At 48.4% G+C, this 50,947-nt stretch overlaps 2 protein-coding genes across 6 annotated transcripts; both read right to left on the minus strand.

The window, feature by feature from the left end:
- Positions 1-20,923: 20,923 nt before the first annotated feature.
- On the minus strand, positions 20,924-22,455 carry LOC119279501. Its single transcript, XM_037560720.1, has 3 exons — positions 22,325-22,455; positions 21,446-22,217; positions 20,924-21,346 (listed from the first exon to the last, which is right to left on the minus strand). The coding sequence occupies exons 1-3, from the start codon at positions 22,453-22,455 to the stop codon at positions 21,137-21,139; spliced, it is 1,113 nt and encodes a 370-aa protein (XP_037416617.1). The 3' UTR covers positions 20,924-21,136.
- Positions 22,456-24,492: 2,037 nt separating this feature from the next.
- LOC119275697 (protein FAR1-RELATED SEQUENCE 5-like) lies at positions 24,493-29,360 on the minus strand. 5 transcript variants are annotated; one of them, XM_037556596.1, is made up of 7 exons: positions 28,930-29,360; positions 28,672-28,839; positions 27,223-27,487; positions 26,421-27,110; positions 25,865-26,322; positions 25,480-25,767; positions 24,493-25,390 (listed from the first exon to the last, which is right to left on the minus strand). In XM_037556596.1, the coding sequence occupies exons 1-4, from the start codon at positions 28,956-28,958 to the stop codon at positions 26,529-26,531; spliced, it is 1,044 nt and encodes a 347-aa protein (XP_037412493.1). In that variant the 5' UTR covers positions 28,959-29,360; the 3' UTR covers positions 24,493-25,390; positions 25,480-25,767; positions 25,865-26,322; positions 26,421-26,528. The 5 variants fall into 5 exon arrangements, with proteins under 5 accessions (XP_037412493.1, XP_037412490.1, XP_037412492.1 ...); XM_037556593.1 differs by having other exon boundaries at positions 28,707-28,839; positions 28,930-29,350; XM_037556595.1 differs by having other exon boundaries at positions 27,223-27,499; positions 28,707-28,839; positions 28,930-29,350.
- Between the last annotated feature and the right edge of the window lie 21,587 nt (positions 29,361-50,947).

Consider the following 50,947-nt stretch of genomic DNA (forward strand, 5'->3'; position numbering starts at 1 on the left):
GGCGGCGGGGCACGGGGCGCTCGGGCGGCCGCGCGGGCCTGGGCGGGCCGCGCCTGGGCCCGGCGGGCCGCGGCGGCGGGGGCGGCGCGGGAGGCCACGAGGCGGCCTCTGATTCGCCGGCGGGCGGCGGCTGGACATGTCCGGCGGCGCGGTGGAGAAGGGGCTAGGGTTTAGACCGGGATTTCGGGGAGGAAGACATATTTATAGGTAGAGGGAGCTAGGAGAGTCCAAATGAGGAGCGGTTTTCGGCCACGCGATCGTGATCGAACGACCGAGAGCATGGAGGGGAGTTAGATGGGTTTTGGGCCACTTTGGAAGGGGTGTTGGGCTGCAACTCAAAGAGGCTTTTACGGTTACCCGGTTAACCGTTGGAGTATCAAACGGACTCCAAATGGCACGAAACTTGACAGGCGGTCTACCGGTGCTATACCAAGGCCGGTTGGCAAACCTCGGGCCATTCCGAGAAAGTTTAACACCCGCACATAACAAGAGACAAAAGGGGACGCCGGAGAACATAGGAGTGCCGGATTGCAAAACGGACAACGGGGAAAGAGCTCGGATGCTTGAGACGAACACGTATGCAAAAGCGATGCACATGATGACATGATATGAAATGCAGATGATGACATGGCAAAGTGCAACACGCAAGCAAATGACATGGCAACGACGGCGAATGACTGGCGGACACCTGGCGCATCGAATCCGGGGCGTTACATCATCGGAGCGCTTCTGACCAAGAATCCATTCCATCATGGACCGTCGACGCAGCTCCTCTTCTCGCGCTCCCAGCCCTCTGCCAGGAGGTTGGAGGAGATGTTCTGTCCCGCACAACGAGTTGGTGACGCTCCAAGCGGAGGGATACCTTCCTCCGGCCTTTATGGTCCCGGTTCGAGCCGGGCTGGCTACCTACAAGGGTGGGAAGCAAGCGGAGGCCACCCCTAGTCCCAACAAAGGGGAGCGGGTATGCTTCATCCCCTATCTGATAAGGGGGCTTGGATTTCCTGTACATCCGTTCCTCCGCGGGCTTCTGGAGTTCTACGGACTCCAACTCCATCACCTCACGCCCGCCTCTATTCTGCATATCGCAGGTTTCGTAGCTCTTTGTGAGCTATTCCTGGGCATCGAGCCTCACTTTGCGCTGTGGAAGAGGCTATTCTGCCTCGTACCCCGCTCTCACGAGGGGTCAATATATCAAGTGGGCGGTGCCGAAATATGGCGCATCGCCGGGACCGGATATCCCTCCGGAACCCCTAAGAAGGTGTCCGAAGACTGGCCTTCAGAATGGTTTTATGTAGAAGACGCTCCACTGCCGGACCCTATTCGGATCGGCCTCCCGGAGTTCAGCAATGCTCCTCTAAAGAAATGCCTGAGTTGGCTCCCGCGGAGCCCTCAGCTGGAGGAAGACAAGAGTGTCCATTATTTGATGGGCCGGATAAGGTTACTGGCCTATTCCGGACTGACCATGATTGAAGTCATGGCCACGTGCATTATGCGGGGGGTGCAGCCGCTACAATACAGGGGCCACCCCATGTGGGATTTCAACGGGGAGAATGATGCCACTCGTCATGGCCACCAAGGGCCGGGATCGGCCGAAGATCTGGTGAAGATTCTGTCCGGCCTGTACAAGGGGGAGAAGGAGGACTTCCTCCAGACGAGCCCATTGAATGGGTTCTCCATGAACAACCCTCGGAGCTGGGTAAGCGGATGTTCATTTATCCGACCCACGCTTTCAAAGTTAAGTACCTTACTTTATGGTTTTGACGCATGATCTGCGCCGGACTGTGGAGAGCATACATAGCCCGGCCCCACAGCCCGAGGATCCAGAAAGATCCCTTGATCCATCCTCCAAAGAGGATCCGGACATAAAGGTGGAGCTAATTGACGGGGTGTTTCACCAGCTCAGCATGGATAATGCTCTAGTCGCCATTACGGCTGACTACCCCGGCCTATCTCCGGCTCCCCAGGTGATTGTGACCGAAGTCCTGACACCATTATTTCGTCCTTGCGCATTTCTGACCACCGTATACAATGGTGTCTCGCAGGAGGTACCTTCAAGGCAGGAAGCCGAACCTGTGGCGGCTGACCCACAGGGGTCAGTCCGGCCCCGCAGGCGGAAGAGGGGTGCGGTGCAAATCGAAACGTCACCGCAACGGTATAGCTCGCGGCCATTGTTTAGGACAAAGTTCCTAGGAGGTGTTTGAATTCTCATAACTTTTGCAGGAGAAAGAGTGCTCGCCGAACTGCGAGCGGAGAGGTTGCCAACCAATCCTCTGCCAGCCAGGCTCCAACACATGGTCTGGAGGGGGAGGCGAGCGCAAGGCGCGAGCCGGATACTCCTCCAATGGAGGACGCCAACAGACTGTCCGCCACCAAGTCTAAGGTGGAGAGCGCCATGAACCATAGGCGTCGCCGGACAGTTTTACGTGACGCGTGCTTCTCCCCTGAGGCGTTGAATGCCTTTAACACGGGGGACGCGCACCTTCGTGCTGCTCAAGATGGTTTGACCAGAGCCATGGAGCAGTATGTAAAAGACATACGGGTAAGAGATTTTAATAACTGTATATGCCAGTAGCCCCCGAGACTTAAAGTAGTTAGAGTAACTGATTTAAGGATCATTTGATATGCAGGATCTTACAGAGAATAATACCCAACTGTCCCAGGAGCTACAAGAGTGCAAGGCCCAACTTGAGGCTGCACTCGCTGCCGCAGGAGGAAACACAGAGACCCCTCCTGGTAACACATTATTTCAAAAAGATAAGCGGTGTGCGGCATGCGTGTAAGTCTGACAATGATATTGCAGATGTTGCCGGACTGGATCCGGACAAGCAACAACTGCTGCGCCAGCTGAAGGCCGGCGAGAGGGTGCTGATGAAGGTGCAGCAGGAACGGAACAAACTCCAGGATGCCCACACCCAGCTTGGAGAGGAGCTAAAAGGTGTTCGGGCCGAGCTGTCTGGCTCCGTGAAGGAGAATCAGCGGCTTCGTCGTGGCATCTATAGTAAGTGCTTGAGCGAACTCCTTTGAAAAGAAGAGTTCAGAGAGGAAGTCAATTGACAGAAATATGTCTATAGGTGTGCTCACAGGTCGCCCTGCGGAGGAGATGCCCGTATCAATGGGTGATCAACTTCCCGAGCTGGTGCAACTGCTCGAACGAGTTACCCGAGGCTTTATGGCCGTCCCTCTCCCTACCCGAGGGCCTTGGAGATCCTGCGGAGAAGCTTCAGGGAGCGCGGCAGCGCTTCCATTTATGCAAGATATCGGCCTGCCGCCAAGGTGCCAGGGAGGCCTGGGCCATGGTGAAGACGCGGTACAAGAAGGCGGATCCCAACCACATGGCCGAGGTCGGACCTGTGGGGCCCGATGGGAAGGAGATCCCTGTGAGTTTAGTGTACGGCCAAGTAGAGTTGGCCGCTAAACATTCCCAACGGGACTGTAAATTAGACAGCCTATTAGACGGGATTGAGGATGAATACAGTCAGTCGATTTGACAATGTATTTTAAAATGACATGTAAAATATCTTCTAGCCAGATTGTAGATCGTTTGTCTTTGCCGACCTTTTCGCTTCAACCTCGGGACCCTAGAGTCCGGAGTGTGTCTGAATACCTTCTCGGTTAAGAAACAACCGGGGCATGCATGGAGACCAGGCGTAGTGGTCATTAGTGCTTTATCAGACAAGTGCCCAACTAGTTATGTTATATTACATGGTTAGTAAGAAACATCTTCCAGGGAGAATAGTTCCGTTAAGGGTTCCTTTCCCTGGGAGGCATGCCCTAAAGTGCATGTCTGGACTGCGAAAAGAGCAGGAAAACATCTGGGGGCAGATAAATAAATAGGTAAAAAATCATCTTTCAAGTCATCGACCGAATATTCCCTTAAGAACACTAGCTTTAGGCTTCACCCAGTCTGAGGTACACATCCGACTGACCCGGCAGTAACAATCGCAGAGGTGCTCCCTTTACCTCCTAGCCGAACAATCAGCAACGTAGGGGTAAGCACAGGAGCCAGGCAACCCAGCTTGGCCAAAACTTAAGTCATATCGATGCATATAATGGTGAATAAAAGGTACATGTGGAAGTTTGACACATGTGCTGGGCATGAAGCCCTTATAAGTAAGCTTCTGGTAAAGAAGCCCCCAGGTATAATAAGTGCGGATAGCACATCAAGTGTGTGTGAACAATGCGCAAGTAGGCCTTTAAGGGTTTTTATGAAAAGGGTGAGAGAAAAAAGAGAAACGAAAGACAGCTGAAGTGTAAAAATTTGGACGAAGGAAGGAGACGAACTCTTAGTCCGGCGCTAGGCGTAGAATCTTCGGAGGCGGGCTGCGTTCCATGGGTTCGGCTCGAGTCGGTTGTCCGACGCATTTCGCAGACGGTACGCTCCGCCGGTCAGGACTTGATCGATAATGAAGGGGCCCTCCCATTTGGGCTTGAGCTTATCCTTTTTCTTGTCCGGTAGGCGTAGAACTAGTTCGCTAACATTGTAAGTCTTAGCCCTATTTCTCTGCTTTGATATCTTCGAGCCTGCTGCTGATAGAATGCGGAATGAGCCTTGGCGACGTCGCGTTCTTCCTCCAATGCGTCCAAGTTGTCCTGCCGATCCAGCTCGGCTTCTCTTTCTTCGTACATGCGCACTCGAGGTGAGTCATGAATGATGTCGCAGGGCAAAACTGCCTCTGCGCCGTATCCATAAAAAATGGTGTGAATCCGGTAGTACGGTTGGGCGTTGTCCGCAGCCCCTAGAGTACGGAGTCAAGCTCCTCTACCCAGTGCGTGTCAGATTCCGTAAGGGACCGCACTAGTCTGGGTTTGATGCCGCTCATTATTAGACCATTTGCTCGTTCCACTTGACCGTTGGTTTGAGGATGATAGACTGAAGCGTAATCGAGCTTAATGCCCATGTTTTTGCACCATAATTTAACCTCATCGGCCATGAAGTTCGTGCCGTTATCGGTAATGATGCTATGGGGGACACCATAACGGTGTACTACCCCGGATATGAAGTCTATCACTGGTTCGGACTCTGCCGTTTTAACTGGCTTGGCCTCTATCCATTTGGTGAATTTGTCCACCATGACCAATAGGTACCTTTGCTTGTGGGTTCCCCCTTTAAGGGGTCCAACCATGTCAAGCCCCCAGACCGCGAACGGCCAGGTAATGGGTATAGTTTTGAGGGCGGTGGGTGGCATATGGCTCTGATTAGCAAAGAGCTGACAACTGACGCATCTTTGGACTATGTCCTGAGCATCTGCCCGAGCCGTCGGCCAATAAAATCCTGTACGGAATGCCTTGCCTACCAGGGCCCGGGCGGCGGCGTGGTGTCCGCCTAGTCCGGCATGAATTTCAGCCAAAAGGTTTCGCCCTTCCTCTTCGGAGATACACCTTTGAAGGACTCCGGTTGTGCTTTTCTTGTAAAGTTCCCCCTCATGGACCTTGTAGGCTTTAGACCGCCGAACTATGCAGCGAGCCTCGTTTTGGTCTTCGGGGAGCTCCTGCCTAATCAGGTAGGCTAGGAATGGTTCTGTCCACAGGGCAATTACTGCCATTATTTCGTGGGCTGAAGGCGTTATTTCATCGGCTGAGTCGCCGATTATGTCAGATTGTTCTGTGTTGGGTGGTGTGGCTGCTTCCGGGTTGTTATTTCCGGACTCCTCTTCCCATAGTACGGATGGCCTAAAGAGCCGTTCCAGGAATATGTTTGGAGGGATAGCGTCGCGTTTCGCGCCGATGCGTGCCAATACGTCGGCTGCTTGGTTATTATCCCGGGCTATGTGGTGGAATTCAAGTCCTTCGAACCGAGCTGACATTTTTAGGACAACGTTATGATAGGCTGCCATTTTCGGATCCTTGGCGTCAAAGTCTCCGTTTACTTGGGATATTGCAAGGTTTGAATCCCCGTGCACCTCTAGGCGTTGAATGCCCATGGAGATTGCCATCCGGAGGCCATGTAGGAGGGCCTCGTATTCGGCTGCATTGTTGGAGTCCATGTACATTATCTGAAGTACGTATTGGACTGTGTCCCCGGTTGGGGACGTCAATACGACGCCAGCCCCCAAGCCGGCCAACATTTTGGAGCCGTCGAAGTGCATAATCCAATTGGAGTATGCGCCGTATTCTTTAGGGAGTTCGGCTTCAGTCCATTCAGCGACAAAGTCAGCCAGGACTTGCGACTTTATAGCTCGCCTAGGTTTGTAAGTTATATCAAATGGTAGGAGCTCGATGGCCCATTTTGCAATCCTGCCCGTCGCGTCGCGGTTGTTTATAATGTCGTTGAGGGGTACTTCGGAGGCCACTGTTATCGAACACTCTTGAAAGTAGTGTCGGAGCTTCCGGGATGCCATGAACACTGCATACGCTATCTTTTGATAGTGCGGGTAATGGGACTTGCAGGGAGTTAAGACAGTGGATACGTAGTACACTGGTTTTTGAAGAGGGAATTTATGCCCTTCTGTTTCTCGTTCGACGATGAGTACCGCGCTCACAACTTGATGTGTTGCCGCAATGTATAACAACATTGGTTCGCCCAGGTTAGGCGTAGCCAGGACCGGATTTGTTGCCAATATGGATTTTATTTCTTCGAGTCCGGCAGTGGCCGCATCCGTCCACTCGAAGTGTTCGGTGCGCCTGAGGAGGCGATAGAGGGGCAATGCCTTTTCTCCCAAACGGGAGATAAAGCGGCTTAGAGCCGCCACGCATCCGGTCAATTTTTGTATTTGTTTGAGGTCTTTTCGAATATCTAGCTGTGACAGAGCTCGGATCTTGGCTGGGTTTGCTTCAATTCCACTACCGGATACAATGAAGCCCAGGAGCTTTCCGGCTGGTACGCCGAAAACGCATTTTTCCGGATCAGCTTGATGTCATATGCTCGGAGGTTGTCGAATGTGAGCCTCAAATCGTCTACTAGAGTCTCGACGTGTTTGGTTTTGACGACTACGTCGTCTACGTATGCTTCCACTGTTTTGCCGATCTGGGTGGTCAGACATGTCTGAATCATGCGCTGATATGTTGCGCCGGCGTTTTTGAGTCCGAAGGGCATCGTGTTGAAGCAGAATGGTCCATATGGAGTAATGAATGTCGTTGCGGCTTGGTCCGCTTCTGCCATCTTGATTTGATGGTAGCCGGAGTATGCGTCAAGGAAGCACAATGAATCGTGTCCTGCAGTTGCATCGATTATTTGGTCGATGCAGGGAAGGGGGAAGGGATCCTTTGGGCAGGCCTTGTTGAGGTCTTTAAAATCGACGCATAGGCGCCAGGATTTGTCCTTCTTTGGTACCATTACCAGGTTTGCTAGCCAGTCCGGATGTTTGATGTCTCTGATGAATCTGGCTTCCAGTAGTTTGGCTAGCTCTTCTCCCATTGCCTGTCTTTTGGGTTCGAAAAATCGCCGAAGAGCCTGTTTGACTGGCTTGAATCCTTTTAGAATGTTTAGGCTGTGTTCTGCCAATCTGCGTGGGATTCCTGGCATATCTGAAGGGTGCCAGGCAAAGATGTCCCAATTTTCCCGAAGGAATTCTCGCAGTGCGACATCTACATCAGGGTTCAACTGTGCCCCGATGGAGGCCGTCTTTGCTGGGTCCGTTGGATGGACCTGGAATTTGACTATTTCCTCCGCTGGTTTAAAGGAGGTGGACTTGGATCTCTTATCGAGTATCACATCGTCCCTATTCACCGTAGAGCGCAGCGTAGCGAGTTCTTCTGCCGCTAGGGCTTCGGATAGTGCCTCCAGGGCTAATGCGGCTGTCTTGTTTTCGGCGCAGAGTGCTATGTCCGGATCACTAGCGAGAGTGATTATTCCGCCGGGCCCAGGCATCTTAAGCTTCATGTACCCGTGATGGGGTATGGCTTGAAAAATTGTGAATGCCTCTCGTCCTAATATAGCGTGATATCCGCTACTGAACGGGGCCACTTGGAACGTGACCTCTTCGGACCTGTAATTGTCCGGCGAGCCGAACACCACATCAAGTGTGATTCTTCCTGTGCAGCGTGCTTCCCGGCTAGGGATTATTCCTCTAAAGGTTGTGCTGCTTCGCTCAATGCGGCTCCGGTCTATTTCCATTTTTTGAAGAGTTTCCTCGTAGATGAGGTTTAGTCCGCTGCCGCCATCCATGAGTACCTTGGTAAGACGAAAGCCGTCCACTATTGGACTGAGGACCAATGCGGCTGGTGCTCGGGCTGTTCGGAATTTAGGTTCGTCGTTGGCGTTGAAGGTAATGGTCGTGTCGCTCTATGGATTTGTTGTTGCTACTTGGTAGACTTCGGCGAGGTTGCGGATTGTTCGTTTTCGCATATTATTTGATGCGAAAGTCTCGAAGACTGTTGACACCATACTGGTACTGTTGGAGTGGTTTTCCGGGGCTAGAAGCTCCTCGCCACTTTTGGCCACCTGCCGCAATATCCAACATGCTCGAAGGCTATGTGTTGGGGTGGCGCCTTCTGTACTGTGAATTTTACAGGGTCCGCTGAGCCATCCCTCCAGTACGGTTCCTTGCCCTTTATGGGGTTTTTGCTTTTTGGTTTGGTGCCTGAGTGTGATGCACCCTTTTGTTACGGACTAGGGTTGTATTCGGGGCCGGATTGTCCCAAAACTTAGTTTCGGTTTTCCGGAAACTCTCCATCGCACAGTACTTTCGTACTATGGACGCCAGGTCGGCGAAGCGTGTAATTTCACGGCGACTGACGGCGTTCAAGATTCCCTCGTCCGTGCAATTATTGCAGAAAATTGAAATTGCGTTTTCCTCTCGGTAGTCCTTTATCCTGTCCATAACCAGGAGGAATCTGGCCCAGTAATGATGTACTGTTTCAGTGGGCTCTTGCCGGATTTGAGATAGATCGCATATGTCTGGGTGGGTGGGTGGAATTGGGTCCGGAACCCTACCCATCTCGAGGCTCAAAGGCCGAGAAGTTTCCGAATTTGGAAGCTTGGATTGTTGGACGTTGTCCAACGAGTCCGGTCCGATGCCTGACTTTAGGTTCAGTGTTTGATCGAAGTCCGTCCCTCCACGAGAATCCGGCATGGAGGGTTCGGGAGCCCGGACATGACTAGTTTTCAATACAGGAGAAGAGTCGCCGCGTTGTTCCTCTACCACCGCAACGTGGTGGGTAACCTGGGAAGAGTTAATCTCTCTTAGATCGGTTTTAAGCCCAATCTGATTGTAGTCTGTAGCGACTCCCAGGGCGGCGATGCGATCCAAGAGTTCATTTACGGACGAGAGCTCTGTTGGATCCAGCTGCTCGGCGAATTCTGAGTTGACGTGAAGATTGCTTTTGATGACCCGAGAGGTCATTATCGAAGCGGTGGCCGAACAGGCGGTCATGAGAAAACCACCCAACCGGATAGTTTGGCCGGCGGCCAAGGCTCCTTTGGCGAAGATACCGTCTTTGAAGACGGGAAGAGGCATCCTTCCTATCGGTGACGGCACAGAGGAACTCTCAATGAAAGCACCAATGTCGGTGTCAAAACCGGCGAATCTCGGGTAGGGGGTCCCGAACTGTGCGTCTAGGCGGATGGTAACAGGAGACAAGGGACACGATGTTTTTACCCAGGTTCGGGCCCTCTCGATGGAGGTAAAACCCTACTCCTGCTTGATTGATATTGATGATATGGGTAGTACAAGAGTGGATCTACCACGAGATCGAGGAGGCTAAACCCTAGAAGCTAGCCTATGGTATGATTGTTGTAATGGTTGTCGTCCTACGGACTAAAACCCTTCAGTTTATATAGACATCGGAGAGGGCTAGGGTTACACAGAGTCGGTTACAATGGTAGGAGATCTACATATCCGTATCGCCAAGCTTGCCTTCCACGCCAAGAAAAGTCCTATCCGGACACGGGACGAAGTCTTCAATCTTGTATCTTCATAGTCTTGGAGTCCGGCTAACGATGATAGTCCGGCTGTCCGGACACCCCCTAGTCCAGGACTCCCTCACCCATAATCACGGGCAGGTGGCAAAGCAGGAACAACCGCTGCAAATACACAAACACAACGTTAGATTCTATTTTTGCATTTTTTGTTGGAACAACTCAAACAAATTTGTACACTAACCAAGTGGGCCCGGCCGGCTCTGTTCACCATAATCAGGCAGTGCAAGCCTCCTGTTGCATATGGGAATGGTCGTGGCAATGCCCCTAGCAAGATCATGTTGCTGTTGCAAAGCATCCGGCTCAACGACTGTACATGCAACAGATGGACCATTTTGTAAAGAATTTTTAGATGCAAATGGCCGTCGACCAAATTAGATGGTCTTTTGAATATGTTTACCTTCACTCATATCAGCGTATAACGGTGCCATCACCGCTGCCATCACCTGGTGATGGACAGGCACAACCTGATCCCTAGAAGAAGCTCCTCCCACTCCCAGGACCTCATGCATGGTAGTTTGTCAAGTGCGCCTACGGTAGACTACTGTTGCAAGATATGGCAGGGTGAACAGGTTAGTGCATGCAACTTGCAGATGCATTATCCAAAGCATGAAAATGATGGCGTCACTCACAGTCAACAGCCGGCCCCTTTCCTTTGTTGTCCACGATCATAGTCTTCTCCACTGGTTCATCAAGACCAGCTTGCACAGCAACATCTGCAAAAGAAAACAGCGGAAACTCCATTTTAGTGTACCAAACTCACACCGGCCAATCAAAATCGCACTTGAGTCAAGGCTGTTACCTTTACCACGTGCATTTGCATGCACTGCTGCTTGTGAGTTGATGTCAGTTCCTTGCATAGGCGTTGATGCACCCCCCATTTGCTTGATCTAGAAGCCGAGAGGGCTTTAGAAGTAATTCGTAAATTAGCTGCGGTCAAACCTATGAATGACTCTGAAATTGATGCCTTGGGAGTTCGAGTACTTGAGAATTTTTGTGATGATCTAGCACCGCCCCTCCAGGAGCAGGAGGAGGACGATGAGAATATCGGGACGCAAGTAGATAATCCATCGATTACGAGTACGATGGACCAGGAGGGCACGTCCAGCCCTAAGCGCAAGTGGAAGCGCAAAACTTACCCGATGTCTGTAGTCCGTAGGAGTGCTAGGATTCGTATGGCTAAAAAATTTCATGATGAAATATGAAAGGGATCTTTTGGAATAGCAGAGGTCTTAAGGACTTGGCTAAAAGGAGGTTCCTTGCGGAGGCATCTATTGAGCATTGTTTGGACTTTATTGCCCTGTCGGAAACGGGTAGAGCAAATTTCTCACCTCAATTTCTCAATACTTTGTCGGGAGGGATTGAGTTTGACTGGCATTGTCTACCGCCTAGAGGTAGGTCGGGGGGTATCTTACTGGGTGTTAGATGTGACTCTCTTGAAGTTCGAAGTGTGGTCATGGGGGATTTTGCTGTTAAGTTCAGGGTGCGGTCCAAACAGGATGGTTTTGACTGGGCTTTGGTGGCGGTGTACGGGGCAGCGCAGTCCGAGTTCAAACCAGATTTCCTGGCAGACCTTGTTAGAGTATGTGGGTCTGAGCAGCTTCCAATTCTGGTTGGGGGGGATTTTAACATAATTAGGAGACGCGATGAAAAGAATAATGATAACTTCGATGGGAGATGGTCATTTATGTTTAATACCATTATTGAAAGCTTAGATTTGAGAGAAATTGAGCTTTCAGGTAGGAAGTTCACGTGGGCTAATGTGATGCCTAATCCAACATACGAGAAGTTGGATCGGGTTCTGGCTAGTGTTGCTTGGGAACAGAAGTTTCCCGTGGTAACTGTTCAGGCGCTCACTCGCGGGATCTCGGATCACACGCCGTTGTTGCTTGATTCTGGCGGGGCTACATACTCGGGCAACAAAAATGTTTTCTCGTTCGAGATGGCGTGGTTTGAAAGAGAAGGATTTTTGGATCTTATTGCCAGAGAATGGGCGAAAGAGGTAGGAGGTAGAAGTGCCATTGAGAGGTGGCAGAACAAGATTAGGAATCTCCGTAGCTTCCTTCGTGGGTGGGCTAAACATCTAGGTGGAATGTATAAGGTTGAGAAGGAACGGCTCCTTTCACTTATAAAAACCTTAGATGTAAAAGCAGAAACTCTGGTTCTGGTACCCACTGAGCTTCATATTAAGCATGACGCTGAGATGAGGCTGAAGGAATTGCTCCGGGAGGAAGAATTGAAGTGGGCATTAAGGGCAAAGGTGAGAAAAGTTGTCCAGGGGGATGCGAACACACAGTTCTTCCACATGATTGCTAATGGCAAGCATAGGAAGAAGAGGATCTTCCAGCTGGAGCAAGAGGAGGGTACAATAGTTGGCCAAGACAACCTGAAAACATACATTACTGAATATTACAAAAGGTTGTTTGGACCACCAGAGGAGAGTAGTGTATCCCTGGATGAGTCTAGGGTCAGCGATATCCCTCAACTTTCTTCAGTGGAGAACGATGTGTTAACAGCCCCTTTCTCGGAAAAGGAAGTTTTCGAGGCTATTGCCAAGATGAAATGTAATAAGGCGCCGGGGCCGGATGGTTTCCCGGCTGAGTTCTACAAGAAGTGTTGGCATATTATCAAAGGGGACCTCATGCCAATGTTCCATGATTTGTTCTCGGGACACTTGCAGCTGTTCCAACTGAATTTTGGCACGATAACGTTGTTGCCTAAGAAAACTGATGCCGTCAAAATTGAACAATTTCGGCCGATCTGCCTGCTCAATGTCAGCTTCAAAATTTTTACCAAGGTTGGTACGATAAGGCTGACTCAGATAGCGCACGCTGTTGTTCAACCTACGCAAACGGCTTTCATGCCGGATAGGAACATCCTAGAGGGGGTTGTGGTCCTACATGAAACGCTTCATGAAATTCATACGAAAAAAATAGATGGGGTTATTTTCAAAGTGGATTTCGAGAAGGCTTATGATAAAGTCAAATGGCCGTTCCTCCAGCAAGCTTTAAGAATGAAGGGTTTTGATGAGCGCTGGAGGCATCAGGTGGAAACGTTCACGCAAAAAGGTAGCGTTGGCATTAAGGTCAATGATGACATAGGCCACTATTTCCGAACACACAAGGGTCTGCGACAGGGCGATCCTATGTCACCTATTCTGTTCAATATTGTGGTTGATGTGTTAGCGATCCTGATTGGGAGGGCCAAAGAGGCTGGTCAGGTGGAGGGAGTGGTGCCTCATCTGGTTGATGGTGGTTTATCCATCCTGCAATACGCTGACGATACAATCATTTTTATGGAACATGATTTGGCCAAGGCGAGGAACATGAAACTAGTATTATGCCTTTTTGAACAATTGTCTGGGCTGAAGATTAATTTCCATAAAAGTGAGTTGTTCTGTTTTGGTAGAGCCAAAGACGAACAGGAAGCCTATACACAATTGTTCGGATGTGAGAGTGGGTCTCTTCCTTTCTCTTATCTCGGTATTCCAATACACCATCGTAAGTTAACGAATGCTGAATGGAAGACCATCGAGGATAGATTTGAGAAAAAACTAAGTTGTTGGAAAGGAAAACTCATGTCTTATGGAGGCCGGTTGATTCTCATTAACTCGGTGCTCACGAGTTTACCTATGTTTCTGCTATCTTTCTTCGAAGTACCAGTTGGGGTGAGGAAGAGACTAGACTTTTATCGGTCTCGCTTCTTCTGGCAGAGTGATGAATCTAAGAGGAAGTATAGATTGGCCAAATGGGATATTATTTGCAGACCAAAGGACCAAGGAGGACTTGGCATTGAAAATCTTGAAGTTAAAAATAAGTGCCTCCTGAGTAAGTGGCTGTTTAAGCTGTCTTCTGAGACAGAGGCAACATGGGCGCAGATTTTACGGAGTAAATATCTGTACTCAAAGACTTTATCCCAAGTCACTATGAGACCTACAGACTCGCCGTTCTGAAAAGGGCTAATGAGGGCTAAATCCACTTTCTTTAACAGAACGAAATGTATTGTTGGTAATGGAGCTGATACGCGATTCTGGGAGGATACGTGGCTGGGTGACACGCCTCTGACTTCTCAGTATCCAGCGCTGTACCGTATTGTTCAGCATAGGGATGCCCTTGTGGCCACAGTAATGCAGACGATCCCCCTTAACATCCAGTTTAGAAGAGTGCTTGCTGGACCGAGATGGGAAGCATGGCTTCACTTGGTCCGTAGGCTGATGGAGGTGCAGCTAAATCCTCAGCCCGACCAGTTGTATTGGAAGCTAACTAGAACTGGGGTGTTCACGGTCAAGTCTATGTATCTTGATATCATTAATTCATCCGTGATACCTACGTCCAATGTAGTCTGGAACGTTAAGGTTCCTTTGAAGATTAAAGTGTTTATGTGGTTTGTGCATAAACAGGTAATTCTTACAAAGGACAATCTAGTTAAGCGCAACTGGACAGGATCTACTAGGTGTAGCTTCTGTGATCGGGATGAGTCTATCAAACATTTATTTTTTGATTGCCCGTTGGCACAAGGGTTGTGGCGCACCGTGCAAATTGCCTTTAATATTACTCCACCGAGATCGGTAAACACGCTTTTTGGGGCGTGGTTGCTCGGGACGGAGCCCGAAACAGCCAGACAAATTCGTGTAGGAGTATGTGCGTTATTATGGGCAATTTGGAACTGCAGGAATGACTTGGTTTTTAACAGGACATCAAATACTCATTTTTTGCAGGTGTTGTTCCGGGCTACGGCGCTGATCCGTACTTGGTCCTTACTCACTCCGACGGAGGCCAGGGAGCGTTTGGTTACTGGATCTGTCCGGTGGGAGACGGTTGCGCGGGATATCTTCAACCGGTTTGGATGGCGATCATGTAATAGGATAGGCATCTAGTTTACCTACCTCATATTATGCCAGCCGGTTTGTGGCTTTTCCCGTTTGTGTCTTTTAGTCGTTGCTCTGTGTGAGCTACGTGCTACCTTTTTTCATTTGTTTGTAAGACTTATGTTCTGAACCTCTTTATTTCATTAATAAGAGAGGCCGTATGCATCGATCTGATGCAGAGGCCGGGGTAAACCCCCTTTTCAAAAAAAAAAAACACATATCAACGCTATACTAATTTAGTCAATTGCTTTTTGCAATGCAAAGACCTACAACGTACCTGCTCTGCCACGCGTCTCTTCATTAACTAAAACTACTGACATCAAAGCCCTAGCAGCTTCCCTTGAGGTTTCAGCCAGATCTTGCGTAATATCTAACAAGGAAAACAAAAAAAATAAGACACTAATTAACATCATCACATTAATTAATGATAAATCAACGCGCCTACGGCCGCTGTTAGTTTTCTCAAGCACGGCATGGGCGCATGGCCCACCATGCATGCATGGCCCGTTTTCATGCAAGCGGACGTAAACACAGGAAGTGGCCTAACACCAGAAGCGACAGCAACTCACTACCATACCAACCTAAACTAATCTTTCCAAAAAAAAAACACAAACTAATCTTTTTTCATCATTGCCACCGTGACAAAGATTACCTGTACTTGCCCTGGGCCGATGCAAGGTTTGGCTCACATTAGGAAATGTGGCAGCCATCGGAGCTTGCCTCTTCACTCGGTTGATAAAATCGCCAAGTGTGTCCTCCAGGTCTCTCTGCCGTTTAGCATCAGCCTTGGTCTTGATTTCTTCAAGCACTTTGACTAGTGTCTCCACCATTTTGATGAATTCCTGCTGACGCTGCTTCAGTCCATGCTCCACTGCCTCCCTAAACGCATCAAGAATCTGGTACAGGAAACAACAAGAAGACAACTAAATTAGTTAATGCATCAGGACAAATTTGCACCTGGTCTCACAAGCCAACAAATTTCAACATCTAACCTCTCCTGGTATCTCTGTCGCATGGTCCACACAAAATCCAGTAGGAGGAGCATGCACACTAGAACCTGGCATGGCCCAGCCTTGCGCTTGAGTTGCGCTCCCACAAACGACATTGATTACCGGAGACCTGGGGACATCCACTGCCTGCAGGGAACAATCAGACTGAATCTTAGAAACCACACCCTATTTATTGAGACATCATGTAAGGTGAGAAATTGTCGGTGTACTAAAGTAGGGGTACCTTAGTACCCCGAACTTGTGCACGGGCAGTCGCAGCACCCCGCGGCGAGGCTTGCCGGGCGCCCGCCAAGATCCTCCGCCATTCCTATCTTACTGCCATTCAAGAGGAAAGTATTTACTAAGAAGACAAGGCCACGGCAAAAGGAGCTTGCCGGGAAGTACAAGGCCCCGGCAAGAGGAGCTTGCCGGGAAGGACAAGACCCCGGCAAGAGGAGCTTGCCGGGAAAGCCAATCAAGACACTTCAAAAAACTTGCCGCAACGCCCCGCGCGTCCCGGCAAGGCCCGGCGAGCGGCAAGCTTGCTGGTGCGACAAGACAACGGCCGCGGCAAGGCACTTGCCGCGGCAAGGCTGCCACTCTGCACCCAAGCTCCAGCGCATCCAACGACGTGTCACCCCAGGGCCATCCCAGGAGCACGTGGCGAGGCGCTGTGCAGCCATGCGGTGCGAGGTGGCAAGCAAAGCTGACAAGGAGGCCGTTGTGGCGATCGGTGGCGCCCCTAACGGTCGTTTCCTTGCACTGTTGGGGCGACCGGACGGGCATTAAATGCCCTTGTCCCCTGCCATCAGAGTTAGGTAGGGGACACTGTTGGACACTGTTGTACCAACCTGCGTTTTTACCTTTCTACCCCTCTTTCTACGCTGCCACCTGTCGGCGACCCCCTTAGGCTATAAAAGGGAGGCCCATGCGCACATAGAAGAGGTTCAGAATTTTTTGGTTCCGCAGCAGGCTCGGTTCATCCAAGACATCCAACACCACAACACGCTCACACTCTTGAGCAAGAACATAATACGAACACAAAGCAGCAGTAGGAGTTTTATCTCTCCGGAGAGCTCCGAAGCTGGGTAAAATCCCCCGCGCGCTCCCGCCTCGATATGATCTGCGTGCGCCCTCCGCTCCCTTGCCGGACTAGAAGGGGCCCCCCCTGCCCCATAGGTGCTCGTGCCCCCACAGAAGCGGCCACGACATCTTTGGCGCGCCAGGTGGGGGGCGTCGAGGTCGTGAGCATCTGATCCGGCGTCTGCGCGCGCTACATCAGCATCTTCATCAACATGCCACCGAAGAAGAAAACTCCGGAGGTAGCCGCTCCGTCTGCGACTGTCCTACCGCCACCGGAGCAAACAGGCGGTGGGGTGGACGCCGGCAGAGGAGCGGGCGCCAGCGGGGGGACTCACATTGTCACCCGCTCCAAGGACAAGGCCCCGCAAGGTTCAGCGTCTGCACATCCACCGCACCCCTCCCAGGAGGTGCAAGATCGACAATGCCACGGCGCTCCTGGCGCCGTGCTCGCGTTGGAACAAGGCCAAGCTGGTGGGTCGCGGGACGCTCAAGGCCAACGTACGCGTCAACACGCTGGCACGAGCGCAGTGCGGTCTCCAGCGACAAGCAGGGGGCTCCCTCGACAAGTTCTGATTCCGGCAAGGATGAACCTATGTAACCAAAATAAAGAAAAGGGTTGGTTACTGGCGACTACTTTCCGGCAGAGCTCCCCGGAGCCGCCGCCAAGAAGGCCCCCAGGATCAACACAGAAAGCGCTGAGGAGCCGTCTGCTCCGACAAGCCCTAGGGTTTGTTTCATTGAAGCAGACGCTCCCGACAAGCTATGTCCTGACACGCTTGCCGAGGAGCATCACGCTCCGGCAGGATCCCAGATTCTTGCCGTAGAAGCGAATGTTCCCACAGTAGCATTTACGCCTTTAGTCCTCGTTGTCGGGGCTTGATAACGATATGGACTATGTGTCGTTCAAAGAAGCATAGCCTTGCCGGAATGCAGAAGACAGAAAAGCTAAGTTGCCAAAGTTTGAGCATAGTCAGTTTTAAGTTTTTAAAGTTATACTCCTTGAAACGTCCGTGCCTTGTATGGAAAACCTGTGCGCGGAGGAATCGACTCGTGGCTAAGTTGCGCCCTTGATTTGTTTTCGAGTCCGCTCAACAATACAAACGAGCTGCAACTAGTCCCGACAAGATTTCTTGCCGGAGGCGGCACCGCCAGCGGGCTGCTGATGTTCCGCACTCGGCAAGTTCCCTCAAAGCGTAGGGTAAAAACATACAAGGGATGTAACAGAGTAAAGGATATAACATAGCAAGCTTTGCTCAGAATAAAGTTATATGTTACAGTAAATGACTTGCCGCGCTCTAAAAGATTGTTCCTAGGACACGTCTAGCATCGGCAAGAACAAGGAAAAAGAAGAAAGGTGCGCCGGCACCTGGGTCCCGGCAAGCCAGCGTTGCTGAGGGCTGCGAGTACCGAGATTCATCCCCGGCAAGCCAGAGTTGCCGGGGGCTGCAATATCAGATAAGTTTTTTTTCATCCCTCATCATGCATCCTCTTATGGACTGGGAAACGCGAAGTTATATTCCTTGAACGACCATCCCTTGTATGGAAAACCTGTGCGCGGAGGAATCGACTCGTGGCTAAGTTGCGCCCTTGATTTGTTTTCGAGTCCGCTCAACAATACAAGTGAGCTGCAACTAGCCACGACAAGGTTTCTTGCCGGAGGCAGCACCGCCAGCGGGCTGCTGATGTTCCGCACTCAGCAAGTGTGCTTGCGCCGGCAAGGTCCCTCAGAGCGTAGGGTAAAAACATACAAGGCATAGAGTCAAGTAAAGGATATAGCATAGCGAGCTTCCCCTTTTTTTCATTAAAAAACATCCCATTCGGGTACAGTCCATAAAGGATGAAAAACATGAAAGAGAGGATTACAAGTTTTAAATGCAGCTAAGGCCCGAAGGCTTACAAATCGAAAAGATAAGATGCCCGTAATCCCTTTCCTGCCCCCCTTTTCAGGAGGTAGGTCAAGGAGCCGAAGAGGGCAAAAGAGGCGCCTAGGTGAGCTACGGGTGCCAGAAGACACCAAGAGAACATCCCGGGGGCCACCCGGAGGCTTGGCGGAGACGGCGGCGCCGGAAGCAGAGCTCGAAGACGGGGCGGCAGGACGTCAGCACGCTGTCGAGGGCACCACGCCCTCGTACTCCGACTTGACGGCCTTGCCGCCACCCCTCTTCCTCTTCCGCAGCCTCCCTACGCCAGCCGCCCAAGGAGACGACCCCGGGGAGTTCAAGGGGCCGGCGACCCGGATGATGGGGTCGCCGGTGACGCACGAGGCGACGCCCGACGCCTAGTCGGGCCCGCCGCCCTCGTCGTCGTTGTCGCTCTCCTCCTCGTCACTCTCGCTCGAGGGGGGGTCTTCGCTATCGGAGGAGCTGTCCACGCAGCATCTCGCCCGGGTGCCGGAGTCCCCAAAGACCTTGACGGAGAGGAGGTCGCCCTCCATTAACTTAAAATGGAGGGTAAACCCCGCCGTCAAGCTGTGGATGCGGGCGAACGTCTTCCACCCTCGATCAAGATACATCACGCTAGGGGCTGGGGATACAACGCTGACTCGCGTGCCGCTGATCCCACAGCCCCTCATGCGCAACCTCAGCGTCTCGGGCGGGTCCGGCTCCATCGCGCTCGCAAACAGAGCCGGAAGCCAGAGGCGACGGCGAGGTGCCCGGCGCAGCTTGACGAAGAACTCCCAAGGGTCGTCCCCTGTATGGACCGCCGCGAGGGGAGGAGCTGCCGGCGAAGGCGGAGATGCTGCGCCGCCCCGTCCGCCTCTTCCTCGAGCGCCTCGACCTCGCCCTCGGCCTCGCCCACGACCACGCCCCCTCCCTCTTCCCCTTGTGGCTGGCTCTGCCACCACTGGCGCGGGATAGGGAGGGATGCGCTGTCTCGCGGCGACCCTCGCCGCCACCGATGAAGGACCAGGGTTCCCTTCCTCCATGGCGAATGAGAGAAAGGGGAGCAGAAGTTGAAGAAAGGAGAAGATGAGAGAGTGCGGGCTTCTGCGCTCCCCTCCCGCTCTTCTTAAAGGGGCGGGGTGGGGGCTCGGCCGCCCCGCTCAGCGAATCAGAGCACGGGAAGAGCAAGGGGTCGGGGCCGACCCGCTGCCTCCGCCCGTGACGGCTCGGTCTCCCACCTCCACCGTCCGCGACCTCGAGTGCATGGAAGACGCGTGGCGAGGATGCAGAACTGAGGCGACGGTTGAGGTGACCTCACCCCGCCCCGTGACCACGGGGATGGGCGCCTCGAAAATCGCGCACGCCACCCACGTCTCCCACGACGCCGCAATCGACGCGTGCCATTACAAGGGAGCGCGGCGGGTACGGAGCGGATTTTGTGCCGCGCATGCCCGTGCACTGTTTTGGGCCTGGCCCAACAGCGCTCGGCACCGTGTATGGCCCAGGCCCGGGGGCTCCTGTCGGTGTACTAAAGTAGGGGTACCTTAGTACCCCGAACTTGTGCACGGGCAGTCGCAGCACCCCGCGGCGAGGCTTGCCGGGCGCCCGCCAAGATCCTCCGCCATTCCTATCTTACTGCCATTCAAGAGCAAAGTATTAACAAAGAAGACAAGGCCCCGGCAAGCTGCAAGAGGAGCTTGCCGGGAAGTACAAGGCCCCGGCAAGAGGAGCTTGCCGGGAAGGACAAGACCCCGGCAAGAGGAGCTTGCCGGGAAAGCCAACCAAGACACTTCAGAAAACTTGCCGCAACGCCCCGCGCGTCCCGGCAAGGCCCGGCGAGCGGCAAGCTTGCTGGTGCGACAAGACAACGGTCGCGGCAAGGCACTTGCCGCGGCAAGGCTGCCACTCTGCACCCAAGCTCCAGCGCATCCAACGACGTGTCACCCCAGGGCCATCCCAGGAGCACGTGGCGAGGCGCTGTGCAGCCATGCGGTGCGAGGTGGCAAGCGAAGCTGACAAGGAGGCCGTCGTGGCGATCGGTGGCGCCCCTAACGGTCGTTTCCTTGCACTGTTGGGGCGGCCGGACGGGCATTAAATGCCCTTGTCCCCTTCCGTCAGAGTTAGGTAGGGGACACTGTTGGACACTGTTGTACCAACCTGCGTTTTTACCTTTCTACCCCTCTTTCTACGCTGCCACCTGTCGGCGACCCCCTTAGGCTATAAAAGGGAGGCTCATGCGCACGTAGAAGAGGTTCGGAATTTTTTGGTTCCGCAGCAGGCTCGGTTCATCCGAGACATCCAACACCACAACACGCTCACACTCTTGAGCAAGAACATAATACGAACACAAAGCAGCAGTAGGAGTTTTATCTCACCGGAGAGCTCCGAAGCTGGGTAAAATCCCCCGCGCGCTCCCGCCTCGATCTGCTCTGCGTGCGCCCTCCGCTCCCTTGCCGGACTAGAAGGGGCCCCCTGCCCCATAGGTGCTCGTGCCCCCACAGAAGCGGCCACGACAGAAATGTACCTCAAATCCAGCTTCCACACCAAGCCTAGCTGCATGCTTGCGAATCTGCAGTTTCATGAACAGATCCGAGTACGAGGCCAAGCGAGGGAACGGCAGGTTCTCTCGTCGTTCCATCCCGTGTTCATGGTAATAACAGAAAATGATCTACATTTTATAGGCAAAAACAGAGAGCGCATGCGTGAGAAAACTCCCCCAAAAACAAAAAAATGTGCAAATATTGAACCGGGTAGCATTTTTGCTAACCTGAGGGATGACAAGGCACCCTTGGAGACTCAGCTGAGATGGGTCATGTAGGAGATCCTCCCTAAGCTTTGCAGCACCCTCTCTCAACCCCTCCACAACATAATCACAGAAATCGTAATCGGAGATCTGGGTCGGCTCAGCTAGGACCGGAAGTAGTTCATTTGCAATTTTAGGGTGTGCTCCCCTAGGCAGGAGAAATGTTGAAGCGGCTATGATTGTACACGCCACCATCATCTTCTCCTTTTCTGCTCCTACAATCGCTACCTTGCTTGCGTTTTGTATGATTTTCTTCACTTTGACGATAGGGATCCTACTTGCCCTAGACATAGTGGTGTCTAAGATGGCATGCAAGTTCTCTAGCAAGGATTCCCTGTTCGCTAAGCAAGCCCCGCCCGGGATATCTATCTTCCTACCACACGGCGACAACCCTATACATTTCGCCACCTCCCTAGAATTGACAACAACATGATTCCCATCGCCCATATCCATCTTCATATCTTTAGGATCTATCCTAGCTAACAGGGACATGCTAAAGATACGGTTATTGTTGCCCATGTCCTTGATCTTGCACAACTCCTCCATGCCTATCCCGGAAAACACACCTTTTATGTTTGGATTCCATTCTCCGGCGATGGAATGCAGCATCCCCGAATTGTATGCCGTGTTGAGTGTGGGCACCTTCTTCACGGGCACCATAGTTGAGGAAGAAGCTCCATCTGGCGCAGCTGCCGGCGAGGAGAGCTTGGACCTCCGGCCCATCTGGAACAGCGATCTGCACAATGGCACACCAGAGAAGAAGAGGAGCAAGTGAGAAGTCGAGGAAATGGAACATCGGAAGGAAGAAGAAAACCGAGAGGCCATGGAAGCACTAGCACATACCTTTTGCTTCTCTCCTTCTCCCCAAGCCTGCTTTCCTCTTTCTCACTTGTGCTTGTTCTCTGTGCTGGGAGGCTTCGGCCCAGGGAGCTTATTTTATACACATGCGCCGGTACTAGTGCCCCTGTGCTCATGTCCACAACCTGACCAAGTGGCTAGAAAATGGGCCACGTATGCCGTCTGGAGGCACCACACCTCTCCATTCCATCCCATCCATAGCATCTAGTTTGATTCAACTAAGCTCCCAGCCCCGCTTAAATCAACTAATCAAACAAAAAAATCTTATTAGCATACACAACGCGGAAATATTTGTTTTCTTGCATGACGCAATTTTTTGCTTCCAAAAAAATAATAATTAAAAAAAGGGTCAATCAACGTCATCTTTCTGTCGAACGGCCAGCAAATTCAATCGAAATACCAAAAATGCACATGGCAAATACTTCCATTATTAAGTGAGACTCCGCTTACATATCAGCAAAAGCAGTACAGGCAACTACAAGCATTTGCATGCATCAACCTAATACATGTTATCGTGGAATTTTCATATTCTAGCACGCTTGCATGGGCGGCTCTCCGCATCGTCTTCTTCGCTCCCAGCTTCACCAGCACCTGTCACCGACATTTCGTCCCCACCCAACAGCTCGCATGCATCAACCGCAACCGCAGGTACAACGCAAGGGTCAAAATCTGCTGTCTCTTCCTCCCACCACCAATCAGGGGCGTCCACGGCATGATCAACCTGTAAACAAAAAAATGATCACCCTAAATTAGATCACATGCAAGAACTTTCATAATGGCATTTCAAAAACCGGAAAAAACTCACATTAGCCACTGCCGGTGCACCCAAGGCAATCTCCGTGTCGATCATCGGACCTTGTGCCATTACACTAGCCTACGCAACGATTATTCATGTTAATTTTTAGTCAAACAAGGCGATCTGATGAAAAACAAATCAAAACTAGGTAAAGATCCGAGACCTCGTCAGCAAGGCTGTCAACAACGGACGATGGATCAGGGAAAACGAGACCATCCAAACCTACATCATCACTAAACACATGTACATGGAAGACATTTTTTTAAGTGGATTGCACAAGATCAGTTGCGTACCATGGTTAGTTCCTAACTACAACTACTAACCTGCACACCGCCTAGTGCCAGCGTGGAGATGGACGCCTCGGTCAGCACTGAAGCTGGGGAAACCGTGCTGTTGGGCGCCATCTTCGACTGGTTTCGATGGATTTCCACTGCTCCGCGCCACCTGTATATATAGAGAGCGAAAGTTTTCGGTTTCCCTCCAGAGCAACGAAGTTCAAAATTCAAACCATCAGGGTCACATGGGGTGTGGAGTTCAAATTTGAATTTTGTGGACAAGGAACACACACGCGATGCCTAGATACTACGCTTTCCCCACCGCTCCGGCCATGGCTATCTGTGCGTATTAAAACGGGAACACATGGACGGCGTGTTGGACCTGTGCATACATCTTGTCAGCCAACTTCCATGCCGTGCGCTCCACAAAAGCACTGTCATCATGTCCAGTGTGAAGAAATCTTGGTAGCAGCGCTTCCATCACCCGTCACTTCAGGCAGCCAGCAGCACGCATCGATCTAGCATGGCTATGCATTGCCCATGACACAATTAGCCGAGGCACTTGCCGATCAACTATGAGGAAAATCCCCGCCAGGTCAAACTTGTGCATGTTTTTTATGCTAATTTTTTCCCTGGAAACTCGGATTTAAAACGTCGAATTGATCAACGAGAAATGCTGTAGCATCTTGATGGTTACCATCACGCTGAACAAGCACACAAGTCGATGCCTCATTCGTCAAGACGCATGCCATTCTTGTTCTTGCAGTCAGCCACATGCATGACATGCCCAAACCAGAGACGTGCGAGCAGGCATTGAATGCCTGTGCCATGCGACAGGCACACCTGTGTCCACAGTCTAGGCGTGCTCACCATGCGCCCATGCTATACTCAAACGTCCTATGCAAAACTAGGCTCGTGCCTCTGTCATTTAGGCTTTGGTCATCGGTCGTATCTTTGCTCTATCACATCACTATTTACCACACGCACACACGGAGGCCAAGGTTCTTCTCCCCAGTTTTTGCCAAGCATATGCCTTCGACCGAAAACAATGGTTCTGAAATAGACTTGCGATTACCAACTCATTTAAGCTCACCAAAATAAAAATGATATCCCATAGATTGCAGCCTTGTCTACAAATCACAACATCAGCAACAGCAAGCTGTCGCACACGCAAAGCACAGATTTGCAGGCTATAGAAAACATTAAATTACATCACCGCTAATGTTAAGTACGAAATACCCGCGTTTAGATGACAAATCCGTACGCAGATCTTGGTCCTGGCGAAGATGAAAATGAACACACAGTGTACAGCAGTGTCGCTTACAGAAAATTGGGCTCGAACGGCCTAGATTTCTTGGTGCCACAAGCATTGCGCCTGTGTCCAAGCACACCACAATTTGAACACTTTGGCAATTTCCTTGGCGCCTTGGGCAGATCGCCTCTCTCTGGGCAAGTTGTGCATTTGTGGCCCTGACCCCTGCAGATCGTGCAGAACCGCGATCTCTTCAAATGTTCTTCATACGGAGCTTTGTCACAGCTTGTTGTAGGTCTACCCCTCGGCCGTTTGTTCTGCTGTCCTGCAATCACTGAACAACTTGATTCACCATCACACTCAGACCCTGTCGCACAGCCTTGCAACTCGAGTGCCTCTTGCTCGTTCTGAACAAGCAACTGATTTTGTTGTTCCCTTTCGGCTAGTCCCATGCCATCCTTATCACTGCTTAACGGCACGAGAGCGGCTTGCACCTCCTTCATCATAGCCATGAAAACATCATAGCACTTAACATTACTATCACCAAGCAACACACATTCAAGCGCCTTCATGTACATTGTGTGATGCCTGAATGTGTCACTAGAAGGAGGGCCTCTGTCTCTTTGGTACCGTACCAAATGTGCTGGAAGAACATCTCGTGCATCTCTTGTCCATCGTTTCATTATATGTTTCTCAGGTATCTTCGATAAACGGAACAACACCATAACCTAGATTAAAAAATCAGTGATTTTTTTTCATTATGGAGCAAATGTCTCACAAATACGGCAAGAAGAGAGCAAGCAAAAACAACCCTCACCTGCAATGCATGGCAACACACCAAGCCAGAGTGTTCAAATGTGCCACATTCGCAACTAAAAAAACTCTTGTCATCATTCACTTCAATCTTGAACTCTACCTTACTCCATTTTTCTCTTGCCGCCACATCTAAATGTGTTGATTTGTAAATCTTTCTCGGTACAATCTCATCCAACACATGTGCGCCACATTTATACAGTTCTTCACCAAATTTCTCGAACATGGCTCGGGTGTACACCTTGCTAGCATGCCTCTCTATTGGCAGGTTTAGTCGAAGTGAGACACCACTCTACAAATAAACAGAACACACAAGAGCACACGAAATCAGTATTAAGAAGGTTAACGCGAAACCATTCTAGGACAGTTTTTCTCAGCTAAAAACTTACTAGCAATTTCCTCTTCTCTTGGAAGCTCTCTTCTGACGCCCTGTCAAACTGAAGCTTTTCGAATTGTTTCAAGAAAAGGTGCATAGGGCACCCCGGTGGAACATAACCCTTCAGCAGATGGTTAGCACTTTCGCTTCGTTGTGTGCTAGTCATCTTTGCACAAAACACGCCTCTGAAATATGGCTTTGCCCACTTATGCCGCACCTCGTATATCTGCGTCAGGAATGGATGCTTCCTCAAGTTGTAATTTTCCAACATGTCCTGCCAACCAGCTTCAAATTCTTCCTTTGTGATCATGTGATGTAGAAGCTTGTGGAACTCCATCTTAAATTTACTGTCCTTGCTCCAGAGCACACCCATCGACTCCTTCGCCTTCTTCAAAATGTGCCACTTACACCAACGGTGTACTGTGTTTGGTAGTTCTGCCGCAATAGCCAGCTCCATAGCACGCGCGTGGTCTGCATTACATTTTAAGCGGGCATTAGACTCAGCACATCTATATTTTTTTCAACAATATGCAACCAGTCAAGAGCAGCAAAGTTCATTTGTAACTAACCAGTAAGAATCGTCTACGGGTGTTTCCCGCCAACCATGCGGATGAACTCCCTAAATATCCACTTGAATGTGTCCTCTTTCTCATCCCTCATCATTGCACCACCAAAAATTATGCTTTGAAAGTGATTGTTAACTCCAACAAAAGACCGAAAGGCATATCATATAGATTGGTGCGGTACGTTGTATCAAAAGTAATTGCATCTCCAAAGCACCTGTACTGATCAAGACCTTTGCTTGTTACCCACATCAGTGTTTTTACACGGCTCTCCTTATCCACTTGCACTGTGTAATTGAAATCAGGATCATTAGCCTTCATCTCAGACAGAATCTCCATCATCTTCATTGCATCCATGTCAGACTGCTCTTTGTTTAGTTTCCGACAGAGCGTCTTCAACGACCTCTTCGTAAATGGCACATTATCTACTGAACCGAAAAAACTACCAACGATACTGAACACCTTTCCAAGCCCCACATTATTGTCTCTCAACTGTTTCACTAGATCCTTGGTGTATCTATCTATATGTCTATGAAACTTCCAGTGCAGCTTCTGCCCACACGTCAAAGACAGCGGGTGATTATGGGCATCTTTGTGTTCTGCAATATACCACCCTTTGTCATTTGACCGCAACAGTCTTATCATGGCGTTGCAGCCACACCTGGACGAGCGGCTGTTTTCCCTGATTGGTTTGCCCTGCAAAGGGCAAAAAAAAGCAGAGCCAACTTGTCAAATGCCAGAAATCATACTCATTGCACCTTAACCTAACGCTCTAGCATAATAAATGTGCGGGTTCCGAATTACATACTGCACAAGCACACACGATCTCTTGCATGCATCTCTTCCTCTCGACATTCAGTCTACTTTTCGCGAGCCTAACTCCAAAACCACATTCCCATGAATAAAGATTGTAGAACTCATAAGCCTCGTCAATAGAGTCAAAGCTTGTTCCAATACTTGGACAGAGAACAGGGCCATCCTTCTTATCAGCATAAGCGCGCAGAGACAATTCAAGAGTTGATTTCCTATTTGGGTTCATCTCCCTTTCCTCCGGGGCTTTCCCGATCCTCACCCTGGATAATCATCTCAAAAAAAGAGACACAAAAAAATGGATGAAAACCATTAGATCATCCACACACGGAAAGCAAGACAGGAATTTTTCATGTTCACAGCAGCCACACACGCACCATACAGTTTAAACGCCAAGATTTGCAATTACATAATTAACCGGATAAGTAACAACCAATTACATCATCTCCCCGCCTTACATAAAAATATGGCGTCTTACTCGCAGGAAGGTGTTGTAAAAACGATCGACCTGCCAATGACTCTACTCAACATACATGACAAACAATCCAACGCAGCTGCTGATCAGCGATATATTAAAAAATGTTTTTGCAGCAAAAAATATTAGTCTAACCCACCCAATCGATCGAGCGTAATCAATAACACTATCAATCTATACCAATAACAACAACAGGCGACAAATTTTCCTCATAAATTCAATCATGGCACAGACTCCACAATGCCCATACACCAATCCAAATTGCGCAGCCACAAAACTTCAGTTTCTAATCAGCAAACTAGAATTCCAACCCCATCAACCTAAAACTCCCATAAGATCCGTATTAAACTCCGTAATCCAACTTTTCATCTAAAGAACACAATATAAGTCACTGCAAATGGAGAACCCCAACAAGCTACAGTCCTCCGCGGTCAAGCCTTGCTAATGCAGCAAGCCATCCTAAACTCAATGATGGCACATGCTCTCTGATCCCCACACACCGATCTAAATTGCACACCCACAAAACTCCAATGTCCTGTCAGCAAACTAGAAATCTACCCTTCTGCCATCATAAAATGCCTCATTATCCATATTAAACTTTGTAATCCAACCTTTCATCCAAACAACACAACATAAGTCACTGCAACTGAAGATACCCAACAAGCTCCAGCCATCTGTGTTTGACTACCTAATGCTAGCACCAAATCATCAATAAAATCCAACAAACTCCAACCAGTTGCAGTTTACTACCTAGTGCTACCATCAAATCATCAATAAAATTGAACAAACTCCATTCATTATGCAGTACACTACCTAATGCTACCATCAGATATTCGAACCAAATCCAACCAAAACAACACACTGCTTAATCTCTTATGTACCTAAGAACCATACTGTAAATTAGATCAAACATGTGAGGGGCACCCAAACTAAAATTGCAGCAGAGCAAAAACAGATCATTTTTTCATCGACCTGCATGCCCAGCCACTGGTTGCTTCAGAACACACCTCGGCCCTAGCTGCATCCCCGACTAGCTGTGCATCGCCGCCGGTGCCAAATGCCATGGTTGGGACGCTCATCGAATCCTGCGACTCGACTGGATAGGCGCAGTTGTTCCATGGCGCGGGCGGAGCACACACCCTGTATGAATCGATGAGGAGGAAGCTAGTAAGAAATACAACGAACACGCGGCAGAAAAGAAACCTGATGCAGGGACCGTGGTAATCATACCCATCGAGCTCGACGCCATTGGTGGACATCTTGCTATGCTATGAAAGACGCCGCCGGCCGCACTGCCGCCGCCGTACCCCAAATAGATGCAGCTGGGGATGGAGCTGGTCTCGGCGGAGCAGCACAGTCGCCGTGGTGCAGCCAGATTGATGGGGATGGGGATGGGGATGGATGGGTCTCGGCGGTGCAGCAGATATTTTTCCTGGAGCAGTAGACGGGTTGGGTGGTTCTGGTTTACTCCACGCAACTCTGGTAGGGCTGGAGAGATTCCCTGTTTTTTTCCTCGATGATTCTGTGCTATTTCGAACAATGGTCATGGGCCTAATCGCTGTGCAAGCAGCAGCGTGCGTGGGACAGTTCCAGAGCAATGGGCCGCACAGAATACACCAACCTTTTTACTAGGCATATCCCTGGCCGTATTCCTTTCGCTAGGCCTGCCACCCACTCACCGAGTGCACATCCCAAAGCCCAAAAGAACGACGACGATAGCGTCCTGCCTGGTGCGCGGCCGCTGAAAATTCGCACTCCAATCCGTGTGGCTACCACATCAAGAAGGGACATGAGGCATCACCCTCGTTGGGTTCCCACCTGATGTAAACATCAAGGTGAACGTAAGAGGAAATCATCCTCAAGGTTCACACTTGAGGTGTTGCACGACAGCGTCGTTATCTGATGTGTAAAAGGAGAAATCACCCTCGATGGCCATGGCCGGCTAACTACTCCACAGAGTTAGCATCAGAAGTGCTAACGAGATATCACCCTCGGCATTCGATAGTAATGTTGTGGTGTCGTACAACTAAGGGGAGTGTTGTGCGGTGTCGGGGCCTGGTCTTCATTCCCGTTGATCGGGTCTTCTATTAATCCAGCGGGGCAGTTCGGTCAACATGTGGTCTCTGATGGGTCTCTAACCAGCCTATACTAAGCAGTTTAGGATAAACAGGTATGTAACAATAGCAGGGTACAAGATGAGGCTATGCATCAGAATAGGTAAAGCAGTAGCAGCAACAATTTCTAATGCAAGCATAAGGGAGAAGAGAATAGGCGATATCGGAATGTTCAAAAGGGGGGTGCTTGCCTTGCTCTGCGGCAAAGGCAGGGTCGTCAGTGGTGTCGTCGGTCTTCGGAGCTGCGTCGGTCTCGAGATCTACATCGGTACCGGGATCTACCGAGGGAGAAGAGGGGGAGGAAACAAATAAATATACAGCAATCATATGCAACACAGAGTATACTATGCTAACGCGTAGTGCAGGGTTGCCTAAAGATATGAAGTCATATTAGTTATTTTAGGATTTAAGTAGGATTTATTAACCGGTGTATATGCGCTAATCATCTACCGGAATCGGTCTAAAAGTTACGGGTTCACCTACGTAGAGGGTTCCGACATGGGAACAGATGACACGATCAGATTCGTCTTGTCGTTCTGAGCAACTTTCATGTACAAGTTAATTTCATCGAAGTTACGGATTATTTTCTATGATTTTCTAAAGATTTTAAACATTTCTAGAATTTATTTATTTATTTTAAATCGAGTTGACCAAGTCAACTAGACTGGTCAAGTGGGGAGGGTGTGGCCCACATGTCATAGGCAACAACTAAAGTATTCTAGTTAATTAGATTAATTAGTCTAGGGGTCCACTTGTCATAGGCTAGCAGTTAAATTAAGGGTCGCACTAACTGTCACACGTGTGGCAGGAAGGGAGACGCACCACACGTCTCTAATGTAAACAGATTGCCACGTCATCGCATGCATGCATGCAGGAATCTTTTTGGATTTTCAGTTTTTAAAATGTTTTATCTCTTAAACGAAAAATCCGATTGAAAATTTGTTTTCACCATTAAATCCCTCGCGATGAGATCTTCGAAACTAGATCCCATGTTGATATGTTTTGATGAAAAAAAATTGGATTAAAAGTTGCCATGTCTATTGCATATGAATTGCCATGATGTTTACACTGAAGTTGCCATGATATGTTTCAGCTATTTTCTTCTACATTTAAAAGTAAATTTTGACATTTATAAAACGGGAAATTAAAAAACTAGACTTGCCATGAACCATGCACGTAAAATTGCCATGATACATGCACGTAAAATTGCCATGGTTCATACAAAAAATAATTTTCATGCTCAAAGTACTGGAGTTGCCATCATCAAAATACTAAAATTGCCATGATCTACAAACTAAAATTGACACATGGCAACTTTAGTTTAAGCCCTATGGCAACTGCAGTGTAAACATCGTGGGAACTTCTGGCAAAAAAAAATTCGTCGAAACATATCAACATGAGGTCTAGTTTTGAAGATCTCGTCGAGACGGATTTAATGGTGAAAACGGATTTTTAGTTCGCTTTTTTATTTAGGAGATACAACATTTTTAAGCCGAAAACCAAAAAAAAATCTGCTGATGTCATCTATTCATACGCGGCAAAATAAGTGATGATGGAGGCGTGTGGGCGATGTGCAAACGCCCACACGTGTGGGCGTTAACATTTCTGTAAATTAACTAGTAGTTAGTCCCTAAGCTAATTGCACACGCACGCACACACAACACACACCCACGACCTTGGCCATGGTCGTGCCCATCAGCAGCAGCAGTAGCTATAGCAAGGAAGCGGTAGCAAGGTAGCAGCAGCAGCTAGCACGAGGAGCAGGAGCGTAGCTAGCAAGAGGAGCAGCAGTAAGCAGCAGCGAGCAACAGCAGTTGCAGGCGCGCACGGGCAAGGGCGGCTGCGGGCGCAACGCACGACGTTGCGAGCGGCAGGGTGCGGCCAGCGGACGGCCAGCGCTCAACCGGACGCGGCCGGGCGCGTACGGTGCGCCATGGCGCAAGGCGCGGGCGCGGACCATGGCCAACGGCCGGAGCTTGGACGGCGTGGGCCGGCGACATACGGCGTCGGGGAGAGGGGAAGAAAGGGGGAACGAGCGGAGGCTCACCCCGGGGAGGCCGTGGACGAGCTCGGCGAGGCCGGGAGGCACCGGTGGTGGAGATCGATGGTGAGATGCCGCGGCCGTGGCAGAAAAACCAGCTAGATCCCGAGCATATGGTGCGGCTTGGCTCGAGTTCTTCGTTGGGGATGAAGGAGATGACCGTGAGGAGGCTTCTGGACACCTTGGTGCGGCAATGGGCAGTCGATGGCCGCGGGATGGACGGCGGCGCGTCGACGACCGCGCTTGGGCGAACGAGACAGAGAGGAAGAGGGGCAAACGAGGGGAGTAGGAGCGCTAGGGTTCGTCAACAAAATCGGGGGAACATTTATACACCTCTAGGAGCGCTCGATGAACGACACGAGGCAATCCGGGCGTGGACGGCATGTGTGCGCCATGGCGCCTTTGCCTCTGCCTTCCTACTATAGGTGAAGAAGGAGAAGGCCCCTTGAGCTGCATGTGAGCAGTGTTGTCTCTGCCTTTTTCTTTTCCTTTTCTGTTAAAACTTTTAGCTCTTGTTTTAGATTTATTTGAGGTACCAAATGAGTTTGTTTACTTGTGAAACATTGCACATAAATCAAGCATGGAAATATTAAATGGCACAAAAAATTTGGGGCCAAAAAGGAATTGTCTAAACATTTTTAGAAATTGAGAAGGACAATTTAATTGATGCTGGACCATTAAATTAATTCCCAGGGATTAATTGGTGGGTCAAATAATGTTGGAATCAATATGACAATGATCAGGAGAATTTATAGAACATTTTGAACATTTTATTCTTTCTGTTAGAAGAAATAAATTATTTGACCTTCAATTAAATTAGAAAATGGCTTTGATTTTTGTCAAGTGGAAATTTGGTTTAGCTAATTGTGATGACATGGCACCATTAGCATGGGTTTACTGTAGAATGAATTCCGCGGTGTTACAAATCTCCTCTACTATAAGAAATCTCGTCTCGAGATTTAAGTGGGGAAGTAAAGAGTAAATTCGATAGAACTGACCCTTATAGGGTTGATTATCTGATGAACTATTTAGGGAATGAGGTAGAAATATCTCTCGAGTTGAAATTTAGGAAAACACCGAGAGCAAGGTATGAAGGTATTATAAGAAGTTTCAAGCAAATGGACATTTGATCGATGCCTGAACAGAGTGTGAAAAGGGATTCCGAGCATCAGGAATATATCATCTCTCAGAGGGTGGCTCCTGATAAAACACAAAGTCAAATGCAAAGAATATTTCGGAATCAGGATATACAGGAGAGTCAGGTTCTGATCCTATGGAACTGTGGGTTATGGGGCCACCATGTGGGCTAAAGGTAGAAAAGGGCGCTGACATCTTGCATGGTCATGATAGCAAGGCATGTTAGAGGTAAACCTGTCAGTTATGGTGGCAACAACCTTGGTACCAAGGGCGAGGGACGAAGAGAAACATTTTTCCTACTCGCAAGGCGAGGCAGACCAATAGGCAAAGTTCTCGTCCATCGGCGGTTACCGGAATGTCAGCAACAATAGTAACAAGGCCTTACTGACAGAGTTGTACACCGAGGTGTTTACATAAGCAGGGAAATATTACTGCTTATATCATATAGATCTTAAGAAAGGTTAAACAAAACAATGGAAAGGAAAATGTGATTATTAATTTAATCAGGACAATGGAAAGGAAAATGTGTTTAAACACAAATATCAAGAGTGTATCCTTCCCAAGGACAAACAAAGCATGACATCCATGACAAGATAGTAAGTAGATTTCCATTTAGGTAAAGGGGAGAGGAAATTCATGATGTTACCTATACAATAGTGTTTGGATAAGTGATCAAGAAACATTAAGTATTGCACTTCCAATGTTCCTAAGGATGTTTGGAGTACCACAGTCATGCTTTGGGATAGCATTGACATGGTTATCAGGTAAAGGTCAGACTTTGGATACACAAAGGATCCATCGGAAGCCACTTATAAAATAAGTCATAAAATTTCAGCAAGGAAAAGATGAGGATGCGGCCGACGGGCTCAGCAACAATCCATCGACATGTCAAAAAGGATGTATTTCCAAAATTATATGAACAAGTTTGTGTTAGGGGGAAGGCAAGAATTTTGTCAATGATAACACAAATCATCAAGGGGCAAGGACGGTATTTCTCATCATGAATTCGATTGATATCCTGGAAGAGTTTAGAATGTTGATGATGATCACGGCACATTTGTCGAGAGATTCCATGAAGAGGTAATCGATCGGCGATGACATCAAGTCAGAGGAATCATGAAGCGAAAGGTTAATGGAAACACATGTACGACACAAACTCGAAACCAAGCTTGTTGTTCAAGGCGAAATGATATGATGAGGAAGATCGACGTAAGCTTAGCTTGTCGTCAAAAATTGTGCTCCGGGAAGAAGGACCAGGTAGCACAGTTAAAATTTAGCACGATAATGATATAGCCGGTCAGGCTAGAAATGACTTGAAGGATTATTAAACTCGTAAGCAACGAAAATTACTTAGAGTTATTGAATCAGAGTGCAGAATTGATTCACTTATCGGTGTCCTGGCGTGAATAACAGCTCAGAACCCAAGGGAAATTGGAATCAACGAGAAGCAATACTAGATGAAGACTCATAGGAAGCAACACAGTTCTTTGATATCCTCGAGATACCGGAGGGTAATACTCGAAGGAACATCAAAATAGAGGTTGCGGAGATGTGTTTATCGGTAGAAGACAAGTGTTTTAACTTGTCTGAGAAATGGAATCAAGGAGAAAATATGGTCGGAACCACGATTGCCAAGGATCAATTCACAGATACCAGATGATATTATATCAAGGAAAAAGTTGTTATTATAAGAAGCTTCCATGATAGGATCTACATCATGTCCATGGGCATGAACACAAAGTTCAAGGCCGACTCCCACTTTTCCAATGCATAACCTTTCATTCACTTCTTGTTTTGAAGAAGGCATTAGTGTTGAAAGTTTTACCTGGTGAAATACCAGATGAGTAAGACCCATGAAATCTTTCGGGTTCACACAAATTTATGGAAGGGATAGGTTCAACCCATAGGGGCATCTTAGGAACATATACCACAATCGTCAAGAGTAAATAACACCAACTCGAAAGCAGAGCATGGTTGACAAAAGCAAAGGATACAATTTACCAAAGGCATTATGTATCCGAGGAAAGACTCGCAAGATTGTTGAATTTGAAGGACACTGTCGGGTAATAATCCAACAAAGGGTCTCGTGGTCCACAAGGGATCTGATGTGAGGATCGATACTCAACCAGACGAAGAAAGAATGCAAGGAGATCAGATTATAGAAACAACTGACTAATTCAAAGCTCAAATGCAAGGGAATTATGATTTCCAAATCAAGGGATCAGAAGCAAACACTCTGAATAAGGATGGAAAAGTTGAATAGACTTAGGGGTACAATCGACGGCAATTTGATTGGTCGAGAATCAGCTCCTATTCAAAATGATGTCTGAGCCGGAAGAATGAATCCTAGGGTTGGACTAAGGTTGCGATCATCCGCATCATATTGAATCAACAGACTCAAAATGATAGTGACAAAGGATGCCAAAAGATTACTATACTTATGGGATTTAACCATAAGGCAAGCACAGAAGAATTTCAAGAGCAATAAGCTGCTGAGGATTTTTGGAAGATCGAATAGTATTTCAAAGACTTTTGTGAAACACTCAAACAACCGGGGATGAAGAATCCTCGGTAATTGTGAGGAATTATTTGTAGGGGTGTTCATGCGACAAAGAACTTCAAGGCAGTTGCAGAAGGGGTTCTCGGGACAAAGGAGAGTATTTCGGGGCATCTTGTAAAAACAAGAGCAACTTGGGACGAAGGTATGAACAACAACTATATGTAGTTATCCATAAGGATATATCAGTGGTAGGGAATTGTAAAGGCGATGGGCACAAGGGTCTCGGGAAAACATCGAAGAGTATCTTCAAAATCTTCTGATGAAGCAGGCGATCATCTGGAACTAGCGGCTCTCCAGGAGGAAGTACTTATGAGAACCTAATTTTAGAGTTTGCGAAATCATTTAACCCGAATAGAAGAGAGATCAGAGTCCTAGAGTATAGACAAGGAGTAAAAGATCCTAATACCACCCAATGGTGATGTGGGCCCATAAACCGCACATCCATGTTAGTAAATGTTTTGAAGTGACTAGACTCGACTTCGGCCAAGGAGTTGGAAAGGGGGCTACCTACAGGCAGTCGACTCTGATACCAACTTGTGACGCCCCCGATCCAATCGTACACTAATCATACTAGAAAATGTGTATGATCAAGATCAGGGACTCACGGGAAGATATCACAACACAACTCTAGACACAAATTAAAATAATACAAGCTTTATATTACAAGCCAGGGGCCTCGAGGGCTCGAATACATAAGCTCGAATACAAACGAGTCAGCGGAAGCAACAATATCTGAGTACAGACATGAGTTAAACAAGTCTGCCTTAAGAAGGCTAGCACAAAAGTAACAACGATTGAAAAGGCAAGGCCTCCTGCCTGGGAGCCTCCTAACTACTCCTGGTCGTCGGCATCCGTCACGTGGTAGTAGGCAACCTCGGGATAGTAGTAGTCGTCGGCGGTGGCAGCGGTCTCATCAAATGGATAAGGGGGGGAAAGAAAGCAAAGCAAACATGAGTACTTATCCTAAGTACTCAACAAGCAAGGATCTACACTACATATGCAACATTATCAAAGGAAGGCTGTATATGTGGACTGGGCTGCAGAAATACCAGAATAGAGGGGAGAGCCTAGTCCTATCGAAGACTAGCATCTTCAGCGGTCTTGCAGCATTAGAAGAGTGCAGACTAGCATAAAGTAAAGTAGTGGTAGTGTCCTCAACCTCGCCCAGAGATCCTTCCTCGACTCCCTGCGAGAAGGCAATCCCGGAGCCATACTATCCATTTCTCATCTCAAGTATCCAGTTCTAGTTGTATCGATCGGGATACAACTCTGAGTGTCCGTTACCGTAGGATAGGCTATCGATAAATGTTTTCTTTCCTGCACGGGTGCACCAACTTACCCACCATGCTCGATTAACTCCGGCCGGACACACTTTTTTAGGTCATGCCCGGCCTCGGCCAAACGATACGCCGCAACACGACCGGCCTAATAGAGTGGTCAGCACGCCGGACTAAACCTATGCCCCCAGGGGTCTTGGGCCATCGCCCCGGGAACTCCTGCATGTTGTGTGGACGGCCGGTGAGCAGACCTAGCCACCTCCTAAAAAAGGCAGGTGCTTATGCAGTCCAACCTGGCGCGCGCCGCTCAGTCGTTGACGTCTATTAAGCTTCGACTGATGCATACGAAGCAGAACGCCCATACTATGCCCACGTGATGGTTAGTGCTATCAGGCCAGAGACCCCTCGGATCAAATATCCAAATCGTAGCTGATTTAGGAGCGCGGGGTAATGAGCAGAGACTCACGATCGATGTGACACCGTCGCCCCGTCTCGTGGACTTGCGGCAAGGGCTAAGAATGCCCAGCTACGCCACGTAATTATCTCGCGGGCACCTTCCAGGTCACTCGCCCCGTCTCAATAACGGTTGGATTTTTTCCCAACTATAAAAGGGGTCTTCTTCCCCAATGAACCTTATCCTTTGAGCTCGTGTTCTTCCCCCATTGTTGACCTTCTTCGAGCTTGCTAACTCTCAATCCCTCCAATGATTCTTGCTAGTTCTTGAGGGAAAAGAGAGAGGAGATCTAGATCCACGTTTTCACCAATCACTTTCTCCTCTAAGTGAGGGGAACCCATTGGATCTAGATCTTGGAGTTCTTCGTGTTCTTCTTTCGCTCTTCCTCTCATTTTCCCCCCTAGCATTAGTTGCTTTGGTGGGATTTGGGAGAGAAGGACTTGAGCACTCCGTGTGCCCTTGCCATTGCATTTGGTGCATCGGTTTGAGTTCTCCACGTGATACGTGGAAGTTACAAGTTGAGAAGCTTATTACTCTTGGGTGCTTGGTGCCCTTGAGCTTGTTCCTCTTGGGTGCTTGGGCGCCCTAGACGGTTGGTGGTGTTCGGAGCTCAATCATTGTGGTGTAAAGCTCCGGGCAAGCGTCAGGGTCTCCAATTAGGTTGTGGAGATCGCCCCGAGCAATTTGACGGGTACCGGTGATCGCCCCCAAGGGTTGCCAAAGTGTACGGGTTCGGTGACCGCCCCCAAGGGTTGCCATGTGTACGGGTTCGGTGACCGCCCTCAAGGGTCCCTAAGTGGAATCACGGCATCTTGCATTGTGCGAGGGCGTGAGGAGATTACGGTGGCCCTAGTGGCTTCTTGGGGAGCATTGTGCCTCCACACCGCTCCAAACGGAGATTAGCATCCGCAAGGGTGTAAACTTCGGGATACATCATCGTCTCCGCGTGCCTCGGTTATCTCTTACCCAAGCCCTTTACTTATGCACTTTACTTTGTGATAGCCATATTGTTCTTTGTCATATATCTTGATATCACATAGTTGCTTATATTGCTTAGCATAAGTTGTTGGTGCACATAGGTGAGCCTAATTTTTGTAGGTTTTGTGCTTGACAAATTAACCGTTATGTTTATTCCGCATTTTTTCAAGCCTAAACTGTAATTATTTTAAAGCGCCTATTCACCCCCCCCTCTAGGCGACATCCATGATCTTTCAATTGGTATCAGAGCCTCGTATCTCTTTGTTGGGCTTAACCGCCTAGAGAGTAAAGATGTCGACTAGGGGATTAGGATTCTCCGACACTCTTAGTTTCGATGGCACAAATTTTGATGTTTGGTTAATTCGCATGCTTAATCTCTTTAGGGTCATAGACCCAAATTTAGAGCGAATTGTAGATATGGGTTTTTCTCCTCCAAAGGATCCCCAAAGATTATGTTTAGAGGATGAGAAAAACTCTTATCTCAATGCTCAAGCTTCTAATGTGCTTTTCGATGCTTTGAGCAATGTAGTTATATTTCAACTGATGTCGTTCCGGGATGCTCATGAGTTGTGGACAAAGCTTCAAGATAAATATGGTGTGTCCAAGTTTTGTAAGGATGATTGTTCTCCCTCCACCTCTGGCCGCGTTGTATTCTCAACTTCTTCTACTTCACCTACATGTGGTTTGCCACAAGGTAATGACATGGTGAGTAGTGGTGTTCATTGCAATGATGATAATGGGCTTATTGTTGATAATCCTTCATCACTTTCTTATTGCAATGCTTCATCTTTGGACTTTAACACTTCTAGCACTCCAAATGCTTCACATGCTTGTGTTGATAGTCCTTGCATATCATGTAGAAATTGCTTGACTAAATCTCATGATGATATGCTTGCTATGTCTTGTTGCCATGATAAAAATGCATCTATTTCCTCGAATTGTTGTGCTAACAATGTAGAGGAAACCGAACACTCCATGGAACAAGATGTGGTGTTTAATGGTACCTCAAGGGATCCTACATCATCATCTATTGCTTTTTGCCTTATGGCTAAGGCGTCAAAGGTATCTCCTACTTTGTACCCCAATATGTCTCTTGATGATGATGTTGATGCTAATGATGATGAGGATAATGATGAAGAGAATGATAATGTTGCCTCTTAAAAACTAAGGGGGGAATGATTTTTAAAGCTCTTCATAAAAATAAAATTGCTCGTTCCATCTTCATGGAAATAATGTCCATTGCCATTGATGGCAAGAAATACATTGAGGAGTTGGAATCTCGTCTTGAGGAGCATGAGGTCACCATTGATAAAATGGAAGGTCATGAGCGTGATTACGCTAATGAGATTGCGGACCTCTCTCTAGCTCTTGAACTTGAACAACCCACCAAGGAATCTCTTGAGGAGACCTTTGCTCTAGAATTATCTAGAGTGAAGGAATCTAATGATAGAGCTCTTGAGGTGGCCAATGTTTTTGAAACTAAAAATGCTAAGCTTGAAGTTGCTCATGCTAGACTCCTTGAAGATTTTGAGCACCTCGAAAATGGCTCAAGGGTCATCAAGGGTGAGCTCATCAAACTCATCGAGTCTCATGCTCAACTTGAAGCTTCTTATTTAAAAGAGCTTGCCAAGTTGCCTTCTCCTCTTGTTGTTAATGATGATGCTTGTGCTACTATTCTATTACTTGTGAAGCATCCATTTTGAAGGAAAATGTTGAGCTACGGGCTCAACTTGAGGTGCTATGTAGCAATTATGGGAAATCGGAAGAAAGCCATGAAAAGCTCACAAGCTCTCATGATGATCTTCTAGTATCCCATAATGTGCTAAAGATAGCTCATGAGGCCATGATTGCTAAGGTAACATCTAGTGAGCCTCATGCGGATACTAGCACTAATTTTAGTCAAAATGCTATATTGCCTTGTGCTAGTCCTCATTATTCATCCATGCATAACATTGGTACATCTTGTGATGAATTGCTTTCCTTTCCTTGTTGCTCTAACGATGAAGCTTATACTTCCTCTAGTGCTTTCGTTGTGACTAACCATGTAGAGGAAATCAAAGAGATCAAGGCCCAAGTCACTTCTTTGAAGAAAAGACTTGGAAAAGTGTCATGAAGGGAAGGCCACACTCAACAATATCTTGAGTGTGCAAAAATCCCCCAATGAAAAAGGTGGACTTCGATTCAACTCCAATAAGAAGAAGTCCAAGATGAACAAAAAGAAGGGCCAAGAACAAGTCAAGAATACGGCCAAGATTGTTTGCTTCAAGTGCAAAGTAGAAGGGCATCATGTTAGATCTTTCCCATTGAAGAAGAAGCCCATTAGTGACAAGCAACAAGGGAAGAGGGCACAAGTTCAATCTCATGCTCAACCTCAAGTTGAAGAAAGGCCTCTTCCCAAGAAGACTCAAGTTAATGCTTCTCTGGCTGAGAAATCAAGTGAGAAGAAAGTGCAGAGTAGACGTTGCTACTTATGTCGTGAGAAAGGCCATGTCGCTTCTTCATGCACTAGTGGTAACTTATCCAACCCAATTACTGTTGATGATATCTATTCTCTTGGGAAGGATAAGGTTGGCAATGTGTTTGCCAAGTTTGTTGGTACTCAAAGTGGTGTCAAGAAAAGAACCATTTGGGTTGCCAAGCCTATTGTGACTAACCTCTTAGGACCCAACTTGGTTGGGGACCAACAAGCTCAAACTTGATCAATGGGTGTTGTTGGAGGGCATTGGAGACTTGGCTACATTATGAAGAATTAAGGGGACTTCATCACTCTTATTGACTCAAGCCAAGTCAATTGAATCATCAAGTCTATATCTTATATCCAATGTGCCTCCTTGCGGTAACTTGTACTTAAATTGCTTACATTGAAAGTTACTTTCCCCCTTGCATGTTTTGGGTTTTGTTCCCTGCATGTGTGTGTATATGATGCGTCTCCAAATTGCCTTTGTGTATGTTGGTTTGCACATCATGTACTTGTGTGTCGTTTGTTGAGCCTTAGTGCATCTTGTTTATTTCTTAGTTGGCTCTTGTGAGAGATTAATGGAATATCCATTTTGGGGGAGTGATGTGCTTTGTGCACCTCACAATCCTATAAATGTGTGTACATGAGGAATACCATCTAGTATTGATATTACAAGATTATCTAGTCGCTAGGTGGTATATCTCTCATGAGAAATTCAAATTCTAAAAATTCCATTGATTATCTCGTGTTGGATCCTCTTATTGCATCTTGTTAAGTTCTTATTGGTATCACATTATGGGAGAGTAATATGCTATGTGCATATTACAAGCCTAGAAAATGTGTACATTTGAGATATTGTCTCCTAGAATTGATATTGTAAATTATCTTGTTCCTAGGTGACATGGTAGCTCTACAAGTGGCAATTTGCTTGTGTTTGTTGTGAAGATGATGTTGGATATCCTTGTTATCTACCACCGGGAATTATTTCCACATACTTCTTGTCTTTTAACAATTGGTAGTCACTTATGTGTGGTAGAATTTATTGATCATCTTTACATTGGCTTTTGTTTTTATTTGCCTTATCTCTTGCCAAGTTTGTGTCAACTCCCATTGCCTTCCATGCCACTCGAGGATCTTGTTGTTTTCTTGATCTTGTCTAGTGTTTTCTAGATATAGTGAAAGTGATGATCCCACCTAGTGCATTTTGTATTCAAATGCAAATCCTATATAATGCACAACTCGTGGGGGAGCTATCCTATTTTCTTTAGAACAATCTTCTTGTGATCCTTATCAAGTGTGTTTTGGTGGAAGGCAAGCCATTTCTTTTTGGTACTTTGTGCCATCATGAAACTTTGTTGAGGGCTTGGTTTGTTTGGAACCATCCTCTTTTTGGGAGTTTGACATCTTTAATTTAGTGTGTATCAATGGATATATCATCCCTTGATGTATCTTTAATGATATCTTCCAAGTGATGATTTCTCCATTTGGTATCCTTTTCACTTGGCATTTGTTTGTCTTTTGGTTTCGATTCTTGAAAGTCTTGAGCATGCATTTTAACTTCATGTAGTTCCTTTGGCATGTTTTCTTTCTTTGACCCAATATATAGGGGAAACTCCACCAAGTCTCAAATTGGATGAGATGTACATGAGATTCGTTTTCATATCTATATGCACATATCTATGTGGAGTTTGTCCTATGTATTGTTGGTTCTCTAACTCTTTGGTCCCAATGAGTTTGGGTGCCATTTTGTTTGTGTTGTTGTTCTAGGAACAATTGGAGATGCATTGGATACTCGGCTCATTCAAAAGGAAGGTGTTGTCACCATGTGCTTATTGGAGTCAAGCTAGGATGATCAATGAACTACTTTCTACCTTCAATTGGTATCTACTACATCCTTCCAGTGCTATCTCGGTAACAAGTATCATCATCTACTACATGCACACATTATTACATCAATCGTGTGTGGGTTGTATCATGGCATGTTATTCTTTCTTTCTTGTGATACTTGTTTCCTTTCTCAAAGCATCCCAACTATGATCTCTTGTTGCTAGTTGTGATGTCTTTGATGGTTGTGTGGTAGGAATTCATTTATATACAATAAGACCATATCTAGCCTTGGGCTATGCTTCCAAGCACATATCTTATTGGTATATGTATGACTTCCTTTTGGATATCTTGTTCCTTTGTGTTGTAACTATTTTGGGTGTACATCCTTCTTTGTAGATATATATCGTCATGATTTCGTCTACCTAGACCCTTATACACTTGAGAGAAATTACATCTCTAGGTGATATCCTTTCTTTCACGTCCACCTTGTCTTTCTTATGTTATTTCTTTGGTGGCTCCGTGAAAGCTTTTCCCTTGAGTGTGTGTCTTATATCGTTGCATCTTGATGCACTCTTGTGTGGTGAAGATTATTTCCTCATGCTTATCTTTACGAGGCTGCCATCTTGGTATCCCTCGTCTTGATGAGGCCTTCATCTTCTATCTTCACCATGGGTTGTCACAAGCATAGGTTCTTTATATGCTTATTACTGATCTTGTGAACCCGTTTGCTAGTTGTGTGTGGGAATGACATGCCTTGCACCGTGTATCTCATTCTTTCAAGACTATATTGATGCTTAATGCTCATCCGTACATTAGTCTTCTCAAGTGCATTGCCTTGACTCACACACATCGGTGTTGGTTGAGCCTATTCTTAGTCGCCTCTATTACATGTTGCTCAACCATGTGCTTGTTGCAAGTGCTAGGCTTTGTCTCCTATTTGCCCACTTGCACTGGTTGTGAGTTTCTATTGATTTTGGGGGAGCTATGATCCTATTTTGTGCACTTTGTATCCAAATACAAAAATTCTTGATGTGCACAAATCATGGGGAGCTTCTCTAGTTTCTTTAGAACAATCCTCTGCTCATATCATAATATCTTTATTCATGTGGCACATAGGATCATTGGTCTAGTTGGTTCAATTGATATCCGTTGATTGCTTGCTTCAATTGGTATCTTCTGATTGCTTGTGTCTATCTTTGTTATGTCTTTGTGGCATATCTCTCTGTTGCAATCTTTGGGTCTCAATATAGTTTGTCTTCCTCCAAGTATTTACCGTTGGACATGTGTATTGTATTCCACTCTCTTGTTGAGAAATACACAATTTATGGAGGAACACGTTTTATATTGGCCTTCTAAGCTTTTCGCCCATTTTGGCAATCGATGCCAATGGGGGAGAAGTTTCAGAGAGTTTTGTGGAGAAGGTTTCAAAGTTTTCTCCTTGCTTTGGTTTTGTTCCTAAGCATTTGCATCTCATTCTCCCGCATTGGTTGTTGCATTGCATTGTGATGCATAATTCCTTATATAAACTCTCTTGAAAGTGATTGTCATCAATTACCAAAATGGGGGAGATTGAAAGAACATGCGGTTCCCCCATGTTTGGTTTTGGTAATTGATGAAAATCTCTATGGACTAATGGTTGTGTTGAGTTATACTTTAAGGATTTGTCCATAGGCTTTTCTTGAAGTCCATGTGTTGGTTTCAAGGAGTTTATGAGTTGACCAAGGTGCTATTAAGGAATTATCCAAAGATTGGTCATGTGAGTGTTGAGCTTACTGCAAGCATGTCTTGAAGAAGAAGATTGTGTGATCATTCATGTTTACCTTCAAGACATCATCCAAATGAAGAGAGTTGGAAAGATTCAAGGTTGATCAAGACTAAGTCAAGAGTGAATCAAGTTTATCAACTCACAAAGCGTAGAAGATGTACCGAGAGGGGTCAAGTGATCCCATGGTATGGTAAGCATTGTCCATTGCACTTTGTGTACTAACCCATGGTCTATGTGAGAGTTCTATGTGGTGTTAGGTACGTGTCCATGGGCTTGCGTCAAGAGGAAGATATCATACAACCCATGGAAAGGATGGCTTCAAGTGATGATCGTCATCAAGATTGCCATGTGCAAGTTCAAGTGGAGCATCACGAAGAGATCAAGTGCTTGAATCTTGCCATCCTTTGTGGTGTCAATGGACTTGTGAAGATGTGCCGAAGAGTGGCTCACCCATAGTGGACTATGGGGGAGCAATCATCTAGTCTTCATCGAGCCAACGCAATCAAGAAAGGTGGTCCAACTTGAGGGAGTCAAGATCGTCATCATCTAGCTCAAGTGTACCATGTGCAAGGCAAAGGTTTTCCCTTGATAGATTTTCTATTTTACCAGTCTCATGGTGGTAGTTGGGAGACCGGGTTATAGGATCGTTTGTCGTACTATCAAGGGGGGCTCTCAAGTTGGTAGCTTGATCGTATCGTTAGTAGAGAGCTCAAACCATTGCATCCAAGCATCATGTTTCTTGGTTCTTGTTTGGTTCTCTTTGTGAGTCTTAGAGCTTATGGTCATCTTGATGACAAGCTTGAGTTCATCGAAAACGGAGTTTGCATGCGTCTTCTATGATGTTTTCGGTATTGGAGGTTTTACCGGTCTTATCCGAGGAAGGGTTCTCACCATTTTCTTATGGGACTTTTCTAATTTGCTTATTATTGATATTTCTTTCAAGATTGTGTTAGCCCTTGTCGCTAGCTTTCCAACAAACTTGGTTTCATCGAATTCGGAGTCCGTTTGCAAAAGTTGTGGCAGTTTTGGTGTTCTGAAAAGGCTCCAGCGGTACTACCGCGAATTGGAGCGGATGTATTTTTTTACTACCGCTCCAGAGCGGTACTACCACGGCTCCTACAGCAGTAGTACCGCTCCGGACCAAAATCTCGTCCCAAGTCCTGCGGTGGTAGGCCCGGATGTAATTTTTTAGTACCGCTCGCAAGCAGTAGTACCACTACCCTTAGCAGTAGTACCGCTACCCTTAGCGGTAGTACCGTGAGGTCAAGCGGTACTACCGCTCCGACGGTTCTTCTGGCCTTTTTGCCTCCTCGCTGTTGTGTTTCAAAGGGGTACTACCGCTCCTTGGAGCGGTAGTACCGCTCTATGCGGGCTGTGAGCATAACAGTTGGATTTTTTCCCACCTATAAAAGGGGTCTTCTTCCCCAATGAACCTTATCCTTTGAGCTCGTGTTCTTCCCCCATTGTTGACCTTCTTCGAGCTTGCTAACTCTCAATCCCTCCAATGATTCTTGCTAGCTCTTGAGGGAAAAGACAGAGGAGATCTAGATCCACGTTTCCACCAATCACTTTCTCCTCTAAGTGAGGGAAACCCCTTGGATCTAGATCTTGGAGTTCTTCGTGTTCTTCTTTCGCTCTTCCTCTCATTTTCCTCCCTAGCATTAGTTGCTTTGGTGGGATTTGGGAGAGAAGGACTTGGGCACTCCATGTGCCCTTGCCATTGCATTTGGTGCATCGGTTTGAGTTCTCCACGTGATACGTGGAAGTTACAAGTTGAGAAGCTTATTACTCTTGGGTGCTTGGTGCCCTTGAGCTTGTTCCTCTTGGGTGCTTGGGCGCCCTAGACAGTTGGTGGTGTTCGGAGCTCAATCATTGTGGTGTAAAGCTCCGGGCAAGCGTCGGGGTCTCCAATTAGGTTGTGGAGATCGCCTTGAGCAATTTGACGGGTACTGGTGACCGCCCCCAAGGGTTGCCAAAGTGTACGGGTTCAGTGACCGCCCCCAAGGGTGGCCATGTGTACGGGTTCGGTGACCGCCCTCAAGGGTCCCTTAGTGGAATCACGGCATCTTGCATTGTGCGAGGGCGTGAGGAGATTACGGTGGCCCTAGTGGCTTCTTGGGGAGCATTGTGCCTCCACACCGCTCCAAACGGAGATTACCATCCGCAAGGGTGTGAACTTCGAGATACATCGTCGTCTCCGCATGCCTCGGTTATCTCTTACCCGAGGCCTTTACTTATGCACTTTACTTTGTGATAGCCATATTGTTCTTTGTCATATATCTTGATATCACATAGTTGCTTATATTGCTTAGCATAAGTTGTTGGTGCACATAGGTGAGCCTAGTTGTTGTAGGTTTTGTGCTTGACAAATTAACCGTTAGGTTTATTCCGCAATTGTTCAAGCCTAAACCGTAATTATTTTAAAGCGCCTATTCACCCCCCCTCTAGGCGACATCCATGATCTTTCAGACGGCCAGTGCAACCGGACGCGGCGGGGCGCGTACGATGCACCGTGGCGCAAGGCGCAGGCGCGGACCGTGGCCAACGGCCGGAGCTTGGGCGGCGCGGGGCAGCGACATATGGCGTCGGGGAGAGGGGAAGAAAGGGGAACGGGCGGAGGCTCACCCAGGGGAGGCCTTGGACGAGCTCGGCGAGGCTGGGAGGCACCGGTGGTGGAGATCGACGGCGAGATGCCACGGCCATGGCGGAAAACCGGCTCGATCCCGAGCGTACGGTGCGGCTTGGCTCGAGTTCTTCATTGGGGACGAAGGAAATGACCGGGAGGAGGCTTCTGGACACCTTGTGCGGCAAGAGGCGGCCAATGGCCACGGGATCGACGGCGGCGCGTCGACGACCGCACTCGGGCGAACGAGACAGAGAGGAAGAGGGGCAAATGAGGGGAGTAGGAGCGCTAGGTTCGTCAACGAAATCGGGGGAACATTTATACACCTCTAGGAGCGCTCGGATGAACGACACGAGGCAATTCGGGCGTGGACGGCGTGTGTGTGCCATGGCGCCTTTGCCTCTGCCTTCCTACTGTACGTGGGGAAGGAGAAGGCCCCTTGAGTGGGCTGGGCCGCACTATACCTATGGACTGCATGTGAGCAGTGTTGTCTCTGGCTTTTTCTTTTCCTTTTTTGTTAAAGCTTTTAGATCTTGTTTTAGATTTATTTGAGGTACCAAATGAGTTTTTTTACTTGTGAAACATTGCACGTAAATCAAGCATGGAAATATTAAATGGCACAAAAAATTTGGGGCCAAAAAGGAATTGTCTAAACATTTTTAGAAATTGAGAAGGACAGTTTAATTGATGCTGGACCACTAAATTAATTCCCGGGGATTAATTGGTGGGTCAAATAATGTTGGGATCAATATGACAATGATCAGGGGAATTTATAGAATATTTTGAACATTTTATTCTTTCTGTTAGAAGAAATAAATTATTTGACTTTAAATTAAATTAGAAAATGGCTTTGATTTTTGTCAAGTGGAAATTTGGTTTAGCTAATTGTGATGACATGGCACCATTAGCATGGGTTTACTGTAGAATGAATTACGGGGTGTTACATACTGGGCCATGATCACTTCGGGAAGTGATCACGGGTACATATACTTTATACTATTACATACTTATGTTACCGTTCGGAGATGGGGGCTGAAGGGGCAGATGGTTCCACCCAAGTAGTGGTGGGCCTGGGTTCCCGACGGCCCCCGAGTGCTACTTTGTGGCAGAGCGACAGGGCAGGTTGTGACCAACTAGGAGAAAGGTGGGCCTGGTCCTGTTCGGCGTTCGCGGTTATTTCAAAATAACACGCCTAACGAGATATTGGTATTTGATTTGAATCTGGTTGTGAGCCTATACGCACTAACCAACTACGCGGGAACAGTTATGGGCACTCGACATCGTGGTATCAGCCGAAGCCTTCTTGACGTTAGCGATTGAGCAGCGCACGCCAGGTTGGACCACGTGATGCAACTTCCTTTGTAATGGAGGTTGCTATGTGTGCTCGCCTGTCGCCCTCGCAACGTGCAGATGTGCAACGGGCGATGGGCCTAGACCCCTGCGCGCTTAGGATTTAGACCGGCGTGCTGACCTCTCTGTTGTGCCTAGGTAGGGTTGCGACATGTTGATCTTCCGAGGCCTAGCATGACCCAGGAAAGTGTGTCCGGCCAGAGTGATCGAGCATGTTGGGTAATGTGGTGCACCCCTGCAGGGAAGTTTATCTATTCGAATAGCTGTGTCCCTCGGTAAAAGGACGACCCGGAGTTGTACTTTGACCTTATGACAACTAGAACCGGATACTTAATAAAACACACCTCTTACAAGTTCCAGATACAACCCGATGATCGTTTTCCCACGGGGCGACGAGGGGAGGATCGCGAGGTAGGATTATTGAAAGGATCAATATAGTTGATTAGAGGGCGGGGGGTGAATAGGCAACTAACAATTTTTAGCTTTTCTTTACCAAATTAAACTTTGCATCAAAGTAGGTTGTCTACATATGAAAATAGGTGAGCAACCTATATGATGCAACAACAATAAGCACACAAGCAAGCGAATGATAGAACACAATATAACTTGCACAAGTAAAGGTAAGAGATAACCAAGAGTGGAACCGATGGAGACGAGGATGTGTTACCGAAATTCCTTCCCTTTGAGGGGAAGTACGTCTCCGTTGAAGGGGTGTGGAGGCACAATGCTCCCCAAGAAGCCACTAGGGCCACCGTATTCTCCTCACGCCCTCACATAATGCGAGATGCCGTGATTCCACTATTGGTGCCCTTGGAGGCGGTGACCGAACCTTTGCAAACAAGGTTGGGGCAATCTCCACAACTTAATTGGAGGCTCCCAACGTCACCATGAAGCTTCACCACAATGTACTATGGCTCCGCGGTGACCTCAACCGTCTAGGGTGCTCATACACCCAAGAGTAACAAGATCCGCAAGGGACTAGTGGGGGGAATCAAATTTCTCTTGGTGGAAGTGTAGATCAAGGCCTTCTCAACCAATCCCTAGAGAATCAACAAGTTTGATTGGCTAGGGAGAGAGATTGGGCAAAATCATCAATGGAGCTTGGGGATGGAAGAGGTGGTCAACTTGGAGAAGAAGACACCCCTTTTATAGTGGAAGAACAAATCCAACCGTTATCCACCAACTCAGCCTGCGACACACGGTACTACCGCACCATACAAGAGGTACTACCGCACGCGCCCGCGATGCTACCGCTGGCATGGCAGGGGCCAGGACTGGTCATGTTGTGCTAAGATAGGGAGCGGTAGAACCGCTGGCGCGGTACTGCCGCGCCCCCTTGCGGTACTCTCGGAAGGAAGGGATAGTCAAGCCAGAGAAGGCAGGCCATAAAAAATTACATCCGTGACTACTTCCGCTGAGTTTAAGTCTATGTAAAAAATCCGACACGGTACTACCGCGAGCCCGGCGCGGTACTACCGTGTAGGGCGCGGATGTAAAAAATTACATCTGCCCCTACTTCCGTTCATGCTATTGTGCCTGGCCAGAGCTTACGGTACTACCGCGCCGAGGACGTGGTACTACCGCGTTGGGCGCGGATGTAAAAAATTACGTCTGCCCCTACTACCGCTCGGGCAGCAGCGCCTGACTGAAGCCTACGGTACTACCACTCCCATGGAGCGGTACCACCGTGACCACTCACGGTACTACCATGCTGGATGCCGGTACTACCACAAGGGCATGCAGTAGTACCGCTCAAGGGAGCAGTACTACCGTGTAATGCCCCGGTTTTGATGCGCCAGGTGTCTGCCCGTTATTCGCCGTCGCTGCCATGTCATTTGCTTGTGTGTTGCATTTTATCATGTCATCATGTGCATTGCATTGCATACGTGTTTGTCTCATGCTTCCGAGCATTTTCCCCGTTGTCCGTTTTGCAAATCCGGCACTCCTATGTTCCCCGGCATCCCCCTCTTGTCTCTTTTCGTGTGCAGGTGTTAAACGTTCTCGGAATGGACCGAGGTTTGCCAAGCGGCCTTGGTATAGCACCGGTAGACCGCCTCTCAAGTTTCGTGCCATTTGGAGGTCGTTTGATACTCCAACGGTTAACCGGGTAACCGCAAAGCCTCTTTCGTCTTGCAGCCCAACACCCCTTCCAAAGTGGCCCAAAACCCAGCAAACTCCCTTCCATGCTCTCGGTCGTTCGATCACGATCGCGTGGCCGAAAACCGCTCCTCATTTGGACTCTCCTAGCTCCCAGAATCTATAAATAGGTCCTCCCCCTCCATTTTCGAGGATGTTTTTCCCCCCGAAACCCTAGATCTCCTCCCTCTCCGCGCCGGACACGTCCGCCCTGGCCGGACGCGTCCGCCGCCGCATTTTCGCACAATCGGAGTCCGCCGCGTGTCCCTCTCCCGCCGCCGTCCGCGCCGCCGGCCCACGGGGCCCGCGTCGGGCCCGCGCGGCCCGCCCGCCGCCGCCGCCCGGCCCGGCTGCGCCGCCGCTCGGCCCGGCCGCCTCGCCGCCGGCGAACTTCGCGCCCGGCCCTCCGCCCGCGCCCCGCGTGCCTCCGCCCGCCGCCGCCTCCGCCGGCCGACGCCGCGCCGCCCCGGCCGGAGCCGCGCCCCGCCCGCGGCCCCCGTCCTCGCCGGCCGGACCCCGCCGCGCCCG

This window comes from Triticum dicoccoides, chromosome 3B (genome assembly GCF_002162155.2).
Source record: "Triticum dicoccoides isolate Atlit2015 ecotype Zavitan chromosome 3B, WEW_v2.0, whole genome shotgun sequence".
In the NCBI taxonomy this organism is placed as follows: Eukaryota; Viridiplantae; Streptophyta; class Magnoliopsida; order Poales; family Poaceae; genus Triticum; species Triticum dicoccoides.

What these genes read in the sequence shown, in the direction of transcription:
- LOC119279501 (XM_037560720.1), bottom strand. Translation starts at nt 22,455, where the DNA reads ATGAGCACAGGGGCACTAGTACCGGCGCATGTGTATAAAATAAGCTCC. An exon ending in GAGAAGGAGAGAAGCAAAAG is followed by an intron (nt 22,218 to 22,324) that starts GTATGTGCTAGT and finishes GCCATTGTGCAG; the next exon opens with ATCGCTGTTCCAGATGGGCC. An exon ending in GGTGCCTTGTCATCCCTCAG is followed by an intron (nt 21,347 to 21,445) that starts GTTAGCAAAAAT and finishes TATAAAATGTAG; the next exon opens with ATCATTTTCTGTTATTACCA.
- LOC119275697 (XM_037556593.1), bottom strand. Translation starts at nt 26,308, where the DNA reads ATGGAGCTGGCTATTGCGGCAGAACTACCAAACACAGTACACCGTTGG. An exon ending in AAGAGAAGAGGAAATTGCTA is followed by an intron (nt 25,768 to 25,864) that starts GTAAGTTTTTAG and finishes GTTTATTTGTAG; the next exon opens with AGTGGTGTCTCACTTCGACT. An exon ending in TGTGTTGCCATGCATTGCAG is followed by an intron (nt 25,391 to 25,479) that starts GTGAGGGTTGTT and finishes TTTTTAATCTAG; the next exon opens with GTTATGGTGTTGTTCCGTTT.